The sequence below is a fragment of the Tachyglossus aculeatus genome, unplaced genomic scaffold (genome assembly GCF_015852505.1).
Source record: "Tachyglossus aculeatus isolate mTacAcu1 unplaced genomic scaffold, mTacAcu1.pri scaffold_108_arrow_ctg1, whole genome shotgun sequence".
Lineage (NCBI taxonomy): Eukaryota > Metazoa > Chordata > Mammalia > Monotremata > Tachyglossidae > Tachyglossus > Tachyglossus aculeatus.
The window spans coordinates 909067-981155 of NW_024044845.1; the positions used below are offsets into that span (position 1 = coordinate 909067).

Here is a 72089-nt window from a genome sequence, read left to right on the forward strand (position 1 = left end):
TGTGCAGGAGGCAGAGGCACAGGACGGCCGCAGCCACCAGCGATGAGTTACGTGCCATAAGGAACTTGCTGTAGGCCGTCATGGCTGCCCAGCCCGTGAGATCTCCTGACTCCCAGTCTCTTTCCATTAGGTCACATTGCTTCTCATTGCTCTTCTCCTTGGGGTTCACTAAATCCCCCAACCCAGGATGTGGGGAGAACCATTAAAGCGTGAAGGTGCTAGGTTTGAAACAATTCAAAGGAAATGCTTCTATATGCAGCAATTGGTGAGGACCTTGTGAGCACAGGACGTTGAGCAGGCACAAAGTGTTGGGAGTTTTAAGAAGGAATTGAAGCAATTTGTGGACGAGTCATTCAAAATTGGTTACACTAGAGGGAAAGTTATGGTTATATAGGGAAAAGAAAGGAATGCTACAAAGTCCCTAAACATTTGGATCAGATGAGGTCACTGAGGGACAAAGAAGCTAAGTGGCTTGCCTAAAGTCAAGACAAGCATTGGAGCCTTCTGACTCCCAGGCCCATGTTCTGGACACTGCACTGTGACAGCAGTGGGCAGCGATAAGAGGTTGATGGATCGGGATTTCTAAGGAAGTGAGAGGAAACCTCCCAAAAGCCTCACACAGCGACTGAAAGCACACACAAACAGGGAAGCAAAGGGAGAAAGAGTCATAAATGGAGATACAGAGGGATTCAGAAAGGCAAAAACAGAATCTCAGTTGGGCAGAGACAGGGTCAGAGCCACAGAGCCACAAAGTACCAGAATTCAAAGAGAGGAGAGAGGTTCAGAAAGAACATAGAAAACAGTATAATTGCATACAATATATTTTACAAAGCCTTTGAAGCTTTTAAGACCAATTAAAGCTAAAAGCTCAGCAAAATTTATTACATTGCCAGTAATCTGGTTTTAGCTTCGTGTTCACAGATTCACTTTCTAACGCTAATCAATTTCACCAACATGAGGAAAAAGCATCAGACAAGAAACTCCTAAAACCTCTCCCAGCCAGAGTCAGTCCAATTGCTGGTATTCTATGTCGAGTCTTTCACCTCTCCTCTCTCTGCTATGCATGTTTCATTAAGCTCTGTTATGAGTCCCCTTTACTTCTATGCCCATTCTCTCTTGGTGCTTACCCACTTTCATAGTTTCAGCTACCACCTCCATAGGGAAAACTCCCCGCAGCATGTATGTGTCCATCTAGAATCATATATTTATTTATTTACCTATATAGAATTATTTATATTAATGCCTGTCTGTCCCTCTAGACTGTCTGTTGTTATATTGTACTCTCCCAAGTGATTAGTACAGTGTTTGTACACAGTAAGCACTGAATAAATGCAAGTGAATGAATGAATGGACTCCCAAATCTACTTCTTTAGCCCTACTCCTCATGTTTAACCTGCAATCCCACAGCCCCTTTGCCCCCAAGACATCTCCTCTTGGATATCCCACTGGCCTCTAAATCACCATCATCATCAATGGCATTTGTTGAGCACTTACTATGTGCAGAACATTGTACTAAATGCTTGGGAGAGTATTACTCAACAGTGGGTAAACGTATTCCCTGCCCACAATGAGATTACAGTCTAGAGGGGGAGACAGAAATTAGTATAAATAAATAATTTATAATATGTAATTTATGGATATATGCAGAAATGTGTCTTTATTTTCTGTTTTCCAGGTGCTAAGTACCATCCTTTACTCTCAGTGGGTACTCAGTAAATATTACTACTACTCCTTCTCTCCTTACATTTATAGAAATTATCTCATACCTACAGTGAGCTTACAGTCTTCCAAAGTGAAGTAAAAGGTCATAGGTCTCCCCCTGCCCCCTTCTTATTTTCTATCTGGTTAGCTCCAATATTATTAGCTCCTCTCCCCTATAAAATCTTCATCCTCTGGACTGGGCTTCTCATAAAGCTCTCCCTGTGTCTTTAAGACCTAGCTCTTTGTAGATCCAACTGTCTCAAGCCACCACTATGATCCAACCCCTTACTGCCTCACTCTCCATCTGTTTTCTGTCCCACTATCCCTCTGTCATGTAAGAGGACAATTTTGTTCTACCTGTTTTGGTCACTGTATTCTCAGACCCTTTCTGCCTTTGTAGTAGTAGTAGTAGTAGTTAGACTGTTAGCTCCACCTGGGACAGGAACTATGTCTGATCTGATTAACTTGTATCTATTCCAGCACTTTGTGTCAAACACTGTTTTACATAGTTACTATCTATGAAGAGCCTGGAAAAAGTCATGAAATGTGCTGATGTAGCAATTGCCACAAAAATACCAATTGTCAACTCTATGGTGTTTCCAGTAACAATGCATATATCTGAAAGCTGGACAGTGAAAAAATAGGATAGAAAGAACATTGATTTTTTTTGAAATGTGGTGTTGGAGAAGGCTTTTGTGAATGCCTTGGACTGCCCAAAAAACAAATAAACGTATTTTGGAGCAAATTAAACCAAAGTGGTCTTTGGAAGGCTAAATGACTTGTCTTGGATTAGCATATTTTGGACACATAATCAGGAGGACTAATTCTCTGGAGAAGATGTAAATGCTAGGAAAAGTCCAGGGAAAACGTGGAAGAGGCAGACCGGCAGCTAGATGAATAAAGACCATAACAACAATAAGCAGAAGAACCATTAGAAAAGTTGTAGATTATAACAGAGGACAGGACGTTCTGGAGAAAGTATATCCATGGAGTCACCATGACTCAGAAATGACTCAACAGCACTTAATGATAATGATAAATATGTCAAATAGTGTTTAACTTATATTGACCCTTTAACAAATACCATAATTAGTAGTAGTAATTGTAGGCAGTAGTAAGCAGAGAAGGAGCGTGGCCCAGTGGAAAGAGCCCGGGCTTGGGAGTCAGAGGTCATGAGTTCTAATCCCGGCTCCACCACTTGTCAGCTGTGTGACTTTGGACAAGTCACTTAACTTCTCTGCTACCCCATGAGTTACCTCATCTGTAAAATGTGGATTAAGACTGTGAGCCCCACGTGGGCCAACCTGATCATCTTGTATCCTCTACCTGCCCCAGCGCTTAGAACAGTGCCTTGCATATAGTAAGTGCTTAACAAATACCATCTTTATTAGTATTATTAATATTAGTAATATTTGTTGAGCACCTGCTGGGTCTGATGCACTATCCAGCCAAACTAGAGCCCACACCCAGAAATATGTCCTCATCCTATACCTGAGGGAGGAGGACCTAGAAAGTAAGTCAGCATCTCTCCCTGCCCACCACTCATTCTACACACATTCCATTCAACTAGCACTCCCATCCTGTATGACAACGTTGACCAATGTTCCACGTGGCTCCTATTAGGAGCCAGGCAGAAGCCCCCCACCTTAGAAGTGAAAATTAGGAGCCCCCACCACACCTGACCTCTGTTGGTCATTGAGGTCATAGAGGCTTTAATCAGGGTAGATGGATGCACCATATATCCTTGGATCTTGTTATTTTTTCCGTCTCCCCCTTCTAGACTGTGAGCCCATTGTTGGGTAGGGATCATCTTTATATGCTGATGATTTGTACTTTCCAAGACCGTACTACATTGCTGCACAGAGTAAGCGCTTAATAAATACGATTGAATGAATGAATGAATGTTTAAAAAGCTCTACAAGATTTGGAATGGACCAGCCACTGTGAAACTGTTCTAGACCTGGACAGGGCCCCATTTCCAGCACGAGTGGAGCATGTCCTTGGAAGATAACCATTTCAAATTAGGGGAAGCTCAGCTCAAGGGGACAGCTTTGGTAGACAGCCTCTCTACCTTTTTTTATGACATTTGTTAAGGACTATTTGCCAAATAGTGTTCTAAGCTCTGGGGTAGGTACAGGACAATTAGGTCAGGCGCATTCCCTGTCTCACATGGGACTCACAGTCTAAGTAGGAGGGAGAACAGGTATTGAATCCCCATTTTACAGTTGAGGAAACTGAGGCACCGAGAAGTCAAGTGATTTTGCCCAAGATTACACAGCAAGCAATTGGCAGAGTCAGGTTTAGAACCCGGGCCCTTTGACTCCAAGGCCTGTGCTCTTTCTGCTAGGGCACACAGCTTCCCTACTTCCCCTGATCAACTCTATGGGCAATAGATGTTTAAAACGGTTAGTGAGGCAAGAGTCCACGCTCAAGACAGACCACAGGGGAAACTGTGGGAGGGTCTTGGAAACTGTAAAAATGAGGAGTTGGAGAATGGAGTTTCTAGCTCTAGGTCTGGTGGCCGGGGGGAGAGGATTCTTTTGAATCTCTCTTCTTCTCCCTTTCCTTCCCCACACTGAAAGTCATTTGTCACAGAGATGGAACTAGAATTCCCACTGTCACCACCAACCTGCCAGAACAGGATGTCCTGACGTGGCTGCCTTCCCTGACCTATTCCTGTGACTCATTCCAGAGCCTTTTCTGGCACTTGTGACCAGCCCCCAAGTCTATAGCGGGCTGGATTACCCTTCTGGCTTGGGTTAGGGAGCACTGAGAAGTCTCTCAGGTCACCAGTCAACCCTGTCTCTGGGGTCCTCTGAACTGAAACTCTTTATGGTCTTTTGGCTTAAATTTCCTTGTCCAATCCCTTGTGCCTATCTGAAAGTCCACTTCTGGGCATATGCCTAATTACCTTCACTGACCCCCTCCACATCTGAAAGGGCAGCAGGACTTTCCTGACACCAAAGGCCAAAAATATGGAGGTCTTGGGTGACTACTCTCTGTTTATATCTCTCAGGCTGGTGACAATATTAAAGGCCAGGTAGTTGTGGTAAGAAACATTTTACAATATTAAATGCCAGGTAGTTGTGGTAAGAAACCTATTTTTTTCACATTCGCCGCTGCTCCCATCTATCTCTATCTCCTTGGGTTGGTCATCCCTAAGTTCTCTTCCCTCCCCTCCATCTCTATCCTCCCTTCCCTCCAGCTCCAAGACCCCAATTATCCTACCCTCTCACCTTTCCTCCAGTCAATCAGAGGTATTTATTGAGTGCTTACTGTGTGAGAGCACTGTACTAGGTTTCTGGGAGAGTACAATATAACAGAGTTGGTAGCCACATTCCCTGCCCACAGTGAGTTTATAGTCTGAAACAGCAGGTCTCTTGCCCTCTCTTCCCCTTCCTTTCTCTGTTCTAGTTTCAGTACCTCATCGTGAGCTTTTCTCCGGAGGTGAGCTGTGGAAAAAGTGGGAAGGGTGAGAAAGCAGGTAGCAGATGAGACTCTTTTGACTCAAACCAAACATTTTCCATTAATTTTAAGAAGCTGTCTTTAGATTGTGGGGGAATGAGAGGTGTAAGAAACAGTAGAAAAGGAAGACTTAAATCTGTTCTGAAGGAGGGGCTAGACATAGAGCTGACCAACACTTTCACACAGGTGCCTCTGCCACCCAGATTATCCAAAGATTCCCCAAGACGGGTCTTGCAAACGTAGTTCCAGTGTTGTGCTTCTGTTCTTGTCACAGTCCCAATTGAAACAATTAGTGCTTTATGTGGGTTGTTTGGGCTGGGTCTTTCTAACCACTATCCATCATTTTTAAATCCCTGGGGATGGTCAGTTTCTAAACTGGGTAGGGCCTGGATAGAGGGATAGAGTGCCTCATGACCCAGGCCTGCCATGTCTATAAGGAATTCAACAGAGACACATTAGAGTATGGAGTCCTCTCTGTCTATGGAGAAACCTTTCACAGTAAGTGGTATTTATTGAGCACTTACTGTGTGTAGAGCACTGTATTAAATGCTTGAGAGAATACGATGTAACAGTAAACAGACACATTCCCTGCACAAAATGAGCTTACAGTTTGGAAGTCTCTTCTCCAATAGCTGACTCCTCCAAAGAGGAGGGCAATGTTGATGGCAGCCAAGCAACCCTTCCACACACTCGGGATCACCTAGCAGGACTCAGGGTTCCACTGCACCTCTATCCTGCAAGTGTCCCAGAACTGTCTTACCAGTGGAATGGTTTCCCCTGCAACTAGAGGCAATGATTCTGCCTCTTGCACCAACCTGGCTTTTTTTAAATGGTATTTAATAAGAGCTTACTGTGTGCCAGGCACTGGCACTGGGGAAGATGCAAGCTAATCAGGTTGGACACAATCTATGTGCCACAAGGGGCTCACGTTCTTAATCCTCATTTTATCAATGAGGTAACTAAGGCACAGTCAATAGGTGGAGTAGCCGGGGTTAGAAACTGGGTCCTCTGTCTCCCAGATATGAGTTGTTTCCAGAGTCATGCTACTTCTCACAGTGGACCCAAACTGGTCTGTAACAGTCTCATTTTCAGGAGCTGAAGCAGACTTATGCAAAGTTTGATCCCTCAAATTGGACGCTGACCTATTTAAGCCACTTTCTTTGGGCTGGGATAGTTTGCCAAGCAGTCCCAATGCTTCTGATTTGATCTTGGGCTCCTCCAAGTTGTTATTGTTTTCTGATTTGCTTAATCTAGTGCAGAATCAATGAATGAAAGCACACTTTGAGTGCCTTCATAGCTAAGCATCATGATATGCATGTGGAATGTTATCATGGATCATTCTTCCTAATGTCCCTCTCTGATTGTTGATTGGCAAGAGTTAGCATTTGTTTGTTTTGAAATTCACAAGGAATTCCCAATTTCTATGACCTGCTTTGCAGGAATCAAATTAGGAAACATCCCATTCTACTGCTAATGACTATGTTATGTCTGGTACAACGTGATATTTGATGGAGCTATAGGAAAAAGAATAGGCAAAAGGCAACACTCTGTGGCTAAAGAAACATTTATTTTATTCTTTAAACTAGAATAGGTCTGACAGTGCGCTACTGAGCTGGCTCCTCTTATTTCTCCTCATTTGAGATGAGAGAAGAATTTTTTAAAAAATGAAAACAGCTGTAACAGGAACAAAACCAGCTCTGAACATGTAAAGGTTGCTAAATAAGATGAAGTGAGGATGAATGCCTCTACAGACAAGAAACTCTTTAGTAGATCATGTAGTGGTATTTCTTCAGCACCTACTGAATGCAATACACTACAGTGAGGTTTTGGGAAATACAACAGACATATGAGACATGTGCTTCACTGAGATTTGAATTCCCTATACAGTTTTCCTAAAAATGTTACCTGAAATCCATGCTTGCCACTTCCCTTGTACAAATATTACCATTTTCACAGGGTGATACCTATTTATCTTCAGAAGTCGGTTTTCTGCTCCATAGCTTCCTGATGGCATTTTTCATCTGGGCATTTCTCAGGGTGTAGATAAGGGGGTTTAGCATAGGGGTTATAATCGTGTAAAATAGTGCAATAGCTTTATCCAAGGGGAAGGTGGAGGCAGGCCGCATATACATAAATATACATGGAACGAAGAACAGGACAACGACGATGATGTGGGAGGCGCAGGTGGAGAGTGCTTTGCGCCTACCCTCTTTACTGTGTGTTTTCAGGGAGCACAGGATCACGACGTAGGAAATCATCAACATGACGGAGTTTGATAGGCAGAGCAACCCACTATTGGTGGCTACAAAGAGGCCAAGGGTGTGGGTGTCCGTGCAGGCAAGGTTCAGCAAAGGGTTCAAATCACACATGAAGTGATCAATGACGTTGGGGCCGCAGAAGGGTAAATCGATCATAAAGAGAATCTGGATGGTCGCATGCACCAGGCCTCCTGTCCAGACAACCCCTATCAGCAGACCACACACGTGCCGGTTCATGATGGTCGTGTAATGCAACAGCTTACGTATTGCCACACAACGGTCATAGGCCATTACCATGAGGAGAATTATCTCAGCCCCGCCAAAAAAATGCTCTCCAAAGACCTGAGTCATACCTGAGTAGTAGTCCTTCTACTGCCCAGCCCGCACCCTCCGCTCCTCCGCCGCTAATTTCCTCACCATACCTCGTTCTCGCCTGTCCCGCCATCGACCCCCGGCCCACGTCATCCCCAGGGCCTGGAATGCCCTCCCTCTGCCCATCCGCCAAGCTAGCTCTCTTCCTCCCTTCAAGGCCCTGCTGAGAGCTCACCTCCTCCAGGAGGCCTTCCCAGACTGAGCCCCTTCCTTCCTCTCCCCCTCGTCCCCATCTCCATCCCCCCATCTTACCTCCTTCCCTTCCCCACAGCACCTGTATATATGTATATATGGTTGTACATATTTATTACTCTATTTATTTATTTATTTATTTTACTTGTACATATCTATCCTATTTATTTTATTTTGTTGGTATGTTTGGTTTCGTTCTCCGTCTCCCCCTTTTAGACTGTGAGCCCACTGTTGGGTAGGGACTGTCTCTATGTGTTGCCAATTTGTACTTCCCAAGCGCTTAGTACAGTGCTCTGCACATAGTAAGCACTCAATAAATACGATTGATGATGATGATGATGATACAGCCTTTGGAATAAATGATTTTCTTCTCACAGAGAGAGTCAATGATCAGTTTAGGTGTGTTGACAGAAGAATAGCAGGCATCAATAACTGACAAATAGGCCAGAAAGAAATACTTGGGGGAATCCAAAGTCTGACTGGCAGTTATGGTTACCTCAATGATCAGATTTCCCACCATGGTGATGATGTAGTTGATTAAAAAGACAACAAAGATTACTTTCCGCAACCTTGGATTCGGTGTAAGTCCCAATAGAATGAATTCTGTCACGTTGTTTTCATTACCCATCAACTCAGGGTAGGCAGTGAAGGTATAGGTGATAGCTGTGGATTCTGTGTAGAGAATGATGTTAGTTTTGCTTTGAAACGATCAAGTAACAGAACTCAAAGTACCACTTCTCTAGCATCTTGTCAATTTTCTTTGAACCCCAGGACAAGATGGGAAAGTATTTACTCTACTCAATTCATACATTGGGAAATCGAAGCACGTCAGGTTAACTAAACAGCTCCTGAAATCCAACGGACAATTTCTCTCCCCTGCTTCAAAGGCTTATTGAAGGTGCATCTCCTCTAAGGGGTCTTCTCTGACTAAGCCCCCCTTTTCTCTTCTCCCACTACCATGTGCATCGCCCTGACCTCGTCCCTTTATTAATTCCCCCAACCCCAGGCCCAGCCCCACAACACTTACATATATTTCTGTAATTTATTTAGTTATATTAATATCTGTCTCCCCATCTAGACTGTACACTCACTGTGGGCAGGGAGTGTCTATTTTTCTTATATTGTACTCTCCCAAGTTCTTAGTACAGTGCTCGGTACACAGTAAGCATTCAATAAATAAGATTGAACGAATGAATGTACTTACCCAGAGGTGTCCTAAATGGTTCTAAGTGGTGGAGTTGGCAACACAGTCAATATCTTCGGAGCCTTTTTGATGCAGTCATGCCTGGAGTACACTCTGTTGATTTACATACCCTTTTCAGTAGACAAGAAGCTCAGTAATTCTGTTTATTCCAGTCTCATAAATGCCAACTGAAACCACATTCACATTTCCCCTAAGAGAAAAGTGCATTAGGTTGATGGTTCAGGACCTTCTAAAATCCTACTGGGCAGAGGATGATATACCAAATGCTTAGCAGACAAGAAACCTATAACCTTTTGTATTCACCTGATGCTCTTCTGTGATTATTTCTCCTCTTATGGCAGCTCTAGGTTTCTTCCTCCTTCTTATGGGATCAGTGCACATATATTTTCTGGAGAAAGAAGAAAAGACAATTCTACCAAGGAAATAGATAGTAGGTAACCCAGGAATCTCACATAGAAACATGAAATACACAATTAACTCAAAATTTAATATAAAACAATAGCAGACTCCCTTCCCATTGATAGGAGTGGTAATTGCTACCTCTCCAACCTCTACTGGTGGTAGGGCCAAGCTTGAAGTCTCTGTTATAAGTTTTAATGCATAGATATTGGTACAAAGAAAATATTGGAAGGTGATATCCAACCTTTCAAAAACAATCAAGCTCTGGGAAAAGACTTGAATAGTGGCTGAGGGCAGGAAATGTGTCTGCCTATTGTTATACTACATTCTCCCTAGTGGCTACTACAGTGCCTTGCACACAGTAAGTGCTCAATAAATATGACTGATGGGTAGTTCTTTTTTATAAGGTATTTTTAAGTACTTACCATGTGCCAGCACTGTACTAAGTGCTGGGGTAGATACAAGCTGATCAGACTGGACTCAGGCCCTCCCCCACATGGGGCTCCCATTAATTTTCATTTTACAGGTGAGGTAACTGGGGCACAGAGAGGTTAAATGCCTTGCACAAGGTCCCACAGCAGACAGGTGGCACAGCTCGGATTAGAATCCTGGTCTTTCTGATTCCCAGCCTGTTCTCTATCCACTAGGCCACACTCCTTCCTAAGTCCTTGGTGGCAAATGCACAGTAGCCCTGCTGGAACAAGGAACCTCAGATAGGTCTCGATGTGGACAGTGAGTAGATGAGAATGGATTTAGGAAGCTATCAAGCTGGGGTTTCAGCAAAGAGATACCACCAAGATTAATGCTAATAATAATAGTAACAACAATAATAACAATAGTGGTATTTGTTAAGCATTACTCTGTGCTAGGCACTACACTAATCCTGGGGTGGATACAAGCAAATCAGGTTGGACACTGTCCCTGTCCAATGTGAGGCTCACAGTCTCAATGCTCATTTTATAGATGAGCTACCTGAGGCTCACAGAAGTGAAGTGACTTGCCCAAGGTCACACAGAAGACAGGTGGAAGAGCCGGAATTAGAACCCATGACCTTGGTTGATGAAAATGGCAGTGGTTTAAAGACTACCTACCACAAAATAGGAAATGCATCAACACCCCCGAGCTACTGATGATCAAATCAAAACAATTGTTTACAAAATCCTGCCATGGGATTTAGAGTTTAGGCTAGGTTATGCAGATAAACAGTGGTGGGATACCAGAGTGGAGGAGATCTGGTAAATCCTGAATGCCACAGTCCAAGGACAAGGGAGAACAAGGAGGGAATTGCCATTTTACAGATAAGGAAACTGAGGTACAGAGAAGTGAGGTGATTTGCCCAAGTTAACCCAGAAGACAAGTGGCAGAGTTAGGTTAAAATCCAGGTCCTATGACTCTAAATCCCATACTCTTTCCACTAGGCAACACTTCTCCCAGTTGCAATATGTTTTTAAAAGAATCATTTCGAGACAGTATCAAGTGAATGTAAATAAGACATATACTTGACTATTTTTGTGAGCTATAACAATAGAATCTATTTGTAGACAGCACCAAAAATATTAAAGAGTAATGATGAAAATGTGCTTTTTTTTAAAGTGAATGCAAAATAAAAATCAGGAAGACTAGAAAACTTACACTAGTCAGATTTGTTGACGCTGAAAATGTCTGAAAGAGTGAGGTTTTATCCTATCTCTCTGCCTACCTCTTCACATGGTAAGGTCCTTTACAGATGAAAGACAAAATAGGCCTTTAAAGCAGAAAATTCAGATTGTCTAGCTACAAAGTCAGCAGTCAGCAATTCATTTTAATAAATCTTCTCAGGGAAATGCATTTAGTTGTAGAAATTCACATCCTGTTCACCAGACCTCTTTGCTCATTAAGGAGACAGGACAATGAATAGACCAGGGAGGACATTCTGAACATCCCCTTTTCAAAGCTATAAGCACAAAAGAAGAAACAATTGGAGTTAACAGCTCTCCCTCCAGCCCCACTCTCAAATTGCTCTTACTCAGATTATTCTTTAGGTTACAGAATGGCATTTAAAGCCGCCTCTATAGGAGTGTGGGGACCTATTGTAATACTTAAGGCTCTGAGTCTCTGTAGAATTTCTTACCTCCCTTTCTGGTAAGATCTTTATGCCAAAAGCAGTAGTTACACCTTACCTGAATTTGGCTAATTCTTTGGGAAAATACCTGTGTCCTTGACTAATTGGTTCTTTTCATTACGAGCCTCATCTTGTAACAGGTTCTTGGCTACATTCTTGAAAGTGGCACCGGTTATTATGTAGACTCTGACATTAACTCCCATCGTGGGCAGGGCAGGGGGGTTGAGAGGGCTCAGCACCCTGTGGATATGTTTTGAACAATAATGATGTATAAGATTGCATCATTTGAATGGACTGTCCCTGATGCTATGTCTATTCTGTGAATTCAGAGAGGATTGCTGCAGTCCCCCATTGAATTTATCATCTTCCATGTGAGCCTAACTGGGGTTCAGACTCTGAAGAGACTCTTGGGAATGAAAACCCCAGCTAGGTGAATTCCTACTGTGGACAAAACACCTGCCAGCAGTTCATCCATCAGTGAAGTTCACAAAAGGGGTTCATTGACTGATACACTTACCTTGAGAGCTTTTGAAAGAACAGAGGACCTTCCCATCTCCGCCATTCGGGATGGCACAGCCACCCAGGTGATTGACAGCTGCTGCTGGGAAGTCCCTCAACTCTTCCTTCTCAGTCTATAAATTCCCTGCAATGAGGAGCCTCTATCTGCAGGCTGGACCAGGAAAGAGAGACAACCGACAGACCACCTAGATAGATAATAATAATAATAATAATTATGGTATTTATTAAGCTCTTCCCCTGTGCCAGACACTGTACTAAGTGCTGGGGTTGGGTAGAGACAAATCGGATTGGACACAGTCCCTTGTCCCACTTGGGACTTACCTGAACGTTTGGCCTTTTAGTTGTTACTACAGTGAATCTTAATCTTTGCAATACTTCTTGTCTCTCATGTCATTTCAGCTTCCCTGAAATCTCTCAGCTCTGAGGGGAGATGCAAAGATCTTTCACTTGTAATACCCACATCACTGTTATCTAATTTTTTGTACATTTTATCTTTCTGTGTTTGTGTGACCTACATCCACCCTGCTCATCGATGAGTGACAGCAGTATTTTATTCTATTATAAGCCCCATGCTAAGCCCCTAAATCTACATTCTGAGAAATTCAGAAGTGAAAAGCTTCATGGAAGATGTATCACGCAGGAAAGTGACTTTTATCATCCTTAAATGTCTCAGTACCATTAATTTATTGGCATTTGGAGAAATTTGTTGAGATTTTATGTTGATTTTTTGAGGAGAAATTTCCCCACTATTGATCAAGAGGATGTTGGACACTGAAATAACTAGATCATACATGCAGACAAGCACACTGTAACCCTTCTCTCCCAAGTGTCATGTTCATATTAATGTCAGTCTCCCCATCTAGACTGTAAGCTCATTTTGGGCAGGGAATGTGTCTGCTAATTCTCTTGTATTACACTCTCCCAAGTGCTTAGAACAGTGATTTGCACCTAGTAAGCACTCAATAAAGACTATTGTTTGATTGATTGATTGGCAGAGAGAATGGATGATCCAAGAGTCAAGTCAATGAAGTCAAGTCTTCTCCATGTTCCATAGCTGTCACAAGGTAGTAGTGGAGAACACCTTCCCTGCCCCTAAACATGAATTCAGAAATGCTGAGATACTTTTAAGTCTCTTGGGGGAATGACTTTGGCTGAGGAATAGATAGGGATGGTTAGAGCTGTGATGATTTGCTGCAGCTCTCCTTAGCTTCCCCCAAATGCCCCAGACTTAGCCTTTCACCTTACTGATTTTTCAGTGTTTTGAGAGGCCTTACTTTGGCCAGCAAGCAGCTGGGACTTCTGGTTGTGAAGTGGCCAATCAGTTCTCTGAAGTAACCAAATGCAAAACTTCTATAGAGATGGAGAGGGATAGAAGGAAGAGTTGAGATGTTTCTTCAAGCAAGAGGGGAAGAATCAAACTTTACTTGTAAACTTCGATTTCAAAATCTGCTTACAGATGGGTTTCCAATTTTTAGATCCTGCTGGATGTGCACCCTCTAGTTATTTGTAGCATATCCCGCGGCTCAGTGGAAAGAGCCCGGGCTTTGTAGTCAGAGGTCATGGGTTCAAATCCCGCCTCTGCTATTTGTCAACTGTGTAACTTTGGGCAAGTCACCTAATTTCTCTGTGCATCAGTTACCTCATCTGTAAAAAGGGGATTAAGACTGTGAGCCCACCGTGGGTCAACCTGATCACCTTGAAATCTCCCCCACGCTTAGAACAGTGCTTTGCACATAGTGAGCACTTCATAAATGCCATTATCATTATTAATATCTCAAGAGCCCAATTCTCCCTTCCTGCTGATCCTGGTGCCAGGTCATACTGTTCCTGCACTCACTACCGAGTCCCCTAAAGGGTGTGACCTCCATGGTGTCCTTAGCAAGCTACATATGAAATAGTAATGATAATGATAATTGTGAAATTTGTTAAGTGTTTACTATGTGCCAGGCACTGTACTAAGTTCTTGGGTGGATATATGCAAATCGGGTTGGATACTGTCCCTTTCCCATGTAGGTATTTGATTGGATTATGGAGGTGCCTGGGCTCCCCTATCTGATTGACTTCTGTCTTGTTAAAGGGAGTGATGTACAACTTGCTAATGAGTTGACAATTCCTTTCGAAGATTACCTAGTTCTAGAATGCAATCTGAAGCAATATGGGAGGGTTTGGGTTCTAAACCTGGCCCTGCCACTTGTCTACTTTGGTCCTTGAGTCAAGTGCTTAGTACAGTGCTCTGCACACAGTAAGCACTCAATAAATATGATTGAATGAATGAATGAAATCAATTCTCTGTGTCTCAGTTGCCTCATTATAAAATGGGGATTAAGTCTGTGAGCCCCATGTGGGATGTGGACTGTATCCAACCTGTTTAGCTTGTCCTTACCCGAGCACTTATTACAGTGCCTTTATATACTGTGATTTATGTATTTATATATCTATTCATTAATTTATATTAATGTCTGTCTCCCCCTCTAGACTGTGAGCTCATTGTGGGTATGGAATGTGTCTGCTTGTTGTTATACTATACTCTTCCACGTGCTCAGTTTACCATAGTGCTTTAGACATAGTAAGCACTCAATAAATACAATTGAATGAATGAATTAATGCCTGGCATACAGTAAGCACCTAACAAATACCATTAAAAAAAATAAAACATTACAAAACAAAAGAAAAAAAAAACAAACTCTACAGCTTCTTACCCCTTTTGACCAAGACATAGTGGTAACAGCCAGTCAGTAAATCATATTTATCGACTGCTTGCTGTTTGCAGAGCTCTATACTTAGTCCTTGGAAGCGTGCAATATAACAATATAACAGTCACATTCCTTGCCCACAATGAGCTTAATGTCTAGAGGGGGAGATATACATTAATATAAATAAAATTATAGATGTGTATGTAAGTTCGGCGGGGCTGGGAGGGAGGAGGAATAAAGGGAGCAAGTCAAGGTGATACAAAATGGAGTGAAAGAGGAAAGGAGGGCTTAGTCAGGGAAGGCCTTTTGGAAGAGATGTAACTTCAATGAGACTTCAAAGAGGGAGAGAGTAATTGCCTGTTGGTTATGAAGAGGAAGGGAATTCCAGTCCTGAGGCAAGAGGTGGGTGAGAGGTTGATGGCGAGATAGATGAAATTGAGGTCCAGTGAGAAAATTGGCATTAGTATTAGGAGAATGAAGTCTTCAGGAAGATTCCAGGTGCGCTGGAGCCTTGTGTGCTTTGAAGGGCCACTTTAATGGGCACCATCTCTACTTCTGACTGATTCCCATTCTTAAGTGGATGTTATCTACAGAGACCTTCAATGTAGATGAGCTGGCATTAGTGGACAATATTTTCATCCATGCACTCTGTCAGAATTAATGCATTACTTCTGGCTAAATCCATGAAATACCCAAAGATTCTCTTTGGGTGTGAAATATTCCTTCCCCACAAAATGTGGTCACTGGGGGCCAAGGGTTGGTTAGGTTTGGGAATGGAACAGGGAACATCCAGGAATAGGACTGGTGAATCTGGACTAAACTGTCCATCAGAAAGACCCCTGTCAATCAGGCTAGAAGAAAGGCACGGTTGGAGTGTAAGCCCAAGTTTTGCCTGAATTTAAAGAGAAATCTGTTAAACAGAGAACAAAATAGAACATTCAGTAAAACCAAGTGGATTTACTGTACATAATAAAACCAAATATTAAATAAACATGGAATGGATTAATTTTAGTAGGGCTGCGCTCTCTTCATCTTTTTTTTTTTGTTTTCTGAACTGATAAATTTGCTTCCTGCTGCCAAGATGTAACACTGGCTATTTTCCTAAGGGAGCATTCTATTTGTCAGATTCAACTCTTTTGTCCTCTAGACTGTAAGCCTGTTCTGGGTGGTGAATGTGTCTACCAGCTATGTTATATTTTACTCCACAGAGCACTTAGTACAATACTATGCTCAGAGGAAGTGCTCAATAAATACCATTGATTGATTTTGTCTATTAACAATGTTATCAACCTAAAGTGCCCACTGATGCCGTCTCCACTTGACAAATGTATGAAATCAGAGATGCAAGTCAGACAAGCAAGTGATCCATCTCTTTTGCTTGAAATACACAGACAAATGAACTGGAAAATTTCCCTCCAAAACTATCTGAAAATTTTTCTCAGCTATCTTCTCTGAATCACCAGTGGATATTTGGTTGCAAGGTTCTGGTGACTGGCAATTTGACAATGATCATAAGGGGAACAGAAATGATTTCTCTTTTGCGATCAAAATCCAGTGAAAATGTGTTTTTCCTTTCCTGTATCTCTACTCATTTTTCTAAAGCAAAATTCAGTTTGGCATCATCTTGGGCAAACCTTCTGCAAGGAGAGACTGGTCATACTCCCATAAGGCTGATTGGACAAAATATTATGAGGTTCCTGAATATCTGTAGAATCCAGTTTAAATGTGATAGGAGAAATAGTGAACTTAATGACTCGGCTTCAGGGCAGACCTAGAGCAAGGATAGACAAATCGAGTCAGGTAGAGATGTTTGCCACAGTCTGGGCAAACTATATTCTTTCTGACTGACCTGGAGAAGTCACCAAGTTTTTAGTTCACTTAAAGGTCCTCCTTCATAAAGGATCAAGATGTTCTGAGAGGAGGATCTTGAGCTAATATTGCAGAGAAAGATTGGCAATCAATGGAAATTGGACTAAAATTCATTGCTGCTTTAAATCCAGACTTTACTCCAAGAAAATAGATCTCAGATTTAGTTTGGGTTTATCCAGAAGCCACCTGGGACCTTATGGAATCTCAGACCTGGTGCTTTTCTAGTTTCTAGGATTTTGTATCTTTGGCAGGGGTAAGAAAATTAAGCTGAGAGACATGGTTGTGGCTGGAATGGAGTAGCCACCAGTTCCATGTTAACCGTGTTAGGCTTGTGTCTGTTTTACCTCAAGGAGACTGTAACTGGAGCAAGCCATTGCTGGAGTTGGGTGAACAAGGAACAGAGGAATAAATCCACATCTACAAAGGCAAAGAAAGTGAATATTTGGATGGGTCTTTAATCACTCCTCCCAAGCAAAAGAAGTCACACTTTGTTTTTATCTTAGACAAATCAGGATACTATAAATTGATCAATTTACTGAGCACCTACTGTGTGCAAAACACTGTACTAAACACTTGGGAGAGTACAGTCTAATTAACAGACATGGTCCTTGCCTTTAAGGAGCTTGCATTTCAGCAGGGGAAATAGATACTGAAATAATGTAGAGAGACGAGGAAAGAGCAAAAGGGGATGCCTACATGAATTAATGCTTGAAGAATTTATTATATAAGATGTGGACATAAGTGTTATGGAAGCTTGAGTTTGTAGGTACTCCGATGGCACCGAAGTGCTAAGATGGCAATTGAAGGAAACATAGCCTGAGGAGAGGAAATAATTAATCAGAGTAGATCTCTTTGTCAGAGATATGATTTCAGTAACACTTTGAAATTGGGAAGTTTGAGGAAGTGGGGGAAGGGGTTCTGTAGGATTTGCAGAGTGAGGGAGTTCCAGGCAGAAAGAAAAAAGACATGAGAAAGCAATCCCTAGCCGAAGAGACAAGAATTAAGCACCGTCTGGGAGGAGCAAAGAGTGCTAGTTGGGTGCAGTGAGAAAAGAGAGTGGATAAGTAGGAAGGACAGAGTTTATTGAGTGTTTTAAAGCCAGTGATTAGTAGTTCCTACTTAATGTGGAGAGGACTGGAAAACCATTGGAGGTTTTCAAGGAGCAGAGAGATGTGGCAGAACAACATATTAGAAAGATCAACATTTCAGAGAACCAGTGTGGCCAAAGGATAGAGCACAGGTCTGGGTGTCAGAAGGACCTGAGTTATAATATCTGCCCTGCCCTTAGCTTGCTCTGTGACCTTGGGAAAGTCACTTCGCTTCTTTGTGCCTCAATTACCTCATCTGTAAAACGGGGATAAAGACTGTGAGCCCACTTTGGGACATGAACTGTGTCCAACTTGATTAACATGTATCTATCTCAGCACTTACTATAGTACCTGGCACATAATAAGCACTTAACAAATACAATAAAAATAAATTCTGGGCTCAGAATGAAATATGGATAGGAGAGTAGAGTAACTGATGTGGCTGTCAATACAGGAGTATGTCTCTGAGAGGGAATATCCTGCCTGCTACTTGCTAAAGTACTTTATCAAATGAGCCACTGAGGTTGGGGGACAATACTACAAACATCATAGGAAATTATCCACTTCAATATTAATTAATTCATTCAGTTGTATTTATTGAGCGCTTACTGTGTGCAGAGCACTGTACTAGGCGCTTGGGAAGTACAAGTTGGCAACATATAGAGACAGTCCCTACCCAACAGCAGGCTCACAGTCTAGAATGGGGAGACAGACAACAAAATCAATCAATCAATCAATCGTATTCATTGAGCACTTACTGTGTGCAGAGCACTGTACTAAGTGCTTGGGAAGTACAAGTTGGCAAGATATAGAGACAGTCCCTACCCAACAGTGGGCTCACAGTCTAGAAAGGGGAGACAGACAACAAAATCAATCAATCAATCAATCGTATTCATTGAGCACTTACTGTGTGCAGAGCACTGTACTAAGTGCTTGGGAAGTACAAGTTGGCAACATATAGAGACAGTCCCTACCCAACAGTGGGCTCACAGTCTAGAAAGGGGAGACAGAGAACAAAACCAAACATATTAACAAAATAAAATAAATAGAATAGATATGTACAAGTAAAATAAATAAATAGAGTAATAAATCTGTATAAACATATATACATATATACAGGTGCTGTGAGGAAGGGAAGGAGGTAAGGCAAGGGATGGGGAAGAGGGAGGAGGGGGCTCAGTCTCGGAAGGCCTCCTGGAGGAGGTGAGCTCTAGGTAGGGCTTTGAAGGGAGGAAGAAGCTAGTTTGGCAGTTGTGAAGAGGGAGGGAATTCCAGGCCAGGGGGAGGACATGGGCCGGAGGGTCGACGGCAGGACAGGCGAGAATGAGGCACAGTGAGGAGGTTAGCAGCAGAGGAGTGGAGGGTGCAGACTGCGCTGTAGAAGGAAAGAAGGGAGGTGAGGTAGCAGGGGTCGAGGTGATGGAGAGCCTTAAAGCCGAGAGTGAGGAGTTTTTGCCTGATGCATAGGTTGATTGGTAGCCACTGGAGATTTTTGAGGAGGGGAGTAACATGCCCAGAGCGTTTCTGCACAAAGATGATTCGGACAGCAGCGTGAAGTATAGATTGAAGTGGGGAGAGACAGGAGGATGGGAGATCAGAGATGAGGCTGATGCAGTAATCCACCCGGGATAGGATGAGAGATTGAACGAGCAGGGTAGTGGTTTGGGTGGAGAGCAAAGGGCAGATCTTGGCGATGTAGCGGAGGTGAGACTGGCACGTTTTGGTGACGGATTGGATGTGAGGGTCGAACGAGAGAGTGGAGTCGAGGATGACACCAAGGTTGTGGGCTTTTGAGACGGGAAGTATCGTAGTGCCGTCAACAGTGATAAGAATGTCAGGGAGAGGGCAGGGTTTGGGAGGGAAGATAAGGAGTTCAGTCTTGGACTATTGAGTTTTAGGTGGCAGACAGACATCCAGATGGAGATGTCTTGAAGGCAGGAGTAGACACGAGCCTGAAGGGAGGGAGAGAGATCAGGGGCAGAGATGTAGATTTGGATGTCATCAGCATAGAGATGATAGTGAAGCCGTGGGAGCGAATGAGTTCACCAAGGGAGTGAGTGTAGATAGAGAACAGAAGGGGACCAAGAACTGATCCTTGAGGAACCCCTACAGTAAGGGGATGGGAGGGGGAAGAAACTCCTTACCATCAGCTTTAGAGCACTTAATCACCTTGCCCCCTCCTACCTTTCCTCACTACCCCCTACTATAACCCAGCCCAGACACTTCACTCCTCTCATGCCAACCTCCTCACTGTACCTTGATCTTGTCTATCTCGTTGCCGACCTCTTGCCCACATTCTGCCTCTGTCCCGGTTGCCCTTCCTCTTCATATCCAACAGATGATCACTCTCCCCACCATCAAAGCCTCGTTGAAGGCATATCTCCAAGAGGATTTTCCTATGAAGTATGGATTAGAATGGAGAGAAATGGGAGGCAGGGAGGTTAGAAAGGAGGTGATTGTAGTGATCAAGATGGGTTAGGACAGTGCTTGGATTAACGTGGTTTGGATGGAGAGGAAAAGGTAAGCTTATTCGTGGCTTAGTGGAAAGAGCATGGGCTTAGGAGTCAGAAGTCATGGGTTCTAATTCCAGCCCCGCCACTTCTCAGCCATGTTATTTTAGGCAAAGCACTTAACTTCTCTGTGCCTCAGTACCTCATTTGTAAAATAGGGATTAAGCCTGAGAGCCCAATGTGGGACATTCTGATCACCTTGTATCTGATGCAGTTCTTAGAACAGTGCTTGGCACATGGCAAGTGCCTTACAAATGCCTTTATTATTGTTATTATTATTATTATCATTATTATTATTATGATCATCCATCAGTAAAGAAAAATGGCTTCTGTCAGGAGCTCCAGTGTGCTGTGAAATCCATCAGTCAATCGATCACATTTATTGAGCACTCACTGTGTGCAGAGCACTGATGCTGATAAAGATGGTATTTGTTATGCACTTAATTTGTGCCAAGCACTGTTCTAAATGTTGGGGCAGATGCAAGGTAATCAGGTTGGCCCACATGGGGCTCACGGTCTTCATCCCCATTTTACAGATGGGGGAACTGAGGCACAGAGGACTTAAATGACTTGCCCAGGGTCACACAGCTGACAAGTTGCAGAGTTGGGATTAGAACCCATGACCTCTAACTCCCAATCCCGTGCTCTTTCCAGTAGGTCACACTGCTGCTCAAGCACTCTATGAAGTGCTTAGGAAAATACAATACAGCAGAGTTGGTAGACATGTTCCCTGCTCACAGTGAGCTCAATTATAAATAAATAAATTGCAGGTAGATACATAGGTTCTGTGGGGCTAAGGGAGGGGTGAATAAAGGGTGAAACTCCAAGTGAAATATTACCAGTGGTACTAGCCATGCCAGTTGACAAGCTCTGAACTAAGTGGATAGAATACTGGATTCAGCATGTCTAAGCACTTAGTACAGCACTCTGCACAGAATATGCACTCAGTCAATACCCTTGATGGATTTATAACCCTTGGCTGAAGGTGGGGTATGATACAAATTACTTAGCTTGATTTTTCTTTTGTCGAATGGGACCAAGGTGTTTTAAGAATGAGTGAAATATTAGGTATTAGAAATAAATTATCTTGGGTTCAATGGAAAAAAACAGTGCTAAAGAAATTCAATTATCTTTATCTTTCAGGTAAACCGGTTCTCTATTGTGCAATCTCACTGGTATGTTCATCACCAACACTGAATCGATGGAAAAAACCAACAGTGTGACCGAATTCATTCTCCTGGGACTTACCCAGAATCCCGAGTTGCAGAAACTTTTATTTATTTTGTTCCTAATCATGTACCTGGTACCTCTTTTGGGAAGCCTACTTGTGGTCATAACCATCTAGACTAGCCAGAATCTCAGCTCCCTTATGTACTACTTCCTCTCATACTTATCTTTCATAGATGCCATCTACTCCACTTCCACTACTCCCAAAATGATTGTAGATAGCCTGTCTGCCAGGAAAGCCATCTCCTACGATGGCTGCATGGTTGCATGGTCCAGCTCTTTGTATCGCACTTCTTTGGAGGGACAGAGACCATCCTTCTCATTGTGATGGCCTATGATCGTTACGTGGCAATCTGCAAAACCCTGCACTACTTGATCATTATGAACTGGCAGGTGTGTATCCTACTGTTGGGGGTGGCCTGGGTAGTGGGCTTCTTTCACTTAATAATTCAGATTCTGTTCCTATTCTGGCTGCCCTTCTGTGGTCCCAATGCCATTGATGAATGACATTAGAGAAGCAGTGTGGCTCAGTGGAAAGAGAACGGGCCTGGGAGCCAGAGGTCATGGGTTCTAATCTTGGCTCCGCCACTTGTCAGCTGTGTGACTTTGGGCAAGTCAGTTAACTTCTCTGGGCCTCAGTTACCTCAACTGTAAAATGGGGATTAAAACTGTGAGCCCCATGTGGGACAATCTGATCACCTTGTATCTCCCCTAGTGCTTAGAACAGTGCTTCGCACATAGTAAGTGCTTAACAAATGCCATTATTATTATTATTATTATTATTATTATTATTATTATCATTATTATTGATCATTTTCTCTGTGACATGTACCCTTGTGTTGGAACTCGCCTGCACAAACACCTATGTCCTGGGCCTATCAGTGGCTGCCAACGATGGCCTGATCTGCACTCTCTGTTTCCTCATGTTGGCCATCTCTTACATGGTCATCTTGAACTCCCTAAGAGGTTATAGTTCAGAGGGAAGGCGCAAAGCCCTGTCCAACTGTGGCTCTCACATTACAGTCGCCATGCTGTTCATTGTTCCCTGTATCTTCACCTTCATGAGGCCTGTTTCCACCTTCCCCATGGATAAAGCAGTGGCCGTATTCTATGTTTTCATTACTGTCAAGTTAAACCCCTTGATCTACACCATGAGAAATGTGGAGGTGAAAAATGCCATGAGGAATGTATGGACCCAAAAAATGACATCAGGAGAGAAGTGAATCACTTTCTGAGAATTATGTTGCTGTTCTTTTCAGTGGGAGAAGAAAGGAGCCAGTGGGTTCTTCAGATGCTTTAAGATAAATCACTGTGGCTTAATCTCTTCTAAAAGAACCATACTTGAAGGTTTTAATGTATTCTGAATTGTCAGAACAATGAATGTCATTTCCTATATGTGTTTAAGTCTTCCTTTTCATTATACACAATGATTAAAAGACTGATTTCAGTATATTCTAGTGGTAATTGGAATCCTCTTAAGGGAAGAATAGAAAGGAAGACAGATAATTTTGGTAAATGGGAGAGCACTCCGGATTATATACTCAATAAGTGAAATCAATGTGTCCAGGTTGACATAGTAATGTCTTTATCCATGAAGGAGAAGATATATTTTTATTGGGATTTGGATAGACTTGACACAGCAGAGCCAGCATTCTGTGATGAAGAAAGAGGGAAGAAAACCTTAGGGACCACCTGGACTTGGGAAAATCAGTAAGAACAGCCCAAGCCTGCTCAAGTGGGCCCTGCATCAGCTTGTTAATCAGCAAAATAGCCACCCACTTTCAGATGAAACAAAACCGGTCTTGAATATACTCCAACACAAACATAGCTCCTTCTGGACAATATTACTCTTTGACAGTGAAACCTGAAAACTATTCAGATTATTGTTGCTACACATGATGTAGAATGCTTATCTGACCATCACTAAAGAAAATAATAATATTACAAGAATAATGAAAATAATGAAAATTGTGGTATTTTTTAAGTGCTTACTATGTGCCAAGTGCTATACTGAGCCATGGAGTAGACACAAAATAACCTGGGTGGAGAGTTTCTGTCCCATATAGGGCTCACAGTCCAAGTAGGAGGGAGAATAGGTATTTAACCCCCATTTTTCAGTTGAGGAAACTGAGGCACCATGAAGTTAAGCAACTTGCTCAAGGTCACACAGCAAACAAGTGACAGAGGCAGGATTAGAACCCATGTCTTCTGACTCCCAGGCCTGTGTCCTTCCAACTAGGCCATGTTACTTCTCCAAATCCAATCCAAATTTAGTTTAGCAATCTCATAAGGTACCAAACAGTTAGTTAAATTGTCCAGATGGTTTGATGTCCATCTTCTGGAGAATTAAAATAACTGCAAGAGGCTTAATGGTGGCCTTCTGTAGCCCTATCTGAGCAAGGGATACCGTGTATCACTACCAATGACATCATCACTTATTTTTCTATGTGAGATACTACCTTGGAAAGTATCTCAAATCTTATGTACTCTGTTACTTGGTCTCATCTGTAATTTGAATTGTAAGCTCCTGTAGGGCAGGAATCATGTATTATTCTCATTTTATATGACAAGCAGCACACATGACCTAGTGGAAAGTGTACTGGTCTGGGAGTCAAGTGACCAGAGGTTTAAACCTTTCTTCCACTTATTGTGTTACCTTGGGCAAGTCACTATTTTTGTGATACTTAATAAGCACTTACTATGTGCCAAGCACTGTACTAAGCAGTGGGGTGGATACATGATTATAATAATTATGGCATTTGTTAAGTGATTACTACATGCCAGGCACTGTACTAAGTTCTGGGCACTATACTGAGCACTGGACTCAGTCCATACCCCATATCAGGCTCATAGTCAAAGTAGGAGAGTGTAGGATTTGATCCCATTTTACAAATGGAGTAACTGAGGTACAGAGAAGTTTAATGACTTCTCCAAGTTTGCACAGCAGAGAAGTGGCAGAGCAGGATTAAAACTCAGTTCCTTTGACTCCCAGACCCATACCCTTTCCTCTGGGTCATGTTACTTCCCACTTAGCTTCTCTGTACTTCAGTTTCCTCATCTGTAAAAATGGGAATGAGATCCCTGTCCTCCTTCTCTCTTAGACTTGGAGCCCCATGTGGGACTGGAATTGTGTCTGATCTGCTTATATTGTGGTAATTTAAAGTAGAAGCTCTTTACCATTTGCTTTAAAGCACATGATCACCTTGCCCCTTCCGACCTCACCTTGCTACTCTCTTACTCTTTAAAAAGCATGGGCTTGGGAGTCAGAGGTCATGGGTTTGAATCCCCACTCAGCCACTTGTCAGCTGTGTGACCTAGGGCAAGCCACTTAACTTCTCTGTGCCTCAATTACCTCATCTGTAAAATGGGGATTAAGTCTATGAGCCCCACGTGGGACAACGTGGTCACCTTGTATCATCCCCAGCCCTTAGAACAGTGCTTTACACATAGTAAGTGCTTAACAAATACCAACATTATTATTATTATTATTATTATTATTATTATTATTATTATTATTACTATAACCCAGCCCACACACTTCACTTCTCTAATGTCAAACTTCTCTTTCCCCCTCGATCTCGTCTATCTTGCCACCAACCCCTCACACATGTCCTTGCCATGGCAAGCATCTTAACTTCTCTGTGTCTCAGTTACCTCATCTGTACAATGGGGATTAAGATTGTGAGCCCCACGTGGGACAACCTGATTACCTTGTATCTACCCCAGCACGTAGGATGGTACTTGGCACATAGGAAGCACTTAACAAATACCATCATTATGATCTTCATGTCCTAACTCTGGCCAGGAATGCCCTCCCTCTTCCTATCCAACAGACATTTACTCTCCCCCCGTCAAAGCCTTATTGATGGTACATCTCCTCCGAGAGGCCTTCCCTGACCAAACTTTCATTTCCCTCTTGACTTGCTCCCCTCATTCATCTCCTGACCCAGCCCCACAGAACTTATGCACACATCCATAATTTATTTATTTATATTAATGTCTGTCTCCCCCTCTAGACTATAAGTTCAGTGTTGGCAGGGAATGTGTCTGTTAGATTGCTGAGTTCTTCACTCCTGTTCCCTCTCCCTCTCTCCAGGCTCGTATTTCCTCCTACCTTCAGGACATTTCCATCTGGATGTCTGCCTACCATCTAAAACTCAGCATGCCCAGGACTGAGATCCCTATCTTCCCTCTCAAACCCTGTCCTCTCCCTGACTTTCCCATCACTGTAGACGGTACTACCATCCTCCCATCTCACAAGCCGGCAACCTTGGTGTTATTCTTGACTCTGCTCTCTCATTCACCCCACACATCCAATCCGTCACCAAAACCTGCCAGTCTCACCTCCACAGCAATGCCAAAACCCACTGAGGCTTCTATCACTGTGAGCTAATATCACTGGTTCTAATCCCAGCCCAGCCACTAATCTGCTATGTGACCTTAGGAAAGTCACTTCATTTCTCTGGGGCTCAGTTGCCTCCTCTGTAAAATGGGGATTAACTGCTGCTCTCCCTTCAACTTAGACTGTGAGCCGGATGAAGGACAGGGATTGTATCTGATCTGATTATCTGCTATCTACCCCAGGGCTTAATACAGTCCTTGGTACGGAGTAAATATTTAACACCTAGTATCATTATTATCCTAGCTCCAGGGTCTAGACAGAGAGTATTTTTCCATCCTAAACAATTGGTTCTCTGGAGATGAAAATAGAAAGAAAGCTCCGTGGCTCTCAGATTCTTGTTCTGAAGATGTAGGAATGATTATATTGGCTCTGAGGAACATAGGGACCCAATCCTTTGAGATTTTGACAGCATATCTGACAGTCCCCAGTAGCTATTAGGCAAATGGGTGGTAGGGCTTAATTGTCAATGCTCAGTCCAGAGAATATGAACTTATAGTCGGGGAATCCAGGTCCTTTAACTATAACCCAAGAGAAGCAGTCTGCCCCACCAAAACCTTTTGTCCCACTTAACCCAGCCACAGACAATAAAAGGCAACCTGTTGTAAACCTCCCTCTGGTTTCAAATAATAATAATAATTGTGGCATTTGTTAAGTGATTACTATGTGCCAGGCATTGTTCTAAGTGCTGGAGTGGTTACAAGCAAATTGGGTTGGGAATGGTCCCTTACCACTTGGGACTCACAGTTGTAACCCCCATTTTACATATGAGGTAGCTGAGGTACAAAGAAGTCAATTGATTTGCCCAAGGTCACACAGGAGATAAATTGCAGAGCCAGGTTTAGAACACTGATCCTTCTGAATCCCAGGCTCATGCTCTATCCACTAAGCCATGCTGTTTCCTTGCAAGGATAGGGTGAACTGTGGCCTGAGAACAAGTACGTACTCATTTTCTTTCAACCCAGGGAGTAAAAGGAAATAGAGATGTACAGGGAGATCAATCAATCAATCAATCAAATTCATTGAGTGCTCACTGTGTCCAGAGCACTGTATTAAGTACTTGGAAGAGTACAGTACAATAAGTGGGTAGACACGTTCCTCATCCACAAGGAGTGTGCAGTCTAGAAGGAGATGGGCAAGGCAGGGAATGTTGGGAAATATTTTCTAGCCTTATTTATTCATTCATTCAATCGCATTTATTGAGAACTTACTGTGTGCAGAGCATTCTGCTAAGTGCTTGGAAAGTACAAGTCTGCAACATATAGAGACAACCCAACAATGGGCTCTTAATCTATAAGGGGGAGACAGACAACAAAAACAAAGCATGTAGACAGGTGTCAAAATCATCAGAACAAATAGAATTAAAGCTATATGCACCTTATTAACAAAATAAATAGAATAGTAAATATTTGCCAGTAAAATAAATACAGTGATTAATCTGTACAAATATATACAAATGCTGTGGGGAGGGGAAGGAGGTAGGGTGGAGGTAATGGGAAGAAGGAGAGGAAAAATTATGAAAATTGAACACTACTAGTTAAGCATATTTAAAGTTATTTTCGTATTCATTAACCCAAATAATAACTGGGGCATTTGTTCAGCACTTACTCCATGCCAAGCATCGTACTAGGCTCTGTGGTAAATACAAGATAATCAGTTCAGACACAGAACCTGTCCCATCTGGGACTCATAGTCTAAGAGGGAGTGAAAACAGGTATTGAATCTCATCTCACAGATGAGGAAATTTAGGCACAAGGAAATATTTGCCCAGGGTCACACAACAGACAGGTGGCAGGAGTTGGGATTAGAATTCAGATCTACTTATTTCTTGTTGTGTGCTGTTTCCCCTAGGCCATACTGCTTCTCAGGCATGTCTGCAGGTCTCTGCCCAATATGTGGAAATATTGGCTGGACATATTGGCTAAAACTGGGTCTTGGCTGGATTAGGGGGGCTGGGTGATCTGTTCCTTATCATCCTCGGTGGTATTTAGTGAGTACTTAATGTGTGCTGAGCACTATACTAAGCACTTGGGAGAGTACAATACAAAAGAGTTGGTAGACAGTTCCCTGCCCACAACAAGCTCACATGGAGTGGAACTGAGCAGTCTATGTAGGAAGGAGAACAGGTATTTATTCCTCATTTTACTGATGAGAAAGTGAGGCACAGAGAAGCATCCAAAATCACTCAGGAAGCATGTGGCAGAGCTGCGATGAGAATACAGGTTCTGTGACTTTCAGGCCTCTGCCTTTACCACTGTGCCACACTATAGTATGAGTCTTGTTATGTGTCAAGGTTTCTTGTAAGCTTTCCTTTCAAAGGTCCTTGAGACAGTTATCCAGGTTCAATCAATCAATCAATCATACTGAGCACCTACCATGTGCAGAGCACTGAATTAAACATTTGGGAGAATACAATGTAGCAATATAACAGTTATATTCCCTGCCCACAGTGAGTTTACAGACTAGAAGGGAATACAGGCATTGTTCTGGATAAATAAATTAGGGATATGTACATAAGTGCTGTGGGGCTGACTTGAGGGGTGAATAAAAGGAGCAAATCAGGAAGTTGCAGAAGGGAGTGGGAGAAAAGGAAATGAGGGCTTAGTCAAGGAAGGCCTCTTGGCAGAAATGTGTTGATCAAGAGTTGAGCAAGAGTTGCTCCAGTCTGGTGGCTGCTCTAGGAGGACACATGTATGGAGATGTGCCGAGCAGTCTAGTCCACTTTGCACAGACCAATGACAACCTGAAGGAAAATGTACCAGAAAACTGCTTGGAGAAGCAGTGTGGTCTGGTGGAGAGACCCCAGGCCTGGGAGTCAGAAGGACCTGAGTTCTAATCCTGACTCTTCTGCTTGTCTGCTGTGCAACCTTGAGAAAGTTGCTACACCTCTCTGTGCTTCATTTACCTCATCTGTAAAATGGGGATCAATACTGTGAGCTGATGTGGGTCGATAGCTTTAATTGTATTTGTTCTGACATTTTTGACACCTGTCTACATGTTTTGTTTTGTTGTCTGTATCCCCCTTCTAGACAGTGAGCCCGTTGTTGGGTAGAGACCATATATGTTGCCGACTTGTACTTCCCAAGTGCTTAGTACTGTGCTCTGCACACAGTAAGCGCTCAATAAATACGATTGAATGAATGAATGAGCCCAATCACCCCAGCGCTTAGTACAGTGCCTGTCACACAGTAAGCACTTAACAAATACCACAATTATTATTACTAAAATTTTTCACAACTAAGGACTTAATTCAACAGTGCAGAGCTGTAAGCAGAAACTGAATTCCCCCCCTTTGCTTTCTGTGAGCAGACCCCAGAGTTCCCTGTCTCTACCTGCAGTTATTTGCTCTTCAAGGTCAGGGATAGAATCTATTAACTCTGTTGTAAGAATAACAATAATTATTATTATTATGGTATTTTTTAAGTGCTTACTATGGGCAAAAAACTGTATTAAGCACTAGGGAAAAGACAAAGGCTGGCTACAGTCCATGTGCTACATCAGCTTCACAGTTTAAGCAAGAGGGAGAACAGTCGCTGAATCCCCAACAGTCACCGAATCCCCCTTTTACAAATGAGGAATTGGAGGCAGAGAGAAGTAAAGTGACTCGCCCTAGCACCCTCCACAGGCAACTGCCAGAGCTGGGATTAGCACCCTGATGCTCTAACTTCCAGGCCCATGCTCTTTCCTCTAGGTCGTACTTGACAATGCTCAACACAGAATAGAAGCTCAATAAATACTATTGATGGAGTTATTAATTGAGGATTTGCTGCAATCTCTTTTCTCCTGCTTCTTTTCAGATTTTTGTCCTGAGACCAAAATGGGAGAAGGTTAGCTCTTGGGCACATACAAGAACGACTGAAATTTCTCTCAACCTCTTTCTTGAAAAGCTTGTAAAAAAGTTTGTTGCACTTTGCTTTGCCTCTTCATTACAAACTGCTGATCCCTCATTCCTTAGTGAAGGGACAAAAACCCACCTGAATTACAATAATGTGGAAATAATTCAAAGATTAATGATATTTAGATTCAGTTCAAAAGGCCAAAGGTAAATTCTTTTACAATGTTGGCAATAGAAACCCTAATCATGAGTGTTCCTTTTCACATGGTATCTCCTCCAGCAAAATGGCATGTGGAACACTGATGCAAAGAATTCCAGTTCCTCATGGCCCTAATTGCCAACGATTGATGGTTTCAGCAAAATTTGAGTACAGTAGGGATTGCACTCCTGAGGGCAAAACCTTCCAATAAAATGACTACGTATGGAGATGTGAAAGACAGTTCAGTCTGAAACCATTCTACCTTAGAATTATCCAGATAATGGCCTTAATTTTTGCCTTAGCTATGGTTTTTCACACCTGGCTTGTTTGTACAGCTATAGCAAGCCCTACCTATGACAGTTTAACAACTGATGTTGAATATAAATATCTCAGTATCCGATTCAAAGATGCAATGCACAATTTACAGAACTACCTTGATGAGAACATGCATCTTGACAAATATTCATCATTTTACACGAGAAATGCATTATATCCTCCAAGACTATGCTTTTCCATGTGTTATTTTCCACGGGGCATCTTTCACATCTTTGTTTCTCGAGCTGTAGATCAGAGGATTCAGCATTGGTATCACAAGAATATAAAACACAGAAACCACTTTGTCATTCTCTGGCACATAATGTGAACTGGGCCGAATGTATACGAAGATGGCGGTACCATATAATAGGCCAACCACCATTATGTGGGAAACACAGGTGCAGAAGGCCTTGCGTCTCCCTGCTGCAGAGTGGATGACACTGCAATTTCCAGAGGTGTGAGAGTTCCATTGAAAAACCCCAGGCTGAAAAGCAAGACCTCATTGGGGAAAGTGTTACTGCAAGATCATTTTAATACTGGGGGGAGATCACAGAAGAAATGATTGATGACATTTGACTTGCAAAATGGCAGACGGAATATCAGCAGCACCTTAATGAGTCTCTGGAGCAAACCAATGAGATATGAACCAAATATGAGCTGAGTGCAAACTCTGGGGGACATAGCAACCACATAGAGTAGAGGGTTGCAGATTGTCATGAAGTAATCATATGTCATGCCCGCCAGGAGGTAACCCTCTGTGGTTATACAGGCCAGTAAGAGATACATCTGGATGGCACATTCTATCAAGGAAATAGTTCTTACCTCCAGAAAGAAGTCTGCAAACATCTTGGGAGCAGTGGCTGAAGAATATGAAAGATCCAAGGCAGACAAGTTGCCAAGAAAGAAGTACACTGGAGTGTGAAGTCGAGAATCGATTGTGATTAGCACAGTCAATCCCAAATTTCCCAAAAGGCTGATCAGATAGATTGCCAGAATCACCAAAAAGAGAAGGAGCTGGAATTCTGGGAGATAAGTGAGTCACATAAGAATGAATTCAGTGACTACAGTGATATTGCCTGGGTACATCACGCTAATGTATGTGTTTAATCTGAAGGTAAATGGAAAAAAAGTAGCATTAGAGTGAATGATGACAAAATTACATTTGATTCCATTAATTCAGACCCAGGCATGATTCCTTTGGTTCCAGAGAGAGGGCTGCTCACATGCTTTCTGTCGTCCTCACTGGACTCACCTGGCTTTCAGGCCTAATTCTATATCTAAGTTATGCAAGCCACCTGAGTTCAGATCCTGAGTCTCTGCTTCTGGTGTTTCCTCAGTTCTTAGTGCAAAGCTTTGCACAGAGTAGTTGCTCAGTGACTTGACATTAACCACTCAGTCACTGTGCAATAAATGAATCCAACCACTCGGGGGCCATCTTGCCTATCACTTAATGTAGCCCTCTGCACGCAGTAAGAGCTCAACAAATATGAATTACTGACATTTTCTAGTACTGCATAACTGCTAAACGGCCCCTAGTAAACTCAGTGTGTGAATGCACCTTTCATAGTAATAATTATAATAATGATGGCATGTATTAAGCGCTTACTATGTGCTACTGTTCTAAGCGCTGGGGAGGATAGAAGATGATCAGGTTGTCCCACGGGGGGCTCACAGTCTTAATACCCATTTTACAGATGAGGTAACTGAGGGCCAGAGAAGTTGTGACTTGCCCAAAGTCACACAGTTGAAAATTGACAGAGCTGAGATTTGAACCCATGACCTCTGACTCCAAAGCCTGTGCTCTTTCCTCTGAGCCATGCTGCTTCTCTGTACCTCACACACTACCAGGTAATGACTAGGTAAGAGGAGATTTTTACTTGCTGTAATGTTCTTCCCTCTGTGATACCATGATGTTGACTCTTGCATTTCAAAATATAAATTATAGGCTCTTATTGTTCAAGAGGATTTGGTCCTAGAGTCCACTTTTTAACTGAAATTTCCCCAACTGTTTTTGTTATTGCATGTGAATTGGGTTGGAGTTATTGTAAATATAACAAAATCATATATATATATATATATATACATATATTTGTTAAAGTAAGCAAAAAAATAGTATTTGTTAAGTGTTTACTATTTGCCAGACACTGTACTAAGCACTGAGGTAGATACAAGCTAATCATGTTGGACACTGTCCACAGCACACATGGGGCTCTCATTCTTAATCCCCATTTTAAAGATGGGGTGCCTGAGGTACAAAGAAATTAAATGACTTGCCGAGGTCATACAGCAGACATGTGGAGCTGGGATTAGAACCTAGTTCCTTCTGACTCCCAGGCCAGTAATCTATCCACTAGACCACATTGCCTTTCGAAGGTGATGTCTGATGTCTCTTTCAGTATGTTGCATTTTAAGCAATGTCCAAATCAAATTTAAATCCAATAAATTTGAGATTAAAAACTATAAAGACCCTGATCTTTTTGGAAAAGCTTCTTTTCCACCTGATTTTTTTTGTATTTGATCTTATGGGGCCATCAGAAAGCAGCATGGCTCAGTGGAAAGAGTACGGGTTTTGGAGTCGGAGGTCATGGGTTCGAATCCCGGCTCCACCACATGTCTGCTGTGTGACCTTGGGCAAGTCACTTAACTTCTCTGAGCCTCAGTTACCTCATCTGTAAAATGGGGATTAAGACTGTGAGCCCCACGTGGGACAACCTGATCACTTTGTATCCCCCCAAGCGCTTAGAACAATGCTTTGCACATAGTAAGCACTTAACAAATGCCAACATTATCAAGCGCTTAGTACAGTGCTCTGTACACAGTAAGTGCTCAATAAATACGATTGATGGTTTGCATGAATTTCCTTGCCTAAACCTGTTTTCAAAAAAATCTGTCTGCAAACCTTTTGTATCATACAAAACTCTAGCAGCTTAGATGGGGCAGATGTTCTCTTTTTTACTATTTCTGCAATGTCTGGAGAGAAGGAACCAGAAAATCAAAGAAAAGCTGCCATTCCTCTTGAAGCCTATCCCTACCTCTAGAACTTTTCATGGTCATTTGAAAGGAAGGGAATGTTCTACCCGGTTCCAAGCTTCATTCTGTGCTGCTCTCTGGGGATTTATTTCTTGGAAACAACAGGTGAGACGCTTACTGGGTTCTGCGCATCATCAAATTGAATTCAAAGGGACTAAGTTATCTCAGGTCGTAGGATATCAGAAACAGGGAGTACAAAATGAACCGCAAAAGATGAAGGACTGATGGAAAAACTGAAATTTGGAAAGACTGAAATGAAAGAGAATAATATTCTATAAAAAAAACTCTCCAATGGCAAAAAGGCAAACCTCTTAAAATAATTCAAATATCCTAAATCTTTCTGCATTGAGATAGAGAAGGGGAGGAGGACAATAACTTCAGAGGTTGGCTTTGAATTGCAAAGTTCATTGCAAACACTTCATTTACATTAAAATGCTAAGGAAGAAACTCCATAGATTATGTTACCCCATCTGTCCCACAAAAGTAACTGATTGTAGTGTGCATTAAACAAGTTCTCAGTTTTATCAGTTCCACCCATATGAACAATTAAACCTCTTACCCTCAATAGCCTCATCTTGGAACTCAAAGACAGGTACATATATAGAAAGAACACACAGATATTCTTACATATGCATATAATAGCAAAATTCATATCCTGCGATCTCTTCAAATGTAACCAAGACTTTGCCTGTAGAGGGAATATCCTTTGCTTTTTCTAAAGACTGCTTCAAATACTTTATGTCATTACATTCCCAACATCTTTTTCATTACTTAACTGTCAGTTCCAAACAAGTCCTGGAACTCAGGAAAATGTAGTGGAACCAAGATCTGGACTGCTGAATAGAAACATTTTCTTACAGATTTCACAATACTCCTTCTGTGCAGGTGGGACACTGTATAAGTTTAGCTAAAGGACCCCTAGGATCTGATTACCCAGAGGTGACAACCCTACAGAGCTCTTGTCGAGTAGAAAACTAAGCAATTATAAAATATCACTGGGGCAGGTTGTTGATTATAATATCTCCATATTTTGTGCTCACTCAACTCCAGCTGCTTCGAGAAGCAGTGTGACCTAGTGGATAGAACACAGATTTGGAGTCAGAAATCCCAGGATCCTAATCCTGACTCCACCACTTGTCTGCTGTGTGACCTTGGGAAAGTCACTCCAGTTCTATGTGCTTCAGTTACCTTGTCTGTAAAATGGGAATTAATACTGTGAACACCATGTGGGACACAAACTGTGTCCAAACTGAATAGCTTGTTCTACCTCACTGCTTAGTACAGTCCCTGGCATATAATTAGCACAACAAATACCATAAAATAAATAAAAAAGAAACTCTAAGTCCACGAATCAGTTTCAATTTATGTAATATGGTGAAGAATCTTCAACGAAGTGTATTTAAACCATGTATGCCATAGAGGGAAAGACTCTGAGACAAATAACCAAGGATCATTGATCATGAGTATCACAAAGAAACTATTTTGTAATTATCTAATGATGAAAGATTAAGAAGCAAATTATTGCACATAGAGATAGTGTAAGTAAGATGTATGTCCGAAGGAGAGTTGGAACAGGAAGGAGAGAAGAAATGTTTTCAAGAAACAATGAGGCTGTTTATTTATTTAATATTTGCATGTCAGATCCAATCCTTCTTAATGGTATTTTTGGAGCCCCTCATTGTGTGCAGAGCACTGTACTAAGCCCTTGGGAAAGTACAGTTTTCCAGACTTAGTGGGAACAATTCCTGTTCACAAGTTTATGAAATCTCTTGCCCCTTCCCTCCTCCCTTCCTTAACTTCCTCCTTCAACCGCTCACTCTCCACTGGTTCCTTCCCCTCTGCCTTCAAACATCCCCACATCTTCCCCATCCTAAAAAACGTTCTCTTGACCCCACCTCCCCTTCTAGTTATCGCCTTATCTCCCTGCTAGTATTCCATTCCAAACTCCTTGAAAGAGTTGTCTACACCCTCTGCTTCCAATTCCTCAATGCCAAATCTCTCCTCGACCCCCTCCAATCTGGCTTCCGTCCCCTACATTCCACCGAAACTGCCCTCTCAAATGACCTGCTGCTTGCCAAATCCAACGGCTCATATACTACCCTAATCCTCCTCGACCTCTCAGCTGCCATCAACACTGTGGACCACCCCCTTTTCCTCAACACGCTATCCAACCTTGGCTTCACAGACTCCGTTCTCTCCTGGTTCTCCTCTTATCTCTCTGGCCGTTCATTCTCAGTCTCCTTTGCAGACTCCTCCTTCCCCTCCCATCCCCTTACTGTAGGGGTTTCTCAAGGGTCAGTTCTTGGTCCCCTTCTGTTCTCTAGCTACACTCACTCCCTTGGTGAACTCATTCACTCCCACAGCTTCAACTATCATCTCTACACTGATTAAACCCAAATCTACATCTCTGTCCCTGCTCTCTCTCCCTCCCTTCAGGCTCGTGTCTCCTCTTGCCTTCAAGACATCTCCATCTGGATGTTTGCTTGCCATCTAAAACTCAAGATGTCCAAGACTGAACTCATTCATTCATTCAATCGTATTTATTGAGAGCGTATTGTGTACAGAGCACTGTACTAAGTGCTTGGGAAGTACAAGTTGGCAACATATAGAGATGGTTCCTAACCAACAGCAGGCTCACAGTCTATAAGGGGGAGATAGACAACAAAACAAAACATATTAATAAAATAAAATAAATAGAATAAATATGTACAAATAAAATAAATGGAGTAATAAGTACATACAAACATATATTCATATATACAGGTGCTGTGGGAAGGGGAAGGAGGTAAGCCAGGAGGGATGGGGAGGGGGAGGAGAGGGAGAGGAAGGAGGAGGCTCAGTCTGGGAAGGCCTCCTGGAGGAGGTGAGCTCTCAGAAGGGCTTTGAAGGGAGAAAGAGAGCTAGCTCAGTGGATGTGTGAAGGGAGGGCATTCCAAGCCAGGGGGATGATGTGGGCTGGGGGTCGATGGCAGGACAGGCAAGAACGAGGCACAGTGAGGAGATTAGTGGCAGAGGACCAGAGGGTGCGAGCTGGGCTATAGAAGGAGAAAAGGGAGGTGAGGTAGGAGGGGGCGAGGTGATGGAGAGCCTTCAAGCCGAGGGGGAGGAGATTTTGCCTGATGCATAGGTTGATTGGTAGCCACTGGAGGTTTTGAACTCCTTATCTTCCTTCCCAAACCCTGCCCTCTCCCTGACTTTCCCATCACTGTTGAGTGTTTGCCTGATGTGTAGGCTGATTGGTAGCCACTGGAGATTTTGAACTCCTTAACTTCCCTCCCAAACCCTGCCCTCTCCCTGATTTTCCCATCACTGTTTAAGGCACTACCATCCTTCCCGTCTCACAAGCCCGCAAATTTGGTGTCATCCTCGACTCTGCTCTCTCGTTCACCCCTCACCCCTCACATCCAATCCGTCACCAAAACCTGCCGGTCTCACCTCTGCAACAAGGCCAAGATCTGCCCTTTCCTCTCCATCCAAACTGCTACCGTGCTGGTTCAATCTCTTATCCTATTCCAACTGGATTACTGCATCAGCCTCCTCTCTGATCTCTCATCCTCCTGTCTCTCCCCACTTCAGTCTATACTTCACGCTGCTGCCCGGATCATTTCTGTGCAGAAACGCTCTGTGCATGTTATTCCCCTCCTCAAAAATCTCCAGTGGCTACCAGTCAACCTACGCATCAAGCAAAAACTCCTCACTCTCGGCTTCAAGGCTTTCCATCACCTCGCCCCCTCCTACCTCACCTCCCTTCTCTCCTTCTACAGCCCAGCCTGCACCCTCCGCTCGTCTGCCACTAACCTCCTCACTGTGCTTCGTTCTCGCCTGTTCTGCCATCGACCCCCAGCCCACGTCCTCCCCCTTGCCTGGAATGTCCTTCCTCCACACATCCTCTAGGCCAGCTCTCTTCGTCCCTTCAAAGCCCTACTGAGAGCTTACCTCCTCCAGGAGGCCTTCCCAGACTGAGCCCTCTTTTTCCTCTCCCCGTCCTCATCTCCTCCGCCCTACCTCCTTCCCCTCTCTAGAGCACATGTATATATGTTTGTACAGATTTATTACTCTATTTCTTTTACTTGTACATATTTACTATTCTATTTATTTTGTCAGTGATGTGCATCTAACTTTACTTCTATTTATTCTGATGACTTGATACCTGACGACATATTTTGTTTTATTGTCTGTCTCCCCCTTTTAGACTGTGAGCCCATTGTTGGGTAGAGACTGTCTCTATATTTTGCCAACTTGTACTTCCCAAGTGTTTAGTATAGTGCTCCGCACAAAGTAAGCTCTCAATAAATACGATTGAATTAATGAATGAAAGCTTACAGTATATAGGGGGAGCTAGACATTAATTAATTAATTAATTCAATTGTATTTATTGAGCACTTACTGTGTGCAGAGCACTATATTAAGCACTTGGGAAGTCCAAGTTGGCAACATATAGAGACGGCCCCTACCCAACAATGGGCTCACAGTCTAGAAGGGGAGGCAGACAACAAAACAAAAGCTGTAGACAGGTGTGAAAATCGTCAGAACAAAGAGAATTAAAGCTATATGCACATCATTAACAAAATTAATAAAATGAATAGTAATAATGATGATAATAATAATAATTACATTTATTAAGCACTTACTATGAGCCAGGCACTTTACTAAGAGCTGGGGTGGATATAAGCAAATCAGGTTGGACACAGTCTCTGTCCCACGTGGAGCTCACAATCTCAATCCCATTTTACAGATGAGGAAACCAAGGACCAGAGAAATGAAGTGACTTGTCCAAGATCACACAGCAGACAGTGGCAGAGCCAGGATTAGAACTCATATCCTTCTGACTCCTAGGTCCGGGCTTTATTCACTACACCATGCTGCTTCTGGCAAATTAGGGGTAGGGATAGTATCAGCATTAGGGATAAGGGAAAGAGTTGAGAAGAAGAATATTAACATAAATACTGTGTGTTTACACAGCCAAGTGCACACTCTATGCAGAGAGAAGGGAGGATAGGGAAACAGTGTGGCTTAGTGGAAAGAGCACGGGCTTGGGAGTCATAGGACATGGGTTCTAATCCTGCCTCTGCCACTCTTCTGCTGTGTGACCTTGGGCAAGACACTTAACTTCTCTCTGACTGAGTTACCTTGCCTGTAAAATGGGGATTAAGCTCCCTTTAAAATGTTCACTTCAACATCAATTTACATTCTATATTTATCACAGAGCAGGTGACAGAAAATGGCACATTTATGACAATTTCATTCTTAAAAGGTTGACAAATGTGCTGGAGCTGTTCTCCTATGTGGCGTTTTTATGCTTTTTCATTGTCATCCCTGCTGGGAAATTTGGAATGATGAGATTAATAATAATGACAATAATGATGGTATTTGTTAAGCGCTTACTATGGGCAAAGCACTGTTCTAAGCGCTTGGGGGATACAGGTGATTAGGTTGTCCCACGTGTGGCTCACAGTCTTAATCCCCATTTTACAGGTGAGGTAATAGAAGCTCAGAGAATTTAAGTGACTTCCCCAAGGTCACCCAGCAGACATGTGGTGAAGCCAGGATTTGAACCCATGACCTCTGACTACCAAGCCAGTGCTCTTTCCAATGAGCCACGCTGCTTCTCTAATCTGAATTGACTCTCATTTAACTATTCCATGTATTTCTTTCTCTTATCACTACTGCTTCTCAATTATCACTCTGACAATCCCAGCAAATATAACATTCAGAAAGACCTAATTCTAGAGCAGGACCTAATGGATAGAACATGGGCCTGGGAGTCAGAAAGACTTGGGTCTAATCCTGGACTTGTCGATTACTTGCTGTGTGCCTTTGGGCAAGTAACTTAACTTATCTGTTCCTAAAGTTCCTCAACTATGAAATAGGGTTACCTGTTCTCCCTTGTACCAAGACTGTGAGTCCCATGTGCGACAGGGGCTGTTTGTGACCTAATTCATTTGTACCTACCTCAGCAGTTAGAACAGTGTTTGACAAATAGAAAGCGACTAGCAAATGTATTTAAAAGAAAAAAAAGATAATCAGGTTGGACCCAATCCATGTCCCACGGGGGGCTCACAGTCTTAATTTCAACTTAAAAGGCTAGGGACCTGAGGTGCAGAGACGTAAAGTAACTAGCCCAAGGTCAAACAGCAAACAAGTTGCTGTGACAGGATTATAACCCAGCTCCTCTGACGCCCAGGCCTATGGCACTAGGCCATTAGGCCATGCCACTTCGTAAAGTTTCCGATGAAGGTTTTTAATGCCCTGAATCCATCTCTCTCCTCACATGCCAGTCTGGCCTAATGGAAATAGCACAGGCCTGGTGGTGAGAGGACTTGCATTTTAATCCTGGCTCTGCCGATTGCCTGCTGGATTACCTTGGGTAAATCATTAACTTCTTTGTAAACTTCTGCAAACCTCTCTCTTTTCTCATCTGTAAAATGGGGACTCAAATGCCTATTTCTAGACTGTGAGCCCATTGTTGGGTAGGGACCATTTCTATATGTTGCCGACATGCACTCCCCAAGCGCTTAGTACAGTGCTCTGCACACTGTAAGCGCTAAATAAATACGATTGAATGAATGAATGAATATTTGTTCTGATGATTTTGTAACCTGTCTACATGTTTTGTTTTGTTGTCTGTCTCCCCCTTCTAGACTGTGAGCCCATTGTTGTGTAGGTAGGGACCGTCTCTATATGTTGCCGACTTGTACTTACCAAGCGCTTAGCACAGTGCTCTACACACAGTAAGTGTACAATAAATATGATTGAGTGAATATTTTCTCTCCTACTTAGATTGTGAACTCAATGAGGGATAAGTACAGTGTCCATCCTGATTGCCTTGTATCTACCCCAATGCTTATTTCAATGCTTTGCACAGAGTAAGCACTTAACAGATAGAACAATAATAATTATTACATTTTAGGAAGATCCTGTTCTACCTAGCTTCTGTTGCAGAAGAGTTGGGACATATTCTTGGCAGAGGTAGGGGAGATGGAGCCTCTATACTCCACTTTGGAAGGCTGTGTTCCTGAGTAGAGTATAGAAAGAGGGAAAGAGAAAGGTACAAGGACTCAAAAGTCAAAATGATATCTCTTTTCCTTGAATCCTCCAGGTAAATGCAATTCCTAATTTAATATGGGAACTTTGAATTACAATGTAAGAGGGTTCATATCATATCGTAAAATGTGGAGTGGAACATTTAATATCATTTTTATTCAGCATTACTGTCTTCTGTGAGGGCTGTCAAGCAAATATTCAGCATATTATGTTTGTGCCTATATTAACAATAAAGTTTGGGCCTGGGAGTCAGAAGGTCATAGGTTCTAATCCCAGCTCCACCACATGTCTACTCTGTGACCTTGGGCAAATCACTTGACTTCTCTGTGCCTCAGTTACCTCACCTGTAAAATGAGAATTGAGACCGTGAGCCCCACATGGAATAGGGACAGTCTCCAACCCAATTTGCTTGTATCCACCCCAACTCTTAGTACAGTGTTTGGCACATAGTAAGCATTTAACTAATACCACAACTATTATATGTTCAATTGCTTCAGGCCTCACTGAATGTTGCCAGATAAATAGTAAAATGTCCAAGAGTAATGGTGTATGCTGAATTCAACCTACTGTACTAAGGGTTTGGATAGGCAAAAGGGCAAAACCCTGTTTCCTTCTCACAGGGAGCTTACACTCTGGTGGGAGAGACAAGCACAGATATATCCGTGAGTCATAGAACCAGAATAAATAGAAGTGAATTTTTAATGGAACACATACATTCACAAATCTGGGAGAGGGAAAGAGGCTGAGAGAATCATGTCTTCTCATTTGAAGATGATAGGTCCTATTGACATCCGGTTAAGCAAATGGGTATTGTTGACAAGGCTGATGTATGAATGAAAATCCATTCCATATTGTGTGTACAAGTCTGTTTTTTCTCAGTATTGATGTGTTCACTTGTTATGCTTCTTGGTCTGATATTCCCAAAGTTTCTGCTCAGGATGAGCAAACTCTTCTGAATGCCCTAGCCCAGACTGTACTGTGTATATAGCCCTCACTGTTCTACAGATGACCTGAATTCTCTGTCCACTGCAGTCACCTTAAATGCACAACATTCAAATCAGTTGTAAACAGCTTTCAAGAATCTGCTGGTGACAGAAAGAGTCCTTAATTCCCTTCACACTAACATAAGTTTGGCATCCAAGATAGTTCACACTCAGAGGCATGGCTCCATCTGCATTCAATCATATTTATTGAACACTTCATCTGTGCAGAGCACTGAACTAAGCACTTGGGAGAATATAATACAAAAATAAACAGTCACATTCCCTGCCTCCAAGGAGCTTAGAGTCTAGAGTAAGCTTATATTTGGAGAGATGGGTGGGTTGCCATGTTTTAATAGTTTTTCATTCAAATATCAGCCCTGTATGTTCCAGACCCAGCAGACACTGATAGGCTTTCTTAGTGCTAAATCAAGATTTTTAAAAATGGCTCTTGAAGTCTTCTTTAGATGGTCAAATGCTGTACTGGGCCTGGCACATAGTAAGTGCATAACAAATGTCATTAATTATTATAATAAGGTTGGACATCGTCCTTGTCCCGCATGGAACTCACAGTCTAAGTGGGTGGGAGGGAAATTTAATCCCCATTTTACAGATTAGGTAACTGAGGCACAAAATAGTTAAGTGACTTGCCCATGTCACACAACAGGCAGGCGGTGGGGTCAAGTTAGATCAACACTCTTTTTTGATCCACTGATGAGGATCAGCAAATTATTAAATTCTAAGATTTTGTCAGCTAGTGAGGCTGAGTACAGCGATCTGCACACAGCCAGTGCTTATAATAATTACTGCTACTAGTGGGGTGGGACTAGAAGGAGGCATTTTTAATGCATTTGTTAAGCACTTCCTATATGTCACACATTGTTCTAAACACTGGGGTAGGTACAAGTTAATTAGGTTGGACACGGCCCCTGTTCTGCATGGGGCTCACAGTTTAAGGAGTAGGTAGAACAGGAATTTAAACCCCATTTTACAGTTGAGGAAACTGAGGCACAGAGAGGTTAATGACCTGACCAAGGTCACACTGAAAGCAATTGACAGAGCCAGGATTAGAACCCAGGTCCTCTGACTCCCAGGTCTGGGCTCTTTCCACGAAGCAACACTGCTTGGTGGGTGTTGGCTTCAGTGGGTAACTTTTGTCATTCACTCATTCATTCATTGGTATTTATTGAGCACTTACTGTGTGCACAGCACTGTACTAAGCGCTTGGGAAGTACAAGTCGGCAACATATAGAGACAGTCCCTACCCAGCAACAGGCTCACAGTCTAGAAGGGGGAAACAGACAACAAAACAAAACATGTAGGCAGGTGTCAAAACCGTCAGAATAAATAGAATAATTGCTATATGCACATCATTAATAAAATAAATGGAGTAGTAAATATATACAAGTAAAATAAATAGAGTGATAAATATGTACAAATATATACATGTGCTATGGGGAGGGGAAGGAAGTAGGGCAGAGGGAAGGGGGTCGATGGGAAGGGAAGGGTTACCCATGGCCCATGGGTACACGGTGGACCAGCTGCAGAAGAAGTAAAAAAGGAACTCTTTGAAGAGTGAACAGCAGCCAAACAACCCACAGAGTGCACCAGCTGCAGAATACGCAAAAAGTGGTACTCTTGAAGGAGCAGCAGAAAGACAATACACAGCCGAGGGTGATTTGAAAATCATTACTCAGAACTGTACTGAGAAGCTGTCTAGCCTAATGGATAGAGCACGGGCCTGGGAGTCAGAAGGACCTGGGTTCCAATCCTAGCTCCACCCCTTGTCCCCTGTGTGACCTGTTTCCTCAGGCTTTCTACTAAAACAATCAGAATGTCCCATCTCAGAATTCCCCTAATCACAATAGTCTGTCGGGGGGCCTCTGGTCTGGTGAGATTCACTGGGGATGGAGGTGACTGTTTTAGGGCAGATGGACCAGACCAATCAATCAATTAATCAGTCAATCATATTTATTGGTGCTTAGTGCACAGAGAGCACTGTTCTAAGTGCCTGGAAGTGTACAGTGTAGCAGAGTAAGTAGACAAATTCCCCACCCACAACAAACTTACAGTCTAGAAGGGATAGACTGTAAACTCACTGTGGGCAGGCAATTTGTTTATTGTTGAAATGTATGCTCCCAAGCACTTAGTACAGTGTTCTTCACACAGCACTCAATAAATAAGATTGAATAGCTGTCTAGAACAGTCCTCTAAGCTTGACCTGAATTGCAAAGCAGGTCAAAGAAATGCCTGGCAGCCTTTCTGAAACTTCTGGATGGCCACCAGGTCTTTTAATACTAATGCTAATACTAATACTGCTACTACCAATAATAATAATAACAATAATAATGATACTTCTAAGTACGTACTATGTGCCAAGCACTGTTCTAAGCACTGGGGTAAGTACAAGTTAATGAGATTGGACATAGTCCCTGTCCCATATGGGGCTCACAGTCCTAATCCCATTTTACAGATGAGGCAACTGAGGCACAGAGAAGTTAATTGACTTGTCCAAGGTCACACAGCAGACAAGTGCCGGGGCAGGGAATAGAACCCAGATCCCCCTGACTTGCAAGTCTGTGTTCTATCTACTAGGCCACGCTGTCTTTCAAAAGGTCTTTTGGCTTCTGGAATGCAGTATCTGCCTACCACATCATGGCCAGAGTCTGCAACTGGTGGGAAGAAGACCAGCAGTACATTCTTTTGAGGAAGGCAACGCTGTGACCAACGTTGTGGGAGAGTAATAAAGTCTCAATTCTGCTTCAAAATAGCCAATTATTATTTCCCATGAATAATATAGTCAACAGTCCTGTACTCTTAAGAAATTGTCATGAAATAAGATTAAAGAGATAATAATAATTACTATCATTGTGATATTTTTAAGCACTTACTGTGTGCCAGGCACTGTACTAAGCACTGGAGTGGATATAAGCAAATCAGATTGGACACAGTCCCTTGTCCCGTGTGGGGCCCACAATCTCAATCCCCATTTTGCAGATGATGTAACTGAGGCAGAGAGAAGTGCCTTCTGAGTTCCAGGCTCATACTCTATCCACTACACCATGCTGCTTCTCTTTTGAACTGCAAACAATTTGTAACCATCTGAATCGTTTAACTTCTGAATCTTCAATACCCCCTGAATTTTCTGATGCCTTCTCTCCCTTTATCCCTCTAGACTGTAAGCTCTTTGTGGGAAGGGAATGCGTCCACCAACTCCATTATATTGTACTGTTCCAAACACTTAATACAATGTTCTGCACATAGTAAGTGCTGAATAGATACCACTGATTGATTCCTCAGAAAATTAATCCCATGATTTAGCATTTTAAAACATCATTCGCATTCTGAGCACAGTAATCATTTTAATATCAATCAATCAGTGTTTTTATTGAGTGTTTATTTTGTGCAGAGCACAGTATTAAATACTTGGCAATGTACAAAGCAGCAGAGTTGGTAGATGTGCTCCTTGCCTACAAGTATAAAGCCACGTGGAATTTAGTCCACTGAAGAAGTTGAGAGCTGTTGTTTCTTCCAGGAATTAAGCTATATTTCCCAACACCCTAATAGGGAAAGAAGACATAGAACCCTTCTGGGTCCCTGTGACTTTACCTGTTGAACTGGTCTCTGGGTTGAGGTGTGAAACGTAGTTGCTATTAAGGCAAACTGAAACTTTTTTGTTGCCTGAACCTACAGACCATATCTTACATCTTCCTTTTAACTTCCCCATTGCCTAGAACAAAATGCTGTCCATCTTAAGAGGTCATATGATTGATTAAAGTTTGAATTTCAGGTTTTTCAGTTTCCTAGCTACCAAGTTAAAGGAATGAACATAGGCAAGAAACAGAATGTCACCCTAGTAAAAAGATAGGGAATCTTATACAACCATGAATAAGCTGGACATAAAAAATTCTAGAATAGAGAAAGAGAGTTTGCTAACTCACAATGAATAGTTTGACTGGCAGCGCTAGTAGTTACTTAATGTTGGTTTGAATATTACCTTTCCTGTTGAACTATTTTCCTATATATCAATCAATCAATCGCATTTATTGAGTGCTTACTGTGTGCAGAGCACTGTACTAAGCGCTTGGGAAGTACAAGTTGTCAACATATAGAGATCCAACAGTGGGCTCACAGTCTAGAAGATAGGGGAAGGTACGAAGTAGCGAGGTCAATGAGAAGGCTGATGAGACAGACAAGGCAGGATATCACAAATGCTTGGATCAGCATAGTAGCAGGGCAGACGGAGCAGAAAGAGTGGATTCTAGAGGTGTTGTGAACACAGAATAACAGGACTTGGTGACAGATTGAATTTACGGGTTGAATGAGAAAGTTTGAAGGCATTTTTCGCTTCTTTGTTTCCCAAACTGTAGATAAGGGGGTTCAACATGGGGACCACATAGGTATAGAACACAGACGCCACTTGGTCCCTATCCAAAGAGTAGGATTTACTTGACTTTAAATAAGTAAAGATCATTGTCCCATAGAATAACATAACCCCCATCAAATGGGAACCTCAGGTGGAGAAATCTATTTTCCTACCCTCTTTCGAATGTGTCTTTAAGATGGCAGAGAGGATGGCAACATAGGAGACGAAAATGATGATCAGAGATGGAACAAGTGTCAAACCCCCTAAAACATATATGAAAATTTCTGTCTCAAGTGTGCTCTTGCAGGACAGAGATAAGATAGGAAAAGTATCACTGAAGAAATGATGGATAAGATTAGACTTGCAGAACGGTAGTCCAGATATAAAAACTTTAATGACCAGAGAGTTGATGATGGTGTCTAAATATGTCCCAGCCAGGAGCAGGGCAAAGACTCTCCAGGATACCACAACCATGTAAAGCAGTGGGCTATGGATGGCTACATAACGGTCATAAGCCATCGCAGCTAATAGAAAGCATTTGGCACCAGCTAAAGCAATGAAAAAGTACATCTGGGTAAAGCTCTCGAAGAAAGAGATGGTCTTCTGGGCTATTAATAAATTAATCATCGTTGTGGGCATCATGTCTGAAAAATAACTCAGGTCTTATTATTTTAAGCCGATGCTTTATAAGTAATTTCATAGAGAGCTATGCACATTTAAAATGTAATTACTTTTCAAATGAACGGTGTGGAGTCAACATTCTAAATACAGTTGACAGGGAGAAACATTTTCTTTTTGATTTGTAGGTCACACGTATTTACTCTGTCCTCCTCTTCCTTCCCTCAGAAGATGAGATGTTTTTCACCCTGGCCCCATCTCCAGCTCCTCACTTTCCTTTCAAGCAATGCTAATTAAATATTTCCCCCAAACCCAACTCCCCCTCTCTTTAATTCATCAAACACTCACTCAAATCATGAGTTGAGGGAAATAAGGAAACTTAGAAGAGGTCAAGTCTTTAGGACTTAGAGATAGATCATTTAACTGCAGAGCTAAAGAGCAAATAGGATTTGAATGGATTGTTTAAAAAGAACTTTCCAAGACATTTCAGGGTTCTGTATTACACTTTAATATGCTTGGAAAATATCTTTCCCATTGAAAGTTGAGGCTGCCTGAAGTGTTAAATGAAATCGACTCTTGGGGTATTAGTGTTATTTTATTTCATCATTTTAGACTGTGAGTTCATTGTGGAGAGGGAATGAGAATAACAACTTTGCTTTATTGCACTCCCCCAAGCCCTTAGTACAGTGCTCTGCACAAAGTAAGTGTTCAATAAATTTGATTGATAGAATGAATATTTTATTTTGAATTTCCTTCTCATTACAATATGCTCTAACGTGCTGTATATGTTGTATCATTAGGCTGATGCTAAACATGGGTTTTTGAATGTTTAATTCTGAATCATAAGGCGCCAATTTTCCATTCACTGTGGTATTTGCCTCTGAGAAGGTTACGCACTTTTCTCCTCCTATTTCCTCCCCTCTCCCCATGACCACCGGAGGTGGTGTTAGTGGTGTTGGAGGTCTCCCAGCTACACTTCACTCCTCTAATGCTAACCTATTCTCTATATCTCAATCTCATCTATCTCGCCACCGACCTCTTGCTCACATACCGCCTCTGGCCTGGAAAATCCTCCCTCTTATCTGATAGACAATTTCTCTCACTCATTTCAAAGCCTTACTGAAGGTACCTCTCTTCCCTGACTAAACCCTCTTTTCCTTTTCTTAGACTCCCTTATGCATCACCCTGACTTGCTCCCTTTATTCATTCCCTCCTTCCAACCCCACAGCACTTATGTACCTATCTGTAATTTATTTATTTATATTAATGTCTGTCTTCCCTTCTAGACTGTACGTTTTTGTGTGTAGGGAATGTGCTTGTTATATTGGAACCACTCAACTCCTTAGTACAGTGTTCTGCACACAGTAAGTGTTCAATAAATGTGATTGACTGACTGATTGGATGGGGAGGGAGAAAGTGTTTGAGATCCACATTGCAAGAGCCTAGGACCCTCTTGGCCCTGCCTATTTCCTGGCAAAAATGTACTAATACATTTCCCCAATTCCTCTCACTTCATATAAAATCCAAGCCCCTGGTTTTGAAGTGAAGACTCTAAAGATTTTGACAGTGAAGATAGGTTCTCCAATCAACACCCACCCACAAAGCAGATGAGGCAATATAGCGCTTGTTGTGGCTAAAGAGACTCCTGAAAATGCACTTCAGTCCTCCACCCATTAGGGCATTTCATGCTAAAGGCTGTTGGCCCCTGGACAGTTAGTTTTCCCTCTTTCCATCCAATGCTATACTATTTTACTTTAGCCTGTATTTCTGAGGCACTGATATATTTCTCCATGCTTATTCGCTGTCTGTCTTATGCTGTCGAGTCGTGTCCAATGCATAGAGACACTGAAGACACATCTCTCCCAGAACACCCCACTTCCATCTGTAACCATTCTGGTAGCGTATCCAGAGAGTTTTCTTGGTAAAAAAACAGAAGCGGTTGACCATTGCCTCCTTCTGCGCAGTAAAAGATTCTCTGCCCTCGACTCTCTCCCATGCCACTGCTGCCCAGCACAGGCAAGTTTTGAACTTATAGCAGATTGCCTTCCACTCACTAGCCACTGCCCAAGCTAGGAATGGAATGGGTATGCCTCTGCTTTTCAATCCCTCCCATCGTAGAAACTGGCAGAGTACTGGAAACTCTCCAAGTAGACCCTGAGAGGGTCCGTAATTATTACTTCCCCCAAACTAGGGCCAGGGCCCATGTTAATCAACCGTACGATCACTTGATAGTGTGGTTTAGTGGAGAGTCCAGGCCTGAAAATCAGAAGAACACGGTTCCTAATCCTTGCTCCACCACTTTTCTACATTGTGACCTCCGACAAGTCACTTCAATTTCATGTGCCTCAGTTACCTCATATGCACAATTACGATGAAGACTGTAAGCACCATGTGAGAAGGTGACTTTGGCCAACCTGATTTGTTTGCATCCACTGCAGTGCAGTGCAGTGCCTGGCACATAGTAAGCACTCAACAAATACCACAGTTGTTATTATTATTATTCACTTCCATATAAAAATCTCCCCAGTGCTTAATTCAGTGCCTCTAAGTTTAATAAATATTTATGGTAATTGGGACGATTCTTTAGCATCTGTGCTTTTCAAATATAAAGTCCAATCTGGTGGACTCAGATAAGGGGACATCTGATTCAACCAGTTTAGACTGAATATTTTTCACCTTTATTAAGCAAAGATGGGGAAATTACTAAGGCTTAATATGAACATATTAATCTAGAGAGTAATCTGATATAAAATTTTCTTTTTAATAGCATATATGTAATGGGGGCCAGAAGGTGTCCAAAGGTTATTGGAGAAATTTAGGTAGCCTATGAAGGGGTTGTGTGCTGTAGTAGGTTACGTTTGCACTACTGAGTGAGAGCAGACCACAGGATTATTTAGCTAAATGTGTTTGTGAATTTATTTCTGTTGGAAAAGTATAGAAATATATTTGGCCAGTTAAATGTTGACACGACAAACATTTGCAAACTATAACATTTAATTATTCAGGAACAAAAGTACCATTTGACAAAGAAATGGATGATTGCACTTATGAGTGGCTATTTGTTTTACTTCCTTACAATTATTATATTAATTAGACAAAAATGCTACCTTGAATTATGCTGGTGGTCCGGGAACTTGGAATTCTCTCCCACACGGTGGCTCTAAATGGTAATTGGAGGAATACATTCTGGATCATAAACTCAGTGTGGGCAGGAAATGTGTCTACCAACTCACTTATATTGCCTTCTCCCAAGTACTTAGTACAGTGCTCTGCACACAGTTAACACTTGATAAATTTGTTTGATTGATTGATTAGAACAGAATGATGATTGCTTCTTTGTTATTTACCCATATGGATTGTCCTTCCAACATCTTACATCTCCCCTAATATTTCCTCTTGACCAAGCCTGTGAATCTGTAGAAATCCTTGTTGAGCCCTCAATCATCTCTAAATTTTTCCCTTGACATCACTGATTTTCACTTGTCTAGGAATTACCAACTGCAACTTCACTGAATATCCTTCATTTTTAATGTTTCAGTATTTTTAATGGTATTTCATTAATTAACAATAATAATAATGATAATGGCATTTATTAAGCGCTTACTATGTGCAAAGCACTGTTCTAAGCGCTGGGGAGGTTACAAGGTGATCAGGTTGTCCCTCGTGGGGCTCACAGATTTAATCCCCATTTTCCAGATGAGGGAACTGAGGCCCGGAGAAGTTAAGTGACTTGCCCAAAGTCACACAGCTGACAATTGGTGGAGCCGGGATTTGAACCCATGACCTCTGACTCCAAAGCCCGTGCTCTTTCCTACTGAGCCACGCTGCTTCTCAACAGTTTGGATGCAGTCCCTGTCCCTCTTGGAGTTCACAGTTAATTGAATCATATTTATTGAGTGCTTACTGTGTACAGTGCATTATATGTTAAGCACTTACTATGTTCCGGGCACTGAAGTATGCACTGGGGTAGATACAAGCTAATCAGTTTGGACACAGTTCATATAATAATAATGGCATTTGTTAAGCACTTACTATGTGCCAAGCTCTGTTCCAAGCGCTGGGGGGATACAAGGCAATCAGGTTGGCCTACATCGTGCTCACAGTCTTAATCCCCATTTACAGATGAGGTAAATGAGGCACAGAGAAGTTAAGTGACTTGCCCAAAGTCACACAGCTGACAAGTGGCAGAGTCGGGATTAGAACTCATGACTTCTGACTCCCAAGCCCATGCTCTTTACACTGAGCCATGCTACTTCTTCATATCCCAACTGGGGCTCAACGTCTTAATCCCCATTTTACAGATGAGGAAACTGAGGCATAGAGAAGATAAATGACTTGCCCAAGAACACACAGAAGGCAAGTATCTGATCAATAACAATGTCATATTCAACTCCATCCTCACCCTTGACAATTTTTTATCGATTTCAAGCATGCTCGCTTCTAGGCATTCATCCCTATAGAATGATGTGTTCTTGTTGTGAGATTATGTTCCTATAATAAGAATACTCTAAACCCTGGGGCTGACACAAGATAAACAAGCTAACCTGTCCACACAGGACTCACACCATAAGAACCAAGAAGGACGGGCCCTAGATGCCATTATTTAGGAACAGAAGTCACCCATAAACATTGGAGGCAGAGGCAGAAGACCCCTTTTGGGCTTGGGATTCAAAAGGACCTGCGTTCTAATTCCAGCTCCACCACTTGTCTGTTGTGTGAACGTGGGCAAGTCACTTAACTTCTCTGTGCCCCAGTTTACTCATCTGTAAAATGGGGAATAAAACTGTGAACTCCAAGAGGGACAGGGACTGCATCCAAACTGTTAACCCTGTGTCCACCCCAACAATTAGAACTTTGCTTAGCACATAGTAACCACTAAACAAATACCATTATCATCATCATCAATCATCATCATCATATAGAACATGCAGAATAAGGTCAGGGAACTAATGAGGAGCATAGCAGTTGGAGGAAATCAATCAATCAATCGTATTTATTGAGCACTTACTGTGTGCAGAGCACTGTACTAAGCGCTTAGGAAGTACAAGTTGGCAACATATAGAGACGGTCCCTACCCAACAGTGGGCTCACAGTCTAGAAGGGGGAGACAGAGAACAAAACCAAACATATTAACAAAATAAAATAAATATAATAGATATGTACAAGTAAAATAAATAAATAGAGTAATATATATATATATACAAACATATATGCATATATACAGGTGCTGTGGGGAAGGGAAGGAGGCAATGTGGGGGGATGGAGAAGGGGAGGAGGGGGAGAGGAAGGAGGGGGCTCAGTCTGGGGAGGCCTCTTGGAGGAGGTGAGCTCTCAGTAGGGTCTTGAAGGAAGGAAGAGGGCTAGCTTGGCGGATGTGGGGAGGGAGGGCATTCCAGGCCGGGGGGATGACGTGGGCCGGGGGTCGACGGCGGGACAGGCGAGAAGGAGGCACGGTGAGAAGAATAGCGGCAGAGGAGCAGAGGGTGCAGGCTGGGCTGTAGAAGGAGAGAAGGGAGTTGAGGTAGGAGGGGGCGAGGTGATGGAGAGCCTTGAAGCCGAGGGTGAGGAGTTTCTGCCTGATGCATAGGTTGATTGGTAGCCACTGGAGATGTTTGAGTAGGGGAGTAACATGCCCAGAGCGTTTCTGCACAAAGACGATCCAAGCAGCAGCATGAAGTATGGATTGAAGTGGGGAGAGACAAGAGGATAGGAGATCGGAGAGGAGGTTGATACGGTAGTCCGGACGGGATAGGATGAGAGCTTGAACGAGCAGGGTAGCGGTTCGGAAGGAGGGGAAAGGGCGGATCTTGGCAATGTTCTGGAGCTGAGACCAGCAGGTTTTGGTGACGGCTTAGATGTGAGGGGTGAACGAGAGAGCGGAGTCGAGGATGACACCAAGGTTGTGGGCTTGTGAGACGGGAAAGATGGTAGTGCCGTTAACAGTGATGGGAAAGTCAGGGAGAGGGCAGGGTTTGGGAGGGAAGACAAGGAGCTCAGTCTTGGACTTGTTGAGTTTTAGATGGTGGGCACACATCCAGATGGAGATGTCCTGAAGGCAGGAGGAGATGCGAACATGGAGGGAGGGCGAGAGTGCAGGGGCAGAGATGTAGATTGGGGTGTCATCAGAGTAGAGATGATAGTTGAAGCCGTGGGAGTGAATGAGGTCACCAAGAGAATGAGTGTAGATCGAGAACAGAAGGGGACCAAGAACTGAACCTTGAGGAACCCCCACAGTAAGGGGATGGGAGGGGGAAGAGGAGCCTGCCAAAGAGACTGAGAATGAACGACCAGAGAGATAAGAGGAGAACCGGGAGAGGACAGAGTCTGTGAAGCCAAGGTTGGATAGCATGTTGTGGAGAAGGGGGTGGTCCACAGTGTCGAAGGCAGCTGAGAGAAATCATCTTGTGCGGTGGCTAATCTGGAAGACATTGAATTTTACAAGAAAAGTCTTATACAACACACCTCTGTTGCCTTCATTCAGTAAGGCTATCCCTGCCATTTAGTCACATAGCATATTGTCTGCTTGTGGCCACAATGAATGTATTTCACATGAAGTCATTCAAGGACAAGGTTTTGCTTCTTGAAGTTCCTGGGAAGAAGCATGCCATGAGGAGGGTGCAGTGGGGAATTAACTGGACCTCCTGTTCCCCCCATTCTTGGATCTTCCTATCGGAGGTTTGGAGAATGCTGGGTTCTTCTGAATAGCCCAGGACACAAGGCTGAGGAGATGAGGGCTCTGATCTGAGGGTCTTTGCTGGTGTTCTCCTTTCTAGGACTGGGTGAAGTGATGAGGCTGCCCCAGCTCCCAGCTGCTTTGGGCCAGGGGAGGTCAGCAGGGTGGAAGCTGGTCCTTAGGTCGTTTGAACCCTACTTGGTGCCACCCTGGAAGAACCAGGGGTAGCAAAAGAAGGTGGTGATGGTAGCGGGCCTCAGGCCACATGGACAAGAGCTCCAGAAGAGACCGACAGAGAGAAGGCCCGCGGAGAGGACCAGAGGGAGGGAGGGGTTCACACCGAGTCTGGGCTTCAAGTCCTGGACGAGAGCCCCCCTCCCGGGTCTCCGCCCTGATGACTTCCCCTTACTTCTCCAGCAGGTGACTTCTGCCTATTATCCTACTTCCAGCCGCATCATTATAGGGCACAGACGGATCACCCTGCTCAAGCCATTTTTCACCTCTTTATTTCTCAGGCTGTAGATAAGGGGGTTTAACATGGGGACCACGGTGGTGTAGGAAACAGAAGCCACCTGGTCCTTACCCAGGGAGGAAGACTTACTGGCTTTAGGTATGTAAAGATTAGAGTCCCATAGAAGATAGTGACTCCCATGAGGTGGGAAGCACAGGTGGAAAAAGTTTTTTTCTTCCTACAGTAGAGTCGATCTTCAAAATGGCAGAGATAATAGCCATGTAAGAGACTGTAATCATTATCAGAGACATTGCAAGGGTGGAACCAGCTAACATAAAGATCATGATTTCCGTGTTGTGTGTGTCAGTGCAGGACAAACCCAAGATTGGTGAGATATCACAGAAAAAATGGTGAATTACATTTGAGTTGCAAAATGGCAACCTAGCTATGAACAGAAGATTTAGCAGGGAGTTTGTAAAAGCAACTCCATATGACCCAACCATAAGCCACATGCATAATCTTGAGGACATAACAGAGGAATAAAGCAGTGGGTTATAGATAGCTACATAATGATCGCATGCCATTGCAGAGAGGAGAAAGGCTTCTGTTCCTGCCAAAGAAATGAAAAATAAATTTGGGCAAAGCAGCCAATGAATGAGATTTTCTTTCTGGATGTTAATAGATTCTCCAAGGTTTTGGGAGTTATGGCTATGGAGTAGCTCAGGTCAACAAATGACAAACCACACAGGAAAAAATACATGGGCCTGTGAGGCTCAGAGTCTTTCTGGATTATCAGGATCAGCCCTAGGTTCCCGACCACAAACAGCATATAGATCAAGATAAATAATTTGAAAAGGACCAGTTGGGCTCTTGGAGAATCTGTCAGGCCCATGAGGATGAAGTCGGCCATTCCGGTGTCATTTCCTGCAGCCAGTGGCTTCAGCATCTCTCCTCTAGTGAGAAATGAATATTGAAATTCAGGAGAAAAATGTTCCTACAGTTTAAGGGATATTAGGAGAATTAATAGAGAAACATATGTAGGGATGGAAACTGCTATTTGATCACATTTGGTTCAATATCGGTGCTTGGATAGAGGGAAGTCACAGAAGCCCAAGTTTTCCCTTCTCAGGCAACAGGGAGCTCTCTTCCTCCCTTCAAGACCCTACTGAGAACTCACCTCCTCCAAGAGGCCTTCCCAGACTGAGCCCCCTCCTTCCTCTCCCCCTCCTCCCCTTCAGGATAAGTTTATGTTCACTTCGAATTGGAGAAAGCTTTCGACACTGCAGAGTTATTGAGCAACTACACAGAATTAAAACAATGTTGCAATAATTCAATTTTCTCTCAACCATTTCCATGGTTCTGATAATATAAAGGTGTTCAGCACCTACGAAGGGGTTCTGGATGTTTGTGTGTGTGTGTGTGTGTGTGTGTGTGTGTGTGTGTGTGTGTGTGTGTGTGTGTGTGTGTGTATGGACAACAGAAGATGGACATGGGAGCAAGCATGGCCTAGTGGATTGAGCTGAGACCTGGGAGTCAGAAGGACTTGAGTTCTAATCTTGGCTCCACCACTTGTCTGCTGTGTGACCTTGGGTAAGTCACTTAACTTCTCTGTACTTCATTTACCACATCTATCAAATGGGGATTAAGACTGTGAGCCCCATGCGGGACAGGAACTGTGTCCAACCTGATTAGCTTGTATCTACTCCAGCACTTAGGACAGTGTTTGACACATAGTAAGTGTGCTTAGTACAGTGTTCTACAAAAAGTAAGCACTCAGTAAATACAATTGAATGAATGAATGAATGAAAGAGAGAGACAGACAGACAGATTGACCACTCAGGCTACTGGGTCCAGGGAAATGGCAGCAGAAGGAAGCACTTAACAAATATCGTCATTATTAATAATAATAATAATAAACGAATATTATTATTACCCAACCTGTGAACTCCTACTCTTACAAAAGGAATTAGAATGTGATTCTTCCCTCTATTTCCTCTTCTGACTTACCTTTTCTGGTTCCTCATCTTTCAACATGTTTCAGCCTAGGTTAAAAAACTGATAATTATTTATTAAGCATTTGCTATGTTCCAGGTGCTGGAGTAGATGCAAGAAAATTGGATGGGACCCAGTCTATGTCCTACATGAGGATCCCAGTCCAAACTGGAGGGAAGACAGGTATCTTATCCCCATTTTACAGATGGGAAAATTCAGGCACAGAGAAGTTAATTAAGTCTCCCAAGTTCACAATGAGACAAGTGTTGAAGTAGGGAAAGGAACCTCTGACATACGGTCCAATGCTGTTGTCTCTAGACGGCTAGCCTCAGGTACCTAGGAAACACCTCAAGCATGAGATTAGGAGAGTGGAGAGTATGCCCCAGAGAATCCTGGGAAGGCCATTTATATATCCCTGACCCCATCTTGTTACTGATTCCTTGCTATTTTGAGGCCCAGTTACAGGAGTTTCACAAAGTGCTGAATGCAATCCCCATCTTGGATGAATGCGGGCTTGTGGTGATATCGTGTCCCTATTCTCCCTTCTCAAGTCTCAGAACAACTTCCATTATGAGAGCAGAGCCGAAGGGATCTACCTACTGTAGATATACAAGTATCTTTAAATTATATATATCGAATCATTTATTTATACTAATATTTGTCTACCCATCTAGATTGTAGGGTCATCGTGAGCAGGGAATGTGTCCACCAACTCTGTTGAATTGTACTATCCCAAGTGCTTAGTGCAGTGCTCTGTACATAGTAAGCTGTCAGGAAATACAACTGATAATGATGATGATCATACAAGTTGTATTATTGTAAACTCTGAAGCTTACTGGAAATTTCAGTTTGAGCCTTTAAAAAAGAATGATTTCAATGAGAAATCACACACATGGATTTAACTTGCAAAAATCTCTTCAGTGAAGCTGGTTTGTTTATTCTCCCTCCTGAAATTTTCAGTTTACTGAAGTCAAATTTGTTCTTGTGTTTAAATGAATCAGAGAGGATACATTACAAAGAAACTTTGAGGCGTTTCACTCTAGATTTTGGTTGCCATTTCAAGACTTTTTACAAAACTCCAAGAACCTAGTTATTATGAAACTTTCCAGGGCACCAATATACAATCATATGACATTTACTACAAAATTGTAACTGACCATAGACATAATCACTTACCCTTTATGGTAGTTGCCGATTTTGATTAAGCGATATGACAGAGTTAAGGAAAGGGTCTATTTGGAATCCAAACTCTCCTTACTCAATGGGATCATTCCAAAAGGAGAATGAGTAGAAAAATGCCATACATTAAGAGAAATGTTGATGTTCTTTAAAAAGAGAAGGATGCCATCAGAAGATTTTTTTGTCTACTAACATGATATAATATCAAATTGTCACCCATTTGTGCACATTGAATGATTATTGTGTGGTTAAAGAAAATGCATCCCTCCAAGAATCAGGTTATTCAGAGGAAGTTGGTAACTTTGCAGAAGAAACTTCTCTCTACTAGTCTGCCATTGCAGGTTTTCCTTGGCTACAGAATGGACTTAGTTCCCGAGAAATATCAGAGCCCTGTGATTTAAATCTTTTCTCATTTGATTTAATTTCGGTCATAAATTTTTCATGTGCTTTCCTATCCTCTATCCCTGGGCAAATAAAATATTCAGATCAAATCTAGAACAGCACTAGCCATTTCCAAGAAAAAGATCATGCCGGCATTATTTATAGGGATTCTGGGCAATGTCAGGATCTGATTTGTTCAACACAGTGCTGATGGCCTCAAAGCATCTCTCCACCAGAGAGTTAATAACTAAACAAGCCTTGTTTCTCCGTAGGGAGGCAGGGATTAAATTGGTCACATGGGTCATTTTCAAAGTAAGATTATGAGAAAGTTTTTTAAAGACAAATGTTCAGAACGGGAAAACCCAAGTGCACTCTGGTTCTCTGTAATGTGTGATTTCCCTAAGTGTTTTGGATAGGACACTATTGGGAAATTTGGGGATGTTCTTCAGATACATTCATCAATTTAGAGAAAATGTTGTGTGTTGGATGAAATTGATAAACCCCAGGTGCGGCAACAGACTGGAGACATAAACTATCATCTGAGTGTTCTTTGTTGAAAAGTTCAATAAGCTTGCAATCTCTGCATTAGAGTAGAAATGAGAGATTTTAATATTTTTCATGATGTTTGTTATTAATTTACTCTCTTCCAGGCACTGTACTGAGTGCAGAGGTGGATATAAGCTTCAAGCTAATTAGGTTGTACACAGTCCCTGTCCCATTTGGGGCTCACAGTTTTCATCACCATTTTACAGATGAGGTAACTGAAGCACAGAAAAGTAAAATGACCTGCCCAAGGACACATAGCAGACAAGTGGCTGAGCCGGGATTAGGACCCACAACCTTCTGACTCCCAGGCCTGTGCTCTATGCACTAGGCTATGTTGCTTCTCATGGCTTGCATGATTGACCTTGATTCTTCTCTTTCAAAATAGGCCCTGTACGTGGTCTTCATTGACCACGAAAAGATTTTGTAAACCATGAAGACCTGGGAATCATCCTCCTCAAGTTTGGCTTTCCCGAATTTGTTATCATCAAAACGTCATGCTCTGTTGGAACAGCAGTCAGAGTTCTGGATAAAAGGTGTTTAAGGGCACCCTTTTCTGTCACAAATGGTGTTAATCATTGCACCGATGCTTTTCACCATAACATTCAGTGTTTCTGACTGACACATACTAAGTGTGGAATTTGGCAACTACATACAGAATCTTCTAGATTCTTGAATTTGCAGGGACTTTATGCCAAGACAGTGGTTTCAAAGACTCTCATTGATGAGCCCCTGAATGCTTTGGGCTGACAGCCTGAAAAAGACTGACATCATACTACAATTAAGGTCCAAATTCCTAACTTCTGCTCGAAATGCTATCCACTGATGTTAGGCAGCTTAATTCTGCTCCCTGAGGTGCAGGGTTTCACCAAATGCTGTTCAGAGTAACCAGGTGAAAAGACCATAAGGAGGCTGAGAATCAGACAGAGTTCTAATCGCAGTTTCTCCACTTGTCTGCTGTGTGACTTGTCTGCAGTGCGACCTTGGGCAAGTCAGTTCACTTCTCTGGCCTCCGTTACCTCGTCTGTAAAATGGGGAATGAGACTCTGAGCTCCACGTAGGACAGAGATCCTGACTTGCTTGCATCCACCTCAATGCTTAGTACTGTACCTGGAACATAATAAGAGCTTAGCACATACCACTGCCTCTCAAGGTCGCACCTGGAGTTTCCAATGCTCTACCAGTCTCAACTACGGGAGGGAAAGTCAAGCAGAGGCATCTTCATTTCATTCCTAGCTTGGACAGTGGCTAGCAAGTGGAAGGAAATCTGCTACGTCAACTCACTGTACTGGGCAGCAGTGGCATGGGAGAAAGTCGAGGGCAGAGACTCGAGGTTACTGCAAGGATGGAGGCAGTGGTAAACCACTTCCGGATTTTTACAAAGAAACCTCTGTGGATACACTACCAGAACGACTACAGATGGAGGTGGACCATTCTGGGAGAAAGGTGTCCGTGGCATTGCTATGGGTCAGAGATGAGTCGACAGCATAAGACAAGACAAACACATACTGCAATTGTTATCATTATTACCTTATATTGTAAACTCCTTGAGGGAGAGGACCTTGTCTGACACCTAGATTGAACTGTACTCTTCCAAGCACTTAGTAGACTGCTGTACACACAATAAGCACTTAATAAATGTCATTGATTAACTTCTCTATGTCTGTTTCTTCATTTGTAAAATGGGTATTCAATAAATATTCTCCCTTAGAATGTGAGTGCCACATGGGACTGGGACTGTGTTTGACCTAAATACTTTGTATCAACCCCAACACTTAGTACAGTACTTATTAGTAATAATAATAATAATAACAATAATAATAATAATCATCATCATCATCAATCGTATTTATTGAGCGCTTACTATGTGCAGAGCACTGTACTAAGCGCTTGGGAAGTACAAATTGGCAACATATAGAGACAGTCCCTACCCAACAGTGGGCTATTTGTTATTATTATTATCATTACCATCTTGGCACAGAGTAAGCGCTGAACAAATTCCATCATTATTGTTATTGCTACCACAGTGCTTAATACAGTTCTTGACTTTACTATCAATAATGATAGTTGTGTATTTGTTAAGCACTTACTTTGGGCCAAGGACTGTATTAAGACCTGTTCAGCATTTGGAGAGTTGCCCTTGGATTTGCAAACTTAATTCACCCGTCCTCAGCCCCACAGCACTTATATGCATATCTGTAATTCGTTTATTTATATTATCTGTCTCTTCCTCTAGAATAGCTCGTTGTGAGCAGGGAACATATCTATATCTACTAACTCTGTTATATCATAGTCACCCAAGCACTTAGTATAGTGCTCTGCATATAGTAAGTGAACAGTAAATACTATTGATTGATTGATTGGAACATTGTCTCTGGAAAGAAAGGAATGCCAGCCTGTTGGCAAAAATGTGATATCTGAGGTGATGTTGTCAACACAATATTATTAGGCTGTAAGCTCCTCTAGACTGTAAGCTGACTGTGGGCTCACTGTTTATTGTTATATTGCGCCCTCCCAAGCATTTAGTACAGTGCTCTGCACACAGTAAGTGCTCAATAAATACAATTGAATGATTGAATCAATATCATCATCATCATCAATCGTATTTATTGAGCGCTTACTATGTGCAGAGCACTGTACTAAGCGCTTGGGAAGTACAAATTGGCAACATATAGAGACAGTCCCTACCCAACAGTGGGCTCACAGTCTAAAAGGGGGAGGGAGAGAGGGGACACCACACGTACAGTATATACAGCAACTTCATCAATTCCATTTTCACTGAATGAGGCAAATTACCAACTGAGACTGACAAGAACACATCCCACACACCAAGTTCCTACACTGTAATGGAATCATAAGTGGCCAAATAGTCCACATTTAAAACAAACAATAGATAGAGAAGTAGCGAGCTCTCCAAAGCAGGAGAGATTTTTCAAGTGGAGGAATTTAATAATCACAGGACGGTGGTTCAATTCAATATTTGTTTAGCATTCTGAGACAAGTGTCCCTATAGAAAATATTTTTCTCTTCATGGCTCTCAGAAGAGGATTTTTATTGTCTTCTTCAGGCTGTAGAGCAAAGGATTCAGGATGGGAAATACTTCAATATAAAACACAGAAGCACCTCAATCATTCTTGTGGGGAAGCAATAGTATCCAGTTGTAGGTAAGTGAAGAAACAGGGTCCTTTACATTAGTGTCACCCCCATTAGTGGGAGGTGAACGTGCAAAGGCTTTATGTTGGGCATCAGTGGAAGAGATTGTTGGGAAGGCAGAGAGAGTTGAGCTATAAGAGATGGTGAAGATGCCAGTTAAGCCCTATTTTTCCTTTGTATTCATTCATTCATTCAATTGTATTTATTGAGTGCTGACTGCGTGCAGAGTACTGTGCAAAGTGCTTGGAAAGTAAATTTGGCAACAGAGACAATGCTTTCCCAACAACGGGCTCACAGTCTAGAAGGGGGAAGACTGACATCAAAACACGTAAATAGCATCAATATAAATACATAGAATTATAGATATATATTTACCATTAATACAATGAATAGAATAATACATATGTACCTATTTACACAAGTTTTGTGGGGCCGGGAGGGTGGGTAGAGCAGAGCGTGTGAGTCAGGGTGATGGGGAGGGGAGGAGGAGCAGAAGAAAAGAGGGGCTTAGTCTGGGAGGATTTTAGGCTCTTTGTAGGCTCTGAAGTAGGGTTGTGTCAAGAGTGTGATGATTTCATATCAAAAATGATGAGTAGCAAAGTGAGAGAACATTAGTCTACTGAGATTAAGGAGTTGGCAAATCCGATTCAGTGAGATGGGTTTCAGTTATTTGCTGACCATTTGGGACACAAAGCCTGGAAAAAGAAATGTACTACAGATGGCTCACCTCTCAGGGTCACACCTGGAGAGTTTCCAGGACGCCACCAGTCTCGACTATGGGAGGGAGAGTCAAGCGGAGGCATTTCCATTCCATTCCTTGCGTGGTCAGTGGCTAGTGAGTGGAAGACAATCTTCTACAAGTCAAAACTCACCTGTGCTGGGCAGGAGCGGCATGGGAGAAAGTTGAGAGTGGAGACTCAGGTTTACTGCGTGGAAAGAGGCAATGGCAAACGCCTTCCGTATTTTTACCAAGAAAACTCTATGGATACACTACCAGAATGGTTGCAGATAGAGGTGGGGCATTCTGTGTCGGATGTGCCTATGGCGTCATTACGAGTCGGACATGACTTGACAGCATAAGACAACAATAGATGGCTACACAACAGCAGGACATATCAAGTCCAGGAGGAAGCACTCACAGCACAGACTAAGCCAAGAGTTAAGTACGTATGGCCAAAAAACTCAGTGTAGAGAATGGTTTTCTATTTGAATAAGAAATTGATTAGGGTCTGAACAATGGTAGAGGAATAAAGGATATCGATGAATGCCAAGTTGCTGAGCGTAGGCACCTTGTAACCAGAGAACGTGTCACTTGTTTATTCTGTATTTTCCAAGAGCCTCATACAGTGCACCTCACCATGTGGGCCCTCAATAAATGCCACTACAGAAGAAGTGTGGCTTAGTGGAAAGAGCACGGGCTTGGGAGTCAGAGGTCGTGTGTTCTAATCCCAGTTCCGCGAGTTGTCAGTTGAGTGGCTTTGGGCAGTTCACTTAACTTCTCTGTGCTTTGGTTACCTCATCTGTAAAATGGGAATTAAGGCTGTGAGCCTCAACTGGGACTACCTGATTACCTTAAATCTACCCCAGCACTTAGAACACTGCTTGGCACATAGTGAGCGATTAACAAATACAAGATTCATTATTATTACCAGTCCTCCTCCTTCTCCTCCTTTTCCTCCTTCTCCTTCTCCTCCTTTTCCTCCTTCTCCTTCTCCTCCTCCACCTCCTCCTTCTTCTCCTTCTTCTTCTCCTCCTTCTCATCCTGCTTTTCCGCCTTTACTCCTCCTCTTCATCCTGATTTTTCTCTCCTCCTTCGCTTCCTCCTCCTCCTCGTGTCCTACCACTATTGAGGAAAATGTTCATGAATTTGTGAAGACGTGAATCAGTTCTGGTTAGGATGATCGCTCCATGACTCTCCCAAATTTTAAATTGATGGATGAACAGTAGCATTCTAAGGAGGATGACTTGCAGTTCAGATTGTTTTTCAAATACCGAGAGGGTGAATGTTTCAATATCAGTCACAATTTCCCCATCCATGGATCTCTATTCAATTTTATGCCTAAGCTTCTGAATAAAGAAAGGCCAGGGGATAAATCTGTAATGCAATTCCCAGAAGGGAATGCCTAAAAGCACATCTGCTATGATGTAAAAAAAATGCAGCAATAAGTACCTTACTAACAACGTTGAGAAAGGTCATCTGCAGGTCTCTAATCGCTTTTTGTGACTATTTGGGCTAGTGGATACTGAAGGGGGGTGTTGGAAGTGCAGTGACATTTTCACCTATGGAGGTTCCTATCTGTTGCTAAGCCAGCTGCATTGAAGATACAGTCAAGTAAACACTGCCTGCTGTCATTTTCAAAATTGCTAATAATTCTATGGATGCCAGTTAAAATGTTTAAAGGCCAGTTGATTCTCCTCGGGATAATGCAGAAGAAAAATGAAGTAGGCTCTAATGGAAAGACAATACGCCTGAGAGTGAGGAGACCTATGTTCCACTTCCAACCCCTGCTACTGACCTGCCTTTTGTCTTCTGACAATACCTTTAAACTCTTTAGGCCTCCTCTGGCTAATGAATATGACAATCTCCATTTCCTTCTTGGTGCATTATAAGAATAAAATCGGAAGCATTATGGCCTAGTGAAAAGGGGACAGGACTGAAAGTCAGAGGACCTGGGTTTTAATTCTGGCTCTGCTGCTTGTCTGCCGTGTGTTGTTGGGCAAGTAAGTTAACTTCTCGGTATTTCTATTTCCTCATCTGTTAAATGGTGAGTCAATCCTACACTCTCCTCCTTAGAATGTGAATCCAACGTTGGACAGCAAGGACTGTATCCAACCTGATTATCTTCTACCCAGCCCTGTGCTTCATACAGTGCTTGACACAAAGTAAACGATTTACAAGAGGAATAAAAAAAAGGAAATGGAATGTGAAAAACCCAAGGCCTGGGCAGGTTGATATCCAGCATAATTTGGCTAGCTCAGAGTGATGCAAGGCAAATTGATTAAAAATATCTTCACCGCTCTTGCATTAGAATATCTAGGTGATTCTATCCAAATGATCAGGCTGATTGTACAACAATTTGTGTTTTGTAGACTTGGCCCATTGGTGTTACAACTGAGCATGTCACCCTCCCCTTCTGACACTGTTCTAAGTGCTGGGGTAGACAGAAGCTGATCAGGTTGGACGCAGTCCACATCCCGCATGGGTCTCACAGCCTTAATCCCCATTTTCCAGATGAGGTAACTGTGGCTCAGAGAAGTGACTTGTGCAAGGTCACGCAGTAGAGAAGTAGTGAAGTCAGGATTAGAACCCAGGTCCTTCTGGTCCCTGCTCTATCCACTAGGCTGCACTGCTTGTGTTGATGATGAGGTTTTCCGACTTCTGGAAGCCAGTTGCTGCTGATAGTCCAGCATGGCATTCTGCAATCTGAAAAGAATTGGCTCTGTGGCAACATAAGAAAAAAGAGTGTTAGAGACTGCCAGCGAACTAGGGTTGACCAGCTTTGCGGGTTCCCCAGGGAACCTTGTTGAGTGACTACCTGCATTACTCATGGCTTGACTGTTAGTGGTCTAGTTGCTGACTTGTACTTCCCAAGCGCATTGTACAGTTCTCTGCACAGTCAGCGCTCAATAAACACAATTGAATGAATGAACACTAAATCAAACCTTCAAAAATCTGTAATCTTTGAACATTCCAGACATAGAATCTGACCAGCTAAAAATTTGGTTGTTGGAATATCACGAAGAACAGAACAAAATCCCCAGACTGAGCCCCCTTTTCCTCTCCTCCTCCCCATCCCCCCACCCTACCTCCTTCCCCTCCCCAAAGCACTTGCATATATTGGTACAGATTTATTACTCTATTTTACTTGTACATATTTACTATTCTATTTCTTTTGTTAATGATTTTGACACCTGTCCACATGTTTTGTTTTGTTGTTTGTCTCCCCTGTCTAGATGGTGATCCCGTTGTTGGGTAGGGACCATCTCTATATGTTGCCGACTTGTACTTCCCAAGCACTTAGTACAGTGCTTTGCACACAGTAAGCACTCAGTAACTACGATTGAATGAATGAATGAATGAATGAAAAAAACTCTTCTGTCACCTTATTTAAGTTTGTCTAAGGACCTCGGGTAAATCCCTTAACTTCTCTGTGCCTCAGTTATCTCATCTGTAAAATGGGGATTAAATCCACCAGTCCTCCTCCTTTCAAATTAGACCGCAATCCCCACGAGGGACAAGGACTGAGTTCAACCTTATAAATTTGATATCTTCCCCAGCTCTTAGAACAGTGCTTGACACACAGTGAGCGCTTAGCGAATAGCATTCAAAAAATGAAATTCTGGAAATGATGCTTTTTGGTGTCTTAGTAGCCCTTCTATTTCCTGTAGGGTGGAAACTAGGGCCTGTTTTCAGTGATTGGCTAGCAATGACTGTTTTATATTGCCACCCAGGAAATCATCATGGGGTAAGTCAGTCAATCAATCACTGAAATGTATTGAGTGCTTATTGTGCACACAGTGTTATACTAAGCACTTGAGAGAATACAAAACCACTGAGTTGGTAGACATGATCTCTGCCACCAGGAGCTTATAGTCTTGAACTTACAGTCTGGAGAGGGACAAAGACATTAAAATGAATTATGTATCTCGCCCACTCACAAACCTGGTCACACCCTCGTTATTATTATCTCCTACCGCTGCACTATCTCCATACTCACCAACTCTGAAATCCCTCTTTCTGATCATAATCTTCTCACCTGCCTCCTCACTCACACCCCATCCCCTGTAAATCTATATTACTACCTCACAGAGACCTCCGTTCTCTCTACCCCATCCATCTTTCTGAGCGTCGCTTTTCCCACCTCGCCTCCGTTTCCTCTCTACCCAAACTTGATGATCAGATTACTGCTCTCAACTCTACCGTCTCTACTCAACTCTACTCCCTCACTCCCCGTTCCCTTCGCCGCCCTCGTACCACTAACCCTCAGCCCTGGATCACTGTCCCTGTCCACCTCCTTTGCTCTTATCCTCGAGCTGCTGAACGCTGCCGGTGTAAGTCTCTACACCAAGCCAACCTCGTTCACTTCTAGTTTATCCATTCCTCCCTTAACTCTGCCCTCTCCTCTGCCAGACAAAACTATTTCTCCTCCCTTATTGACACCCCTGTCCATCATCCCCGTCAGCTCTTCCATACATTTAACTCCCTTCTCAGGTCCTGTGTTCCTCCCCCTCCTCCTTCCCTCACCCCCAACGATCTGGCCTCCTACTTAATTAGTAAAATTAACTCCATCACGTCTGAGCTCCCCAAAGTCACTCCTCCCCCTTCTCCAACACCCTGGCTTTCAACCCTCTCTGCTACTCTCCCATCTTTCCCAACAGTATCATCATCATCATCATCATCAATCGTATTTATTGAGCGCTTACTGTGTGCAGAGCACTGTACTAAGCTCTTCGGAAGTACAAATTGGCAACATATAGAGACAGTTCCTACCCAACAGTGGGCTCACAGTCTAAAAGGGGGAGACAAAACCAAACATACTAACAAAATAAAATAAATAGAATAGATATGTACAAGCAAAATAAATAAATAAATAAATAGAGTAATAAATATGTACAAACACGTATACATATATACATGTGCTGTGGGGAAGGGAAGGAGGTAAGATGGGGGGATGGAGAGGGGGACGAGGGGGAGAGGAAGGAAGGGGCTCAGTTTGGGAAGGCCTCCTGGAGGAGGTGAGCTCTCAGTAGGGCCTTGAAAGGAGGAAGAGAGCTAGCTTGGCGGTTGGGCAGAGGGAGGGCATTCCAGTCCCGGGGGATGACGTGGGCCGGGGGTCGATGGCGGGACAGGCGAGAACGAGGTACGGTGAGGAGATTAGCGGCAGAGGAGTGGAGGCTGCGGGGTGGGCTGTAGAAGGAGAGAAGGGAGGTGAGGTAGGAGGGGGCGAGGTGATGGAGAGCCTTGAAGCCCAGGGTGAGGAGTTTCTGCCTGATGCGCAGATTGATTGGTAATATCTTAAGATGAGATCTCCTCCCTCCTCTCAAGTGCTACTGCAGCCATCTGTGCTTCGGACCCCATTCCCTCTCATTTTAGGAAATCTCTCGCCCCGTCCCTCCTCCCATCCTTGGCTTCCATCTTCAACTGCTCACTCTCTACTGGTTCCTTCCCCTCTGCCTTCAAACATGCCCACATCTCCCCCATCCTAAAAAAACCGCTCTCTTGACCCCAGGTCACCTTCTACTTATCACCCTATCTCCCTCCTACCTTTCCTTTCCAAACTCCTTGAACGAGTCATCGACACCCACTGCCTCGAATTCCTGAACGCCAATTCTCTCCTCGACCCCCTCCAATCTGACTTCCGTCCCCTACATTCCACTAAAACTGCCCTCGCAAAGGTCACCTCCTGCTTGCCAAATACAACGGCTCCTACTCTATCCTAATCCTCCTCGACTTCTCAGCTGCCTTCGACACTGTGGACGGCCCCCTTCTCCTCAATGCGCTTTCCAAACTTGGCTTCACAGACTCTGTCCTCTCATGGTTCTCCTCTTATCTCTCCGGCTGTTCATTCTCAGTCTCTTTTGCGGGCTTCTCCTCCCCCTCCCATCCCCTTACTGTAGGGTTTCCTCAAGGTTCAGTTCTTGGTCCCCTTCTGTTCTCTATTTACACTCACTCCTTTGATGAACTCATTCGCTCCCACGGCTTCAACTATCATCTCTATGCTGATGACACCCAAATCTACATCTCTGCCCCTGCTCTCTCTCCCTCCCTTCAGGCTCGTTTCTCCTCCTGCCTTCAGGACATCTCCATCTGGATATCAGCCGTCCATCTAAACCCCAGTATGTCCAATACTGAACTCCGTATTTTCCCTCCCAAACCCTGCCCTTTCCCTGACTTTCCCATCACTGTCGATGGCATTACCATCCTTCCCATCTCACAAGCCCGAAACCTTGGTGTCATCCTCGACTCTGCTCTCTCGTTCACCCCTCACATCCAGTCCCTCACCAAAACCTGCCGGTCTCACCTCTGCAACATCCCCAAGATCCGCCCTTTCCTCTCCATTCAAACTCCTACCTTGCTGGTTCAATCTCTCATCCTATCCCGACTGGATTAGTGCATCAGCCTCCTCTCTGATCTCCCATCCTCCTGTCTTTCCCCACTTCAGTCTATACTTCACGCTGTTGCCCGGATCATCTCTGTGCAGAAACGCACTGGGCATGTTACTCTACTCCTCAAAAATCTCCAGTGGCTACCAGTCAGCCTACACATCAGGCAAAAACTCCTTACTCTCGGCTTCAAGGCTCTCCATCACCTCACCCCTTCCTACCTCACCTCCCTTATTACCTTCTACACCCCAGCCCTCACCCTCCGCTCTTCTGCCGCCAACCTCCTCACTGTACCTCGTTCTCAACTGTCCCGCCGTCGACCCCCAGCCCACATCCTCCCCCTGGCCTGGAATGCCCTCCCTCCCCACATCTGCCAAGCTAGCTCTCTTCCTCCCTTCAAAGCCCTACTAAGCGCTCACCTTCTCCAGGAGGCCTTCCTAGCCTGAGTCCCCTTTTCTTCCCCTTCTCCCCATCCCTCCACCCTACCTCTTGCACCTGTATATATGTTTGTATAGACTTATTACTCAATGTATTATACCAGTACGTATTTACTATTCTATTTATTTTGTTAATGACGTGCATATAGCTTTACTTCTATTTATTCTGGTGACTTGACACCTGTCCACATGTTGTGTTTTGTTGTCTCTCTCCCCCTTCTAGACTGTGAACCCTTGTTGGGTAGGGACCATCTCTAAATGTTGCCAACTTGTACTTCCCAAGCGCTTGGCAGAGTGCTCTGCACACAGTAAGTGCTCAATAAATACAATTGAGTGAATGAATGAATAATTGTTATTGTTCTCCTTGCCTTTTTTTATGGTATTTTTTATGTGTTTACTGTGTGTCAGACACCGTACTAAGTACTGGGGTAGAGTACAAGTTTATCAGGTTGGCCACAGTCCATATCCAGCATGGGGCTCGCAGTCATAATCCCGATTTTACAGATGAAGTGTCTGAGGTGCAGATAAATTATGTAACTTGTCTAAGGTCTTGCAGCCGACAAGATACAGAGCCTGGATTAGAACCCAGGTCCTCTGACTCCCAGTGAACTCCCATACTGAACTCCTTATCTTCCCTCCCAAACCCAGCCCTCTCCCTGACTTTCCCATCACTGTCGATGGCACTACAATCTTTCTCGTCTCACAAGCCCGCAACCTTGGTGTCATCTTCGACTCTGTTCTCTCGTTCACCCCTCACATCCAATCCCTCACCAAAACCTGCCTAGCTCACCTCCGCAGCATCGCCAAGGTCCACCCTTTCTTCTCCATCCAAACTGCTACCTTGCTGTTTCAATCTCTCATCCTATCCCGACCGGATTACTGCATCAGTAATGTAGTTTAGTGTACAGTGCTCTGTAGCACTGTAGTACTGTACAGTGTAGTGTACAGAGCACTTATTACAGTGCTCTGCACGCAGTAAGCACTCAATAAATACGATTGAATGAATGAATGATTCAGCCTCCTGTCTGATCTCATTCACTCATTCAATCGTATTTATTGAGCACTTACTTTGTGCAGAGCACTGTACTATGCACTTGGGAAGTACAAGTTGGCAATATATAGAGACGGTCCCTACCTAAACAGCGGGCTCACAGTCTAGAAGGGGAAGACAGACAACAAAACAAAACATATAAACCAAATAAAATAAATAGAATAAATATGTACAAGTAAAATAAATAAATAAATAGAGTGATAAATATATACAAACATATATACATATATACAGGTGCTGTGGGGAGGGGAAGGAGGTAAAGCGGGGAGGATGGGGAGGGGGAGGAGGGGGCTCAGTCTGGAAAGGCCTCCTGGAGGAGTTGAGCTCTCAGTAGGGCTTTGAAGGGAGGAAAAGAGCTAGTTTGGCGTATGTGCAGAGGGAGGGTATTCCAGGCCAGGTGGAGGACGTGGACCAGGGACCGACGGCGGGTCATGCGAGAACGAGGCACAGTGAGGAGATTAGCGGCAGAGGAGCAGAGGGTGCGGGCTGGGCTGTAGAAGGAGAGAAGGGAGGTGAGGTAGGAGGGGGCGAGGTGATGGAGAGCCTTGAAGCCCAGGGTGAGGAGTTTCTGCCTGATGCGTAGGTTGATTGGTAGCCACTGGTGATTTTTGAGGAGAGGAGTAACATGCCCAGAGAGTTTTTGCACAAAGACGATCCGGGCAGCGCCATGAATTATGGATTGAAGTGGGGAGAGACAGGAGGATGGGAGATTTGAGAGGAGGCTGATGCAGAAATCCCATCCTCCCGTCTCTCCCCACTTCAATCTATACTTCACGTTGCTGCCCGGATTATCTTTGTGCAGAAAGGTGCTGTGCATTTTACTCCCCTCCTCAAAAATCTCCAGTGGCTACCATTCAACCTACGCATCAGGCAAAAACTCCTCACTCTCATCTTCAAGGCACTTCATCACCTCGTCCCCTCCTACCTCACCTCTCTTCTCTCCTTCTACAGCCCAGCCCGCACCCTCTGCTTCTCTGCCGCTAATATCCTCACCGTACCTCGTTCTCACCTGTCCCGCCGTCGACTCCCATCCCACGTCGTCCCTCTGGCCTGGAGTGCCCTCCCTCTGCACATCCGAGCTAGCTCTCTTCCTCCCTTCAAAGCGCTACTGAGAGCTCACCGCCTCCAGGAGGCTTTCCCAGACTGATCCCCCTCCTTCCTCTCCCCCTCCTCTCTCTCTCCATCCCCCTTCCTTACCTCCTTTATTTCATTTCTACATATTTATTCTATTTCTTTTATTTTGTTAATATATTTTGTTTTGTTCCCTGTCTCCCCCTCCTAGACTGTGAGCCTGCTGTTGGGTAGGGACCGTCTCTATATGTTGCCAACTTCTACTTCCCAAGCGCTTAGTACAGTGCTCTGCACACAGTAAGCGCTCAATAAATATGATTGAATGAATGAATGAATGAATGAATGAATGAATGAATGAATTTGGGGCTGATCATCATCACGGTAGGAAATTTTCAACTTCCCTGGGCTGAGGGCTAAATGCGGTCAGAGATCTCACTGTCCCAGGATTGAGAGCTTAATACAAGCAGGATCCTATTCTATAAATGCTTTCTGTTCACTAATAAATGTTTCCTTACTGAAATACTGAATATCGTGGCTTATTCTGTCGGTAAAGCTGAGTTACAAACTCCCTTGTCCTTAAATAATTTTATTGGGATGTAATACTGACCCAAAAGGAAATATAAATACTGAGGAATGTCTGGGGCTTTGGTGTATCAGCAAATTTCAAAGCATGTAAAACACTGGAAATGAACAAGTTAAGACCAAAGAAATTCCACCATAACTAAAAGAAACAAAAAAGGCATAGGAACATCCATTTTACCAAAAAGAAGTAGTTGGACAGTTTGGGTCTTAATTTAGATGCATGCAAATAAGTCGATGGTTTACCTGTCCTTTCCAGGTCTGCATATAAGATGCAAGCCCACCGAAGCTGCAAACCAACTAAAATGAAGATCTTCAAATACAATATACAAGAAAATATACCAATAAAAATATGATCACAACAATAGAAAATAACATGGATATTTCCTCTTAGTCATGTGTCTGCCTGGTATATTATAGTTTAAAAAAGTCTCCAGGCTCCAATGCATCAGGACTTTGGTACCAGGTAGATGTAAAGCCCACCAAAACTCCCAAGCCATCTTGGAGCAATTACAATGGCCAAATTTTTTAGATCCTGAGGAACACTGTTCCAGCCCTATAATTCATGCTAATTTTTTCTTCTAAGAGATGCCCATTAAAAATCTGATAATTAAAACTGCAGCACAGCTCAGATTTCCTCAGCATCTCCTTACAAATGTTCTCAGGATTTCCTTCAATCAGGCACATAAATGATCGGTGTAATTTTGCACCCATCAATTTGTGAGTGCTATGAAACTGTGATCACCTTGCCCATTTTGGAGAAGGGTTTTTCTAGAATGCATTATTTGGTGATTGCCTTTTTGCCCATTTCATTTTCTGGTTCCTTAGGAAACAATACAAGGATGACATTTTAGCCACCCATTACCAGAGAAGGATGAAAAATCTGGAACTAACAGTATGGGGTCTGCTTTGGGTAAGACTGAAAAGTAGAAAAATTCTAGCTAACCAGTTCCTTCAAGGGTGACCGTCCTTCCCTCAATGTTCTCAATTGTAAAATTTTGTCCATGATGGGAACTTGCTTTTTTTTTCCTTCATATTCTTTCAACATCAGAATGAATCAGAGAAAAAATGACCAGATCAAATCACCAACT

The 72089-nt window shown here is 43.0% G+C and overlaps 1 protein-coding gene, 1 non-coding gene and 3 pseudogenes across 2 annotated transcripts; 1 reads left to right on the top strand and 4 right to left on the bottom strand.

Moving 5' to 3' along the window:
* The window catches only part of LOC119922546, a 902-nt pseudogene extending 820 nt beyond the window's left edge, over positions 1–82 (bottom strand).
* Positions 83–7130: 7048 nt separating this feature from the next.
* On the bottom strand, positions 7131–8616 carry LOC119922565 (olfactory receptor 4C46-like). The gene is made up of 2 exons (XM_038742320.1): positions 8334–8616; positions 7131–7777 (listed from the first exon to the last, which is right to left on the bottom strand). The coding sequence occupies exons 1-2, from the start codon at positions 8614–8616 to the stop codon at positions 7131–7133; spliced, it is 930 nt and encodes a 309-aa protein (XP_038598248.1).
* A 12956-nt stretch (positions 8617–21572) lies between these two features.
* On the top strand, positions 21573–22821 carry LOC119922567 (annotated as a pseudogene).
* Positions 22822–48411: 25590 nt separating this feature from the next.
* LOC119922578 lies at positions 48412–48548 on the bottom strand. The gene has a single exon (XR_005448666.1). It is a non-coding gene; the product is annotated as a small nucleolar RNA SNORA7 (small nucleolar RNA).
* A 4943-nt stretch (positions 48549–53491) lies between these two features.
* On the bottom strand, positions 53492–55542 carry LOC119922548 (annotated as a pseudogene).
* Between the last annotated feature and the right edge of the window lie 16547 nt (positions 55543–72089).

Excerpts from the sequence above, each read along its gene's own strand:
- LOC119922565 (XM_038742320.1), bottom strand. The coding sequence starts at position 8,616 with ATGGGTAATGAAAACAACGTGACAGAATTCATTCTATTGGGACTTACA. Across the intron at positions 7,778-8,333 it reads AATCATTTATTCCAAAGGCT|GTATGACTCAGGTCTTTGGA; the intron begins GTATCATCATCA and ends ACTACTACTCAG.